At 34.8% G+C, this 72,089-nt stretch overlaps 1 protein-coding gene and 2 long non-coding RNA genes across 5 annotated transcripts; 2 read left to right on the top strand and 1 right to left on the bottom strand.

Moving 5' to 3' along the window:
- Window positions 1-29,005: 29,005 nt before the first annotated feature.
- LOC120091519 (histone deacetylase HDT1) lies at window positions 29,006-33,282 on the bottom strand. Its single transcript, XM_039049597.1, has 10 exons — window positions 33,045-33,282; window positions 32,221-32,291; window positions 31,931-32,142; window positions 31,485-31,498; window positions 31,340-31,384; window positions 31,082-31,257; window positions 30,167-30,292; window positions 29,917-30,007; window positions 29,546-29,684; window positions 29,006-29,458 (listed from the first exon to the last, which is right to left on the bottom strand). Exons 1-10 carry the CDS (start codon window positions 33,055-33,057, stop codon window positions 29,395-29,397), a joined length of 951 nt encoding a protein of 316 aa, XP_038905525.1. The 5' UTR covers window positions 33,058-33,282; the 3' UTR covers window positions 29,006-29,394.
- A 6,993-nt stretch (window positions 33,283-40,275) lies between these two features.
- On the top strand, window positions 40,276-42,102 carry LOC120091616. 3 transcript variants are annotated; one of them, XR_005485756.1, is made up of 2 exons: window positions 40,276-40,416; window positions 41,752-42,102. It is a non-coding gene; the product is annotated as an uncharacterized LOC120091616 (long non-coding RNA). The 3 variants fall into 3 exon arrangements; XR_005485755.1 differs by having other exon boundaries at window positions 41,668-42,102; XR_005485754.1 differs by having other exon boundaries at window positions 41,623-42,102.
- A 16,317-nt stretch (window positions 42,103-58,419) lies between these two features.
- Window positions 58,420-59,594, top strand: LOC120090243. The gene is made up of 3 exons (XR_005485471.1): window positions 58,420-58,484; window positions 59,074-59,123; window positions 59,462-59,594. It is a non-coding gene; the product is annotated as an uncharacterized LOC120090243 (long non-coding RNA).
- Window positions 59,595-72,089: the final 12,495 nt, after the last annotated feature.

The following is a 72,089-nucleotide window of genomic DNA, read 5'->3' as shown; positions in this document are numbered from 1 at the left end:
TCTTTTTCTTGTTTAATTGAATAATCATACTCGGTTTCTTTTAATTCAAATGAGGTGTTCATTATGAAAAATGGCGTAATTATTTGTTTAGCTAAACTAGAAGACAACTTATATGTGTTAAGACCAACTGATCAAAAGCACTTTTAAATCATGAGATGTTTAAAACTGCTAATACTCAAACTAAAAGGCGAAAAATTTCTCCAAGTAACAATGATACATACCTTTGGCATGTGAGATTAGGCCACATAAATCTCGATAAGATCGGGAGATTGGTAAGGAATGGACTTTTAAGTAAGTTAGAAGATGATTCATTACCTCCATGCGAATCTGTCTCGAAGGAAAAATGATTAAAAGACCTTTTAGTAGAAAAGGTTATAGAGCTAAAGAGCCCTTAGAACTTATATATTTGGATCTTTATGGTCCGTTGAATGTAAAGGCTAGAGAAGGGTACGAATACTTCATCTCTCTTGTAGATGTTTATTCGATGTATGGTTACTTATACCTAATAGAATATAAGTCTAAAGCTTTTATAAAGTTCAAAGAGTATAAGTTGAAAACCTATTAAGTAAAATAATTTAAACACTTTGATCTGATCAGGATGGAGAGTACATGGATTTAGAATTCCAAGACTATTTGATAAAATATGGAATTCAATCCCAACTCTCAGCATCTGGTATACCTCAGTAGAACGATGTATCAGAAAGTAGAAATAGAACCTTATTAGATATTGTTCGTTCTATGATGAGTTATACTCAATTTCCTAACTCATATTGCGGGTATACAGTAGAGACTGCAGTTCACATCTTGAACAATGTTCCTTCGAAGAGTGTTTCTGAAACACCTTTCGAGTTATGGAGAGGATGTAAACCGAGTTTACATTACTTCAGAATCTGGGGTTGACCTACACATGTGTTAGTGACAACTTCTAAGAAGTTGAAACCTCGTTCAAGATTGTGCTAATTTGTTGGTTACCCTAAGGAGATGAGAGGTGGTCTATTCTATTACCCTCAAGAAAATAAAGTGTTTGTATCGATAAACACTAGACTTTTAGAGGAAGGCCACATGAGAGATCATAAACCACGTAGCAAAGTATATTAAGTGAAGCTATTGAAGAATCAACAAAGGTTGTTGATGAAGTTGGTCCTTTATAAGAGTTAATGAAGAAGCCAACACTTTAGGTCAGTCTCATCCTTCTCAATTGTTAAAAGTGACTTGACGCGGTAGGAGGATTGTAATACAACCTGATTGTTTCTTGGGTTTAACTGAAACTCAGGTTGTCATACCAAGTGATGGTGTTGAGGATGCATTGTTCTGTAACAGACGATGAATGACGTAGATAAGGACCAATGGGTCAAAGTCATGGACCTTAAAATGGAATCTATTTACTTCAATTCAGTATGGGAGCTTGTACATATACCTGAAAGGGTCAAACCTATAGGATATAAGTGGATCTACAAAAGAAAGAGAGATGTAGCTGGAAAGTTACAGACCTTCAAAGCTCGACTTGTAGTAAATGGTTATACCTAAAGGGAAGGGGTTGACTGTGAGGAAACTTTTTCCCCTATTGCTATGCTTAAATCTATAAGAATTCTCTTGTCCATAACCACATATTATGACTATGAGATATGACAAATGGATGTCAAGACTGCTTTTCTGAATGGTAATCTTGAGGAGAATACCTTTATGTCTCAGCCCGAAGAGTTCATAGCCTAAGGTCAGGAGCAAAAGGTTTGCAAGATGAATCAATCCATTTATGGGTTGAAACAAGTATCCAGATCTTAGAACATTAGATTTCATACAGTGATCAAATTTTTTGGTTTTGATCAAAACGTTGATTAACCTTGTATCTATAAGAAAATCATCAACGATAAAGTAGCTTTTCTAATATTTTATGTAGACGATATCCTACTCATTGGAAATGATGTACGATACCTTACTAACATTAAGGAACAGTGTCCTAAGACATGAGACGTATTCCCTATGAATCAGTTGTGGACAGCTTAATGTATATTATGCTCTGCACTAGGCCAGACATTTGTTATGTAGTGGGAATTGTCAATTGGTACTAGTCAAATCTAGGGTTAGACCATTGGACATCGGTTAAGAACATCCTCAAATATCTTAGGAGAACGAGGGACTATAAGCTGGTGTATGAAGCTAAGGATTTGATCCTTACAGAATACACAGACTCTGATTCCCAAACTGACAAGGATTCTAGGAAATCCATGTCACATCAGTTTTTACCCTGAATGGTGAGCTATAGTAGCATTAACAAAGGATGTATTGCAGATTACACTGTGGAAGCTGAGTATGTAGCTGCTTGTGAAGTAGAAAAGGAAGCATTTTGGCTAAAGAAGTTCCTAAGTGATTTGGAAGTGGTTCCAAACATGGACTTGCCCATCAAATTATATTGTGACAACAGTGGGGCAGTAGCCATTGTTAATCTATTTATGAAGACTCTCTCTCAGCTAAAGTGTTTGAAGGTCATCTAGGGAGTCTAGGTTTACGAGACTTGTACATTGTATAATTTAGGGCAATGGTAAATGTGTAATAGGTATTTGGATGCCCTAGTTTATTGTATTTAGCATTATCCCACCTTTTGGATTGCATACAACCCACTGACTAGAGTTTTAGTTCAAGTGGGAGCTTGTTGGGTTTTATTCCCTAAAACTCGTGATAGTAAACGTTATTAATTGACCGTCATCAATAAAGAGTTATAGATGTTAAATCAATAAATTTTATTGTTTGTATTATTGTCTATTTTGTCTTAATAACCTTAAATCCAATAAACTAATATCCAAGGCTATCTTATGAGTCTTGAACTGTATGTGGAGATATACAAGAATCAATGTTCAAGATACAACCTAAAGGGTCTATAGTATAGGGATAAGGTTGGGTATCTTATCTTGGTAACATTATGGATACGATCAACTTTGTATTTGATACAAACTTAATGATCCACTGTGTTTGTATAAGTGACACGTGAATGGGGGTATCTTATGCAATAATTTTGCATAAGACTGGATCGCGAAATAGTAACCATTAGATGTATCACCATTGACTAGTTAGGTTCCTATTTGTCTTAATTCTAAGTATATTATGAACTCCTGTTCACGAAGGATTATCCTTTTATTTGCATGGGTGAGGGTGGCCAGATTGTCGACCCAATATGCCTACCATTTTGGGGACAAGACCGAGTGGGGAGCTGAAAACAAAATAATACAAGATGGAATTCACTCATTCTCGCCTTAAGGGTAAGTAGATGAGTGTTCCCTTAAGTGGTGTCTCCGGGACTTGAACAAAGGGTCCTACCGTCTCATTGGCCTAAGAGAGATTTCTGTTTATTGGTTGGATTATAAATAGGTTGTTCATTAGAGAAGCACTGGTACTTAAAGAGTCAAAGGTAACCCAAGGGTAAAACGGTAATTTGACCAAGTTGGATTTACAAACACTCGTGAAGGACTAACTTACTGTATTGATCTATATCCGTGGACACAGAAATATATCTATAGTGAGAAGATTGCAGCTATGGATCTTTAGTGGAGTGTATCCACAGTTAATGAATATTGATTCATTTGATAATAAATTTAGCCAATTAATCTCATATCGTTGAAACTTCTGAAATACAGGTCCAACAAGTCTCCTTGTTAGCTCACTAAAAGATACTTAAGATGAATGATTTAAATTGTTCAAATTAATTAGAAGAAACTATATATTAATGTGATTAATATATAATTAATTATGGATATAATCTATAATTAAATTGGAAAGTAATATTTGAATAAGATTCAATAAATTAATTCCAAGTGAATTAGATTCACCAAGAATTAATTAATAGAGAAGTTTTGCACATATACATGGGATGTATATGATAATTAAATATATACATTAATTTGGGTTTAATATATAAATAGTTATTTAATTATTGTGCAAATTAAAATTAAATAAGTATTATTTAATTGGACTAATTAATTAAATAAATTATAGAAAGGAAAAAATATTAGGAAAGGGGTTGGTCCTTCTCTATATAAAGACCTCCTTATGGCCCTTTGGAAAGACATTGAAACACACATTCTCATACAGTTTTATTGCAGAGAAACTTTGACAATATACAACACCCTAGTATTATTGTGCATAATTTTCTCTGATTCTCTCTACTCTCCAAAACCCTATTCTCCTCTCCCTCTCCCAATAGTTGGATACCACTTATCCTCTATTGGAATCCTAAGAGAATAACGAAGTTACTCTCGTGGTAATATTCGAGATCGTTTGAGGAGTTGTTTGTGATCAAGACCGAAGGCGAAATGCGCATGAAAACATCTTAGCTGTTGTTTTGACCTACTTTCTTTGTAATATTTATTTATTTTATTTATTAAATTAATATAATAATTATATTAATTTAATCAATTATTTTTGCATTAAGGTGCCAAAATCGATCCAATTTTTGCTGATTAATTCAATTATGCATTGGATGGATGTTTTAAATTATTTTTTGAATTCATATTACATATTGTATGTCATAGATTCAAAAATAACCACCTTCGCATAAACATGTACATGGATCATAATTAAATATAAAGAGTTATATTTTATAGATGCATGATTGAATTAGCATGCTCATGCATCATAATATAATTGTTATGTTAGTGATGTATGATTAATCTAAGCATTTCCATGCATCATATGATATATTAAAAAAATTTTAATAAATAGTGGAATGATGTATGTGAATGCTTGAAGGTTTATAAATTTAATAATTCATTAATTTATACAAAGTTATAGTATTAATGAAATAGATTAAAATCTATCATCTTAGATTGCATGCAAATATAGGTCCAAATTATTTTAAATGGTTTAAAATTGATGTATGTTATTTCTAATGGGATTAGGAATATGTTAATCTTTTTTCAATTTGTTTTAATAGGATAAATAATTGTTCATAAGGGATCTTTGTCTAAGGAATGTTCTGTCTGGAAGGGGGTATTTAAGCTGACAGAAATAGAACATCTCCACCTGGAAACTAACCTAGAAGGTGAATTGGGCAAATATTTTATCAACATGCAATAAATGATTTATTTTATTAAAAGAGTTTAATAAATGAAATCAAGTATTGTTAAACTATTCAATATAAATGTTATATTGAGCAAATGTAAAGGATTTAGATAAATTCATTAGCCGGATTTTAACTAAGTATAATAAAATCTTAATAAAATATTAGAATACTTTAGTGGGAGGAAGTTGGTATATATGATATATCAAATTACAACTCTCACATCCCAAAGAGTTCACACCATGAGATTCATGCTCACTTTCTTGTTACCCTGGGCGCAGCCTCCCTTTAGAAAGTGTTTGCATGTCAATAACAATGTGAATCGGAAAAATGTTCGTAGTAAGTGGGAGAGGGACGCGTGTCAACGTATCCTACGAGGTCCTCCATTAGGTTGCATCGTGAGATTCCTATGGTCTGCCTGCGTGACATCCTGGAGCGGCCATCCCTTGGGAGGGCCTCATCATAGAGGTCAGAATAACACAAACTCCAACAATGGATAGGGTTTCTTAGGTTAATCTCCAAAAAAATTTTAAACATTTTCCTTTTCAAACCAATTTAATTTATTTTAAAATCATTTTAATTTTCTAACAAAATAAAATTGAATTTAAAAGAAATTTGATTTAGAATTCGAAATTTTCAAATTCAAATTTATTTTAAATAATTAATTAAACAAATTGAATTAATTTAATATCAAATATTAAATTAATAAAGTACCTAATCCAAACATGAATCCCTATTTATGTAATTAATAGTCAAATACATTTATTACATATTTAATCTTTTATTTAGAATCAATTTAATCCTATTAAACTGATTAAAAGATTAAACTAAGATTTATAATCTCATTAGAAATGTGATTTTAAGTCTATCTCAATCATATTTTAAAACATTTTTTTTAAAAAAATGATTATAACTTAAGGTTTGCATGCAATTCTTTATTTTTTATTTTAATTCTAATTTCATTTAATTATAACGATTATAAATAAATTAAACAATTAAAACATTTATTGCATGCTTGACATACTTTAGTTAATCATAACATTTATAAATTAATCTAAGGTAGTGTCATGCTTCATGCAACCTCAATTCATTACTAATAGATATATATAACAATTTTATAATAAGGTAATGAATTATACTATAGCATACATCCATACAATCATTCAACTATATATTATAACAATTATAATATAAATGATGCATGGATATGCTATAAATGCATGCATACATATACTATAACATTTATACTATATGATGATGAGCATGCTATGTAATTTAATTCATGTATATACATATATTATAACACTTATAATATAAAATGATGCATGATATGCTATAAATGATAACCTATGGTGAAATTTTTAAATCTATATTGTTGGGTTATATGTCCTAAAACTCGCAATTTCAAATGTTAAATAGATTCTATTATCAATGAAGATGTTATTGACGTTTATTCAATAAAATTGTTATTGAATATGTGAATTTCACTTGAAAAGTCTAAATCCAATAAACTAAAGATCAATGGCTATTATATAAATATATGAACTTTATGTGGAGACATAAGAGTGGATCAAGTTCAGCAAATAGCCAAAATGGTCTATAGTATACGAATAAGGCTGGATATCTTATTCTGGTAACATTATCGGATTCAACCCACTCTATAGTTGTTACAATTTGTTGTAAAGTGCTACAAATAAAGTGATCATGATTTTTCCATGTATTGACATGAGGAGTGGGGGCGTCCTATGCAATGAGTTTGCATAAGATCGAACTAAGAATTAAGTCACTCTTACTTTATAACGTTGTTTATTGTTTAAGACTGACTATTTCAAAGTGATGACCTAGGTAACTTGACCTTAATCTTGAGCTAACTATGAACTCCTGTTTTATTCGGGATTACCTTTAGATTTTCATGGGTGAGGATTGGCTCAACATCGCCGGCTCAATAAACCTTCGATTCCAGAGGTAAGACCAAGTAGATAGTTAGGGACACAGGGTGCAAGACAGAATTCACTCCTACCCGCTTTTAATGATAGTAGAGAGGTTGTTCCCTCAGGTGCTGATTCCGGGTCTTGAACTAGGGACCCCACCCTCTCATTGGTCCGAAAGGGACTCGGTTTAGTGATTGGATCACAAACCAATTATTTATTACAGGATCAGTGGGACTTAAGGAGAAAGATGTAATCTCGAGGGTAAAACAGCTTTTAACCCAGCCATTATTATGAACAACCTGTGAAGGGTTAACTTACTTATTATGGTTATACCAAATGGACACATAATATATCTACAATGAGAGGAGTGCAACTATAGGCTATAGTGGACAGTCCTGTTAGTTAACGAATATTGATTACCTAGGTTAAAGAGTTTGACCAGTTAGTCTCGGATTGTTGGAGCCCATGATCTGTAGGTTCATCAGGTCTCCTTGCTAGCTCAATACGGACAAAATTGAAGAACTAGGTGAAGTAAGAATTTGAAATGTTCAAATTCGGGCTTAAGAAAAAATTGTATTCTATATGAGATATAATTTACAATTAAATAATTGATTTATTAGTTAATTATTTTTTAGAGTGTTTTTTAACATTAGCATGAAAGTGCTTTTTTTTAAACTTGATTAATATAATTAATCAAAGCTAGATATCAAAGACAATTTAATATGTGATATTAAATTTGTTTATTTTATTTAATTTGAAATTGTTTGAATTAAATAATTTCTAAAATTTGAAAATTGTAATAAAAAATTAGTTAGTGGAAAAATTCAATTGTTGGATTTTCTCACTAACTAAGTGGACTTTAAAGTGGCACTTCCAAGACTTGATACCTAAAGTTTACATGCTAGTGGAGTTTGAGGTGGAAAACATGCAAGATAGGATTTTGCATGTATTTTTTCTATAAATAGTTTGGTTTTTTAATATTGTAAAATCTAATGCTTCTTTGACCTTTGACCTAAACTTTTCCGCCAAAATCTCTTTACTCTCCTTTTATTAAAGTGATTTTTCCTTTTCTTCACTAACAAAACGGTGTCATAATCGTGTTCTTCAACCGAAAAATAGCAAGGATTGGTCGTTGGTGGTATCGATCGAGCTTGGGAGAGGAAGATTACGGTAGATTCTATAGAGGTTGTAATTTATAATCCTTATGTATGCTTATTCTTGTTTTTATGTTATTAGAACGTTATTGATCCTTGCTACCGTGCATGTGTTCTTTATATTGCAACATATATGACATACAATATGACATATAAATTAATAAAACATACATCATATGTATATTTAAAACTAAAAATTGATAGATCGGGATAGGATAGTAATAAAACAATAAAATGGCTAACTATTACATTATAAAAGTCATTGGGTTCGATACAAGTGAATCGGGCCTTGAACCGTTCGAACCAAACTATGAATCGGTCCAACTGTCAACTGAACTGCCCCAGAACCGCTCGAACCGGACGAACCATGAGCAAATAGGAGAAATTTTTCTGTATCGCAAGACGTTGTGCTTAGCGTCTCGATGCTACAGAGAAATTTCTCCGTTCACTACTCGGAGCGTCACAACATTAGGGCACAACGTCGCGATGTTACGATGCAGTCTACTACTGCACAACATCGATCTTCTTCGATCTAACGTTCAAAACCAGTCCTGAATCACTAGAAAACCTCCGAAAACATCACAAACAACTCGATATACAATCAATACAGACTCTATAGCCATAAAATGCCCTAAAACATGGGCCCTTAGAACTAAAATTTAAAGATTAAAGCTATAAATGTATGCCCTATCTCGAAAACATCCATCCACCAAAAAATCACATTCAATAATAGTTATTCATCACATGAATTCTAAACATAATGCAGTGAAATAAAAAACACCTACCGTCACTGTAAAAATTAATTCAAAAAAAATGGAATTTGGGATCTAAACCTAGCTTTGATATCAATTGAAGGATCCTTGAAGGGAAACCTTGAGCAGAAGTGGGATCGTCCTAAATCCCATTTTTACATAGAACTAAATTTTACAAAAAAAAAAAAATACAGTTTATGCATTTACAAAATTATAGCTTGCTCATTAACAAAAAATTTAGGGTTTCAGAATACCCTTACCTTTGAAGACTGATCTTCGATTGAAAACCCTCAAACTAGAATTATGCACTACCACGAAGGAGTCCTTGGTATTCTTAAGCTGAGAACCCAGAAGGTGTGTGTTGGGAATGTCCTAGAATTCGCAGTTCTTGTTAAACATTCTATTTATCAATAATAATAAATTGTTGATTTTGCATTATATTATGGAAATCCAATAAACATATCCCTGGCTATAGTCTGAATACTGTAACTTTATGTAGTGACATAAACAGGATCAAGTTAACAGTATATAGACTAAATGGTATAATAAGTATAGGGATGAAATTAGGTATCTCATCCTAGTAACACTATTGGATGCGGCTCATTCTGTAGTTGTTATAAAGAGTTGTAAAGTGCTACAAACGATGTGATCTATAGATCGTTCATGTTTAAGACATGTGAGTGGGGGCATCCGATGCAATGAGTTTGCATATAGACTAGACCATGAAAATGGTCAATTTTCTTTATAACGATTGTTTATTAAAATTGATTATTTCATTTATTAAGTAACCTAGGTTAACTGGATCTTAATCCTGAGCTAGCTATGAACTCCTGTTTGTTCGGGATTGTCCTTTGATTTGCAAACGATGAGAGTAGTCCAACAACATTGCTCAATAAGCCTCCCATTTTGAGGATAAAGTCGGATGAATAGCTGGGGACATAGCCCTGCAATATGAAATTCACTCCTACTCGATTTAGGGTTAGCATATAAGTTGTTCTTTTAAGTACTGATTCCAGGTCTTAAATAATCGGGGCCTCGCCTTCTCATGATAGAGAAAAAATTTGATTCATAGGTGTTATGAATCAAAATTGTTCTTTAGAGGGTCAGTAGGAACTTAAGGAACAAGATGTATTCATAGGGGTAAAATGGTTATCTTGACCCAACTGTGATTACGAACAACCTATGAAGGATCGACTTACTGATTATGATTATATAAAATGGACATAATATATCTACAGTGAATGGAGTTCATATATGGACTATAGTGAAGTGACCCATTAGTTAATGAATGGAGGTTAAATCAGTCTAATGAGTTTAGCCGATTAATCTCGGATTGTTGGAGCCCATGATCTGTAGGTCTGCGAGGTCCCCCTACTAGCTCGTAAATGGATAAGCTTTAGAGTAGCTTGATAAGTTAATTTGAAACGTTCAAATTAAAATTAAACGGAAGAAGAGAATATATATTTAAATATGATTTAAATATATGAAGATGAATTTGTGTAAAAACTAATTTAATATTTGATATTAAATTAATTAGAATTATTTAAATAATTATATATTAATTTTATTAGAAAATTAATACTATTTTCAGTTTTAAAATCAAAATTGAATTTTACAATCTTATTTGATTTTTAGAAAATTGAAAAAATAACAAAACATGCACAAATGGAAAAATGAGTTTTTCCATTACCCATATTCTACATGCTCACACAAACACCATTACCTTCCTCTTCATTTACTCCAACCATGAGCTGCAACTCATGCAGTATTCTTCTTTGCATGTTCACTACAATAAATAAAGAATATTGGAGTAAATTTGAGGCATGCATTTAACAGAAATTTTAGAGAAAATTTCGTGTTGAAGAAAAGGTTCTTCAAACAAGTGGTGCAATGAGCTTCTCTCTGGTTTTCTATTGCTTCAAATTATTCTTGAGTCCCACAACTCTTTCTAAAGCTCCAAGAGGATAGTGGGGAAGATCTTGAGGTGGTTCACGGTGCTTTTTGGTGAAGACAACTGTTGTTGATCGAGATCTTCAAGAGTTCTACAAAGGTATGACTACAAACCCTCTTTTATTAGATGAGCATGCTTTAGTTTCTGTCAAAATTAGTGAATTTGAATGCTTATTGATTCTTGTTGCTTCTACTGCATGTTGATACACTTTTACAGTGTGGGCTCTGTGATTTTGGTGAGGGAATGGAGGTGATTGAGAGGAAGGAAGGAATGAGAGCAATTAAAATTTTTCTTTTTCTCTGAGAAGTCACAGAACAGTTCTGTGCTCTATCAAGATGATAAAGATGAAGAATATCAACATTTACCAACCACCCACATTATACGTAGGTGGAGAGAAAAGTGGGGAAGGAAGTTAATTCACTCCCATTAATTCAAATTAATAAATAAAAAATAATTTAAATTAATATAAAATAATTATATATATAATAATTAATTTATTATATATATATATAATTATATGTTATTGTTGGGGTTGATGCCCTAAATCTCGTAGGGTTCTATAGTTTGTAAACTTTGTATGAACAAACTCTTATGTGATTAATAATATATGATATTTTATTCACTTTGTCTATAAAACGTGTGATATTTTAGTTGCTTTAACCATAAACCAATAAACTAACATCCAAGATTATCATTGTAACTTAAACATGTATGTGGAGACATACAGGTAGATCATGTTTAAGTGATAACCTAAATGGTCTGTAGTAGATTGATAAGGTTGGGTACCTTATCCTGGTGATACTACGAGTATGGCCCACTTTGTAGGTGTTACAATTGTTGTAAAGTGCTACAAATGATCTGATCCTGATCATTCATGTATTAGACATGTGAGCGTGGATATTCTATACAAAGGAGTTTATATAAGACGAACCACAAAATGTTTAGTCTCATTATATAACGTCGTTCATAATAGAGACTTACATCTCACCAGAATGACCATAGGTAACATGACTTGAATCCTGAGTGAGTTTTGAACTCCTGCCTATGAGGGCGGTCCTTTGATTTGTATGGGTGAAAGTGGTCAAATCGCCGACTCAACAATCCTATCATTTTAGAGATTCATCTGATTGGGGAGTTGGGAACACAGTTACACAAGACGGAATTCACTCCTTCCCCGATGTAGGGGTAAGTAGATAAATTTCTCCCTTAAAGGCTGATTTCGGATCTTGAACAATGTGGTGCCACACCCTCTCCTGGCCCGAGAGGGGTTTAGTCATAGTAGGTTTATGATCTATTGTTCATTAGAGGGATCAGTGGTACTTAAGGAGTTAGATGTAACTATAGAAGCAAAATGGTAATTTGGCCCATATGTACTTATGAGCAATTTGTGAAGGGTTATCATACTGTTGATTGGTTATATCCAATAGATACAGAAATATATTTGTAGTGCGAAAAGTGCAGCTGTCGATCTTTAGTGGAGTGCTCGACAGTTAACGGATGGTGGATAATGTCATTAAAGAGTTTAATTAATTATTCATGTACCGTTAAAGCTTCAAGCTACAGGTCCATAAGGTCCCCTTGGTAGCTCAAAAGGATTTAGTTGAGAATCAGTTTTTAGGTTAATTTTGATTGTTCAAATTAATAAGAGAGATTTAATTATATATGATATAATTAAATTGTTTCAATTATATATGATATAATTGTCATAATGTATTTGATACATTATAGTTTAATAGGAGGAAATAAATATGTGAATGAGATTCAAACATATTTTCTATGAATGTGATTCGTGATTGTTAAATTTAATATAAATATGATTTATATTAAATGCCATAAAATAGAGGGAAAAAACTATAGTTTATATTGTATGTGATACAATATTAAAACTATAGGTTATATGTTATATTTGATATAACATATAATTTAATATAAATGTAATATGATAAGTTAGTTATCATATTTATTTATATTTTTTATTATTATTTGCATAATAACTTCTCTCTTTTCTCTCCAACTACCTTAATGGGTGGTTATTGATTTTGTGGCAAGAGGAATAAAAGAAAAGTGGTTTTCTTTTTCCTCCTCGACGATTGATGATTTGTTAAATGATTGAGAGTTTTTTTTTAAAAAAAAAATGTGTTTTCTTGAGAGCATCCTCAATCTCCTTCCTCCACCCAAACTATCCCTCCTAACCAAAATAGTCAGAGCCCACCAGTCCTGGGTTCTCACCTCGAGAATACCAAAGGCTCTTTGTGGTAGTGTCCCTGTTACTATTCGAGATATCTTGAAGAAGGTCTTCAAGAGTTATTGTTTTTTTTCGAGACTCATGACTATTCGAGAGAGTTTTACGTGAAGAAAGGTTCTTCAAGAGTAATGTATCTTGAACCCTTTATTTCTTATGAAAGCATATTGTAGTTTAACTTTAAATACATATCTATTGTATGTTTATTGTAATTTGTGTTTTCAATAATTAATGGAATTTGGGCAATCTGCTTCCGCTCAAGGATCTCTTTCAATATGAGATTCTTCGATTGGTATCAGAGCTAGGTTGTTGGTTTCTGAGTCCAAATTCCATTTTTGTATTGAACTCATTTACAGTACTGGTGGGTTTTACAATATGCATTGCATTTATATGATAAATGTTTGTGGATGTGTTGTTGATGGATGTTTATGGGATAGGAATCTCAGTTTTATGGTTTTCTGTTTAATTTACAAAGTTGGTTTGTAAGGGCCCTGCATTTTTAGGCAATAAATTGTAATCGAGTTTGTATTTGTTTAGTTTTGAGTCACTCGTGAGGCTTCAAGAGAAGGGTTGCAATGTGTTTCGATGGAGAAGATGAAACGGAGGATGTCACATCATGTAGCTAGAGCTAAACGATCGTTTAGATTTTGTTGTGCGTTCGTGTAGAGTTTGCTGAACGATCGTATAACTAATGCTACGCGATCGTGTAGAGTTTTCTACACGATCTTGTCGCATCGGCTGCATGATCCCATAGGCGCTCGATGGGTAGACGATCGCGTGATATATGATACTCGACGTAAGCTTATGTGCTAAACGATCACGTAGACTATCATGCTCATCGCATTGTCATTAGCTACACGATCGCATAGTATGCAATACTCGACGCATGCATGCTAACTACACGATCGCGTAGACTTTCATGCTCATCGCATAGTCATAAGCCACGCGATCGCATATAAACAATCATTTACACTCGACATCTCGCTGCTCGACGATCAGGCATTTACTACACCATTAATTGCAAGGGTTCTTTGTGGAGTGGTTCGAGGCGAGTGGTTCAAGACCCGATTTTCTTTTTCCGAACCAGTGGACTCAATTTTGTAATAGATTAGCCTTTTAATTTCCATTTTAGAGATGTTCTATCCCTGTCCATCAAATTTAGTTTAAATATACATGTGATGTATGTTTATTTTATATGTCATAATGTATGTCATATAGTTTTTAAACCCACCATAGGTTATGCATTTATTTTCATGCATCATTTTATATTATAAGTGTTATAATATATTAATATGCATGATTTAAATTACATAAAGCATGCTCATGCATCATATAATATAAGAGTTATAGTATATGTATCCATGCATTATAGCATATCCATGCATATCTCACGGTATGAACATACAGGGAGAAACGTGAGTGAAATCATAAACATATCTGATACGCCTCCTCCCTTCACTGAGTATTTTATAACCTAGGGTTTAGCTTACTTAGAAAAAAACACGGCTAAGGATTTTAACTAAGTGACTTTTAGGTTTTCCCAAGGGTAACTTTTATCTTGGATAGTTGAACAATTTTTTATCATCATCCATTAAATTCTTTAACAGAGTCTTTGACCAAAACGCCGCATACTTGTTGAAAATCTATCTAATTCACCTTTTCAGATAGGTCCCCAGGTAGGGTTGTTACGTTTCCATCAACTTAAGAACCCCAGCCTAGCTAGAACCCACCTTAGACAAAAGGTCCCTTATAGATAGGTTTACAACAAATTTAATCTTTTATATTCCAACCAATTTAATCCTATTAAACCGATTTTAAAAGATTAATCTAGGTTACTAAACTCTTTAGAACCATTTGAACTTAGGTCTATCTCAATCCAACTTTAAAACCCTTTTAAAAAACTTGAGTTCACCCTAAGTCCGTATGCAACTCTGATTTATTGATTTTAGGTCTAATGTCCTTTATAACACTTATAAACCGAAACAACCACAATCCGAAGCTAACACATGCAAGACATTCATAACAATTATAAACAGCCTAAGTGTCATGCTCAATGCGTTATCCATTCATTGCTACTTCTTTTATATAACACTTATACGAAATAGAAATTGAAACAAGCAAAACATGCTTCCATTTACCCTTAGACTACAACATTTATAATAAAAGAATGATGCATGATAATGGTCCATGCATGCAAAATATAACTCTTATATTTCATGATGCATGTGCATGCTTTCAAGTAATTTCTTCATGCAATATTATAACAATTATAATACATCATGCATGAGTGATAGCACAACCTATGGTGGGTTTATAACTATATGACAAACACTTTGACATATAAGCACCATACATCACATGTATAAGCTATAAGAGTTGATGAACGGGTAAAATTGCCTTAAAATACAAAAAGGAAAGCTAACTATTACAAAAACAAGGAGTCTTTGGTTCAAACAGGAGAACCGAGTCTTGAACCGCTCGGCAAAGCATCGGTTCTCCAACCATCCATCGTGTATTAAGCTCCCCGCGATCGTCTAGACGATAAAACAAACTCTTTGCTCTATCGCTTACGAGCGCTCCCAGAGTTAAAACGATCGTTTAACATTCACTATACGATCGTCTAGAAAAATCCAAACGATCGTTTAGTTATTACTACACGATCGTGTACCTTTACTAAGAGATTAAGCTTGAAGTACATGATCTCTTAGTGTGCTCCATACAGCGCTTGCCTTCCGTGATCGTCTAAGTGACTACGATGCCGCGAAGAACCATTGCCTAAGCGATCGCTTAGCAAGCGTCTCCGTATAGGTAGTAACTAAGCGATGAAGCTTGCTAACTACACGATCGTCTAGCGCGCGCCTTCTACTAAATGATGAGCATTGCATGCTTCCACTACGATCGCCTATCTCTAGTGCTTATGCTATCGGGCAACCAACGCCATGCGATATGGTAAACGATTTACCCCATCGCTTTGCATTAGCTAAACGATCGATTAGAAAATATTATACGATCGTCTAGAACAAAAAATCCAAACCATCACTTAGTAAAATCCCTACGATCGTTTACCTGAGGCTACACGATCCGACCAACGCTTGATCTTCTTCGTTGAGAACTGCATCACCATGTGCTGAAGCTTCATCATGAACAACTCGACAGACTCGAACATTTCGAATTACAGACTCGATTGCAAATTTAATTTTGTCCAAAAACGCAAGGGCCCTTACAATTAACACTTTGTAATACCGAAAGCTTTAACAAAAAGGCAATTTAAACCCGAAACATTCATCAAATTCATCCATAAATGTAGAAAACGATTAACCACAAATGCAGAAACCCACCGTGACTGTAAAACATCGTTCAATTTAGATCTGTAATTTGGAATATTAGAGAACCTAGCTCTGATACCAATTGAAGGAAATCAGAATCGAGATTTCCATGTGCAGCAGAACAAGACTATTCCAAATTACAATCATGAATGAACATATATTTACAGTTGTCTTCCAAACAAATGGTTATACAATTATACAAAGAAATTACAACATGAATAAACTTAAATGCATAGAAAGACAAACTCTACGCACATCGGCAGAAACGTCTCCACGCTTCATTGCGCGACCGCTTGAACAATCAGCAATCACGAATGCTCGATCTACAGACTACAATACCGCAACAAACACAGCACGAACACTTCACACCTTCTCTCAATGATCTCCTTAGTCACGAACAACTTCGCAACACGAACGGCCTCCACAGCACCACGAACGGCCTCCAGAAAACCTCGATGGTGTCGAGTTGAGTCTGACACACTAACAAGGCGACCTTGGTATTCTCGATGTGAGAATCCAGAGGGTGGGCTCTGTTCGGACTTAGTGTGAGGCAGACGAATGGAGAAAACAACAATCGCATACACGACTGGGCAAGTGGGAGAAGGCTGAGACCTATCACATAGATCGATGCCCAGTCGTTTAGATAAAGCTATGCGATCGTTTAGCTCTATCATTTAGCTCGGTCTGTCGCGTACAGACTCTCCACAATCGTTTACCTTGGGCCAGCGTCATCTAGCAAAGCTATGCGATCGTTTAATAAACACTGCATGATCATTTAGCTCGCACTTGCACGATCATTTAGCTCGCCCAGCTGTCGTTTAGTAAATCTGTTTTTATTTACGACTTCGTGAGTTTCTTTTTACCGAGAGAAAACTCAAAACATTTTCAAATGTTTGTAAAACTTCTTTTCAAAATAGGAAACCACTTTCCTTTTAAACTCACGGTTACCATGATCCAATAACCACCCACTACTTTGGTTATTTAAAAAAAAGAATTAATTATCTAATAATTAATATTATTATAAATATAAATGATAACCAACTTATCATACTATATTTATAACCTATAGTTTTAATATTACATCTCATAAAAAAACATATAAATCATAGTTCTTTTTCTATTCCATGGTACTTAATGTAAATCTCATTTACATCAATCCTCCACTAGATGTATCTCATACATCATACCGATTATATCATATATAATCAAAATACCTCTTGTCAATTTGAACATTTTAAATCAACACCAAGAGCTGATCCTCAACAGAATCCAAGCTACCAAAAGGACCTCATAGACCTGTAGATCCGAAGCTCCAACGGTACGTGAATAACTGAGTAAACTCTTTAGTCACGGGATCCACTATTCGTTAACTGCCAGGCACTCCACTAAAGACCGACAGCTAAACTCTCCTCAGTACAGATATATTATGTGTCCATCTTAACCAATCAGCAGTTCAAAAACCCTTCACAGATCGCTCGTAAGTACAGCTGGGCCAATAACTGTTATGCCCCTATAGTTACATCTGTCTCCTTAAGTACCACTGATCTCTCTGATGAATATAAGTCATAGTCTCACTATGACTGAGTCTTCTCTTCCAAAGAGAAGTTGTGGCCACTATGTTCAAGCCTTGGAATCAACTCTTAAGAGAGTAATCTCTCTACTTATCCCTGCTTCGGGAAAGGAGTGAACTCCATATTGTGGATTGAGTTCCTAACTCCCAAATCAGATAAGTCCCCAAAAAGGTAGGCATGTTGAGTTGGCAATCTGGCCACTCTCACCCATAGTAATCAAAGGACCGTCTTAAAGGCAGGAGTTCACAAAACACTCAAGATTGAGGTCGTGTTATCTATGGTCGTTTAGGTGAGATGCAAGTTTCAAGTATCAATGGCGTTATATACAGAGTCTAGTCATCTCGTGGTCCAAGTCTTATAAAAACTCTTTGTATAGGACACCCCCGCTCCATGTCTCCACATGAATGGTCAGGATCAACCATCTGTAGTAGTTTACAACACTTGCAAACCTCTACAAAGCGGGCTGTATTTGTAGTGTCACCAGGATCAGGTATCCCACCTTAATCTTTATACTACAGACCGATTTAGGTTATCACTTAAGGCATGATCCACTTGTATATCACATATACATGCTTAAATTCATATAAGATAACCAAGGAGCTTTGTTTATTAGATATGAATAAATGCCATAATTAAATAACACTTATTTTATTCATTGAACAATGTGTATCTTTACAAAACAACGAGATTTCGGAAGAATTAGGACACCAATCCCAACTACATGATTATCCACTTCAATGTGGTCGAAATGAATGGATCAAGCATCAATGAGGCTAGCCAAGTTAGCATCATACTGAAATCTTTACCAGAAAGTTCCCTTCACTTCCGTAGTAATGTTGTTCTGAACAGGATTGACTACAACTTCACTACCCTGCTCAATGTGCTACAGACTTTCCAATCCTTGTTGAAAAGCAAAGAGAAGAAGGGTGAAGCAAATGTTGTTTCATCTTCTAAAAAGTTCCACAAAGTTTCAACCTCTAGAACTAAGTTTGTACCTTCTTCCTCTGGCATCAACAAATGGAAGAAGAAGAAGGGTGGAAAGGGGAAGGTTATTGCTAACCCAAGAGTTGTTGCTCCAAGGGGTAGACAATCGGTGAGGGTTGACAATGGAAAGTGTTTCCATTGCAACCAAGATGAACACTGGAAGAGGAACTGTCCCAAGTATTTGGTAGAAAAGAGGAAGGTCAAACAAAGTAATGTTATTTGCTTGTTTTGGAAACTTGTTTAGTGGAGAATGATGATTCTGCCTGGATTATTGACTTAAGGCCACTAACCATGTTTGTTCTTCATTTCAGGAACTTAGTTCCTTGCGACAACTGATGCTGGTGAGATGACGATACGAGTTAGAACCAAGCACGTTGTCTCAGCTGTGGCAGTGGGAGATCTCCGGTTATCTTTACATAACAAAATTCTCATTTTAAATGAAGTATTTGTTGTTCCTGATTTAAAAAGGAACTTAGTTTTTGTAAAGTGTATTTGGAACATAATTATCAGTTAAGATTTTCTTATAGTAAACTGTTTATTACTAAGAATGGTGTTGATATATGTTCTGCTAAACTGGAAAACAATTTGTGTGTGTTAAGGCCATTAGTAACAAATGCCCTTCATAACGTAGAGATGTTTAAAACTGTTGTAACTCAAAATAAACGACTTAGAATTTCTCCTAAGAAAAATGCCCATCTTTGGCACCTAAGACTAGGACACATCAATCTCAATAGGATTGAGAGGTTGGTGAAGAACTCACTTCTAAGTGAGTTAGAAGAAAATTCTTTACCTGTGTGTGAGTCATGCCTTGAAACAAAATGACTAAAAGGCCTGGAAAATGTCATAGGGCCAAAGAACCTCTAGAGCTAATGCATTCAAACCTTTGTGATCCGATGAATGTAAGAGCTAGGGGAGGTTATGAATATTTCATCACTTTTACTGATGATTATTCAAAATATGAGTACGTTTATTTAATGTAACATAAGTCTGAATCTTTTGAAAAGTTTAAAGAATTCAAGGCTAAAGTTGAAAATGCATTAAATAGAACGATTAAAACATTTTGATTTGATCGAGGTAGAGAGTTTATGGATTTGACATTCCAGAACTATTTAATAGAACATGGAATTGTATCCCAATTCTCAGCACCTGGTACACCTCAGCAAAATGGTGTATCAGGGAGAAGAAATTGAATCCTGTTGGATATGGTTCGGTTTATAATGAGTTACGCTTCCTTTCCTGACTCATTTTGGGGTTATACAATGGAGATTGTAGCTTATATCTTGAACTGTGTTCCCTCCAAGAGTGTTTCCATAACACCTTTAGAGTTATGGAATGGTCGTAAAGCTAGTTTACGTCATTTCAGAATCTAGGGTTACCCAGCACATGTGCTTGAGGCTAATCCTAAGAAATTGGAATCACATTCGAGGTTATGCCTATTGGTAGACTACCCCAAGGGAATGAGAGGTGGTTATTTCTATGATCCTAAAGACAACAAAGTATTTGTATCGACAAATACTACTTTTCTTGAGGATGACCATATAAGAGAGCACGGATCCAGAAGTAAAATCGTGTTAAATGAGATTTCTAAAGAAACTACTGAATCTTCAACAAGAGTTGTTGAAGAGCCTGGTACCTTAACAAGAGTTGTTGAAGAAAGTTCATCTAGTTCAAATCCACCTCAAATGTTGAGGGAACCTCGATGTAGTGGGAGGGTTGCGAACCCACCTATTCGCTATATGGGTTTAACTGAAATCCTAGCTGTGGTAGCTGATGGTGAGGTTGAGGATCCATTGTCTTACAAGAAGGCAGTGGAAGATGTTGATAGAGATGAATGGATCAAAGCTATAAATCTCAAAATGGAGTCTATGTACTTCAATTCAGTACGGGATCTTGTAGACCAACCTGATGGGGTTAAACCTATAGGTTGTAAATGGATCTACAAAAGGAAACGGGGTGTTGATGGGAAGGTATAAATCTTCAAGGCTAGACTGGTGGCAAAGGGTTATATCCAGGTAGAGGGAGTCGACTATGAGGAGACTTTCTCGCTTGTTGCCATGCTGAAGTCTATCTAGATCCTCCTAACCATAGCCTCATATTATGACTATAAGATATGGCAAATGGATGTCAAAACTGCTTTTCTAAATGGCAATCTTGAGGAGACCATATATATGGTGCAACCTGAGGGATTCGTAATCCAAGGTCAAGAGCAAAAAGTTTGCAAGCTTAATCGGTCCATTTATGGACTGAAACAGGCATCTCGATCTTGGAACATAAGGTTTGATACTGCAATCAACTCTATTGGCTTAAATCAAAATGTTGATGAGCCTTGTGTTTATAAGAAGATCATCAACAGTCTAGTAGTTTTTCTATTATTGTACGTAGATGATATCCTACTCATTGGAAATGATGTAGGTTTGCTGACTATAGTTAAGAACTGGCTAATGACCCAATTCCAAATGAAAGATTTGGGAGAGGCTCAATTTGTTATGGGTATTCAGATCTTTCGAGATCGAAATAACAAAATGGTAGCACTGTCTCGGGCGTCATATATTGACAAGATGCTTGTCAATATTCGATACAGAACTTCAAGAGGGGTCCATTGCCTTTTAGGCACAGAGTTACATTGTTTAAGAAACAGTATCCTAACACATCTCAAGAGGTTGAGAATATGAAACGGATCCCCTATGCATCTGCCATGGATAATTTGATGTATGTGTTGTTATGTACTAGACCTAACATCTGTTGTTCAGTGAGGATAGTTAGTAGATATCAGCCTAATCCAGGATTAGATCACTAGACAGCTGTTAAGAACATCCTCAAGTATATACGGAGAATGAAGGACTACATGCTTGTGTATGGTTCTAAAGATTTGATCCTTACATGATACACAAACTCTGATTTTCAGACTGATAGGGATTCTAGGAAATCCACATCAGGATCAGTGTTCACTCTTAACAGAGGGGCAATAGTATCGCGAAACACCAAACAGGGGTGCATCGCGGACTCCACCATGGAGGTTGAGTATGTAACGACTTGTAAAGCTCCTAAAGAAGCCATTTGGCTCAGGAAATTTCTAACTGATCTGGAAGTTGTTCTAGATATGTCAAAGTCCATCACACTTTATTGTGATAATAGTGGTGTTGTGGCTAATTCCCGAGACGCTAGGAGTCATAAGCACGGCAAGCACATAGAGCGAAAGTATCATCTCATCTGAGAGATTGTGCATCGAGAAGACGTGATTTTCACTAAGATAGCTTTAGAGCACAACGTTGCTTATTCGTTTACGAAGGCTCTCACGGCTATAGTGTTTGAGGGTCACCTACAGAGTATGGGTTTATGGGACAGACCACGGCTGAACTAGGGCAAGTGAGAGATATTGTATTGGGCGTGTTATGTCATAATTTATTGTTTTGTATACTTTGTATTTTATTATATTGTACACCCCACTAGCTTTAGGACAAGTGGGAGATTGTTGGGGTTGATGCCCTAAATCTCGTATGGTTCTATAGCTTGTAAATTTTGTATGAACAAAATCTTATGTAATTAATAATATATGATATTTTATTCACTTTGTCTATAAAATATGTGATATTTTAGTTGCATTAACTAGAAAACAATAAACTGACATCCAAGATTAACATTGTAACTTAAACATGTATGTGGAAACATACAGGTGGATTATGTTCAAGTGATAACCTAAATGGTCTGTAGTAAATGGATAAGGTTGGGTACCTTATCCTGGTGACACTACGAGTATGGCCCACTTTGTAAGCGTTACAATTGTTGTAAAGTGCTACAAATGATCTAATCATGATCATTCATGTATTAGACATGCGAGCGGGGATACTCTATACAAAGGAGTTTGTATAAGATCGGACCACAAAATGTTTAGTCTCATTATATAACACAGTTTATAATAGAGATTTACATTTCACCAGGATGACCATAGGTAACATGACGTGAATCCTGAGTGAATCGTGAACTCCTGCCTATGAGGGCAGTCCTTTGATTTGTATGGGTGAGAGTGGCCAGATTGTCGATTCAACAAGCATACCATTTTGGGGATTCGTCTGATTGGGGAGCTGGGAACACAGCTACACAAGATGGAATTCACTCCTTCCCCAATGTAAGAGTAAGTAGATAAATTTCTCCCTTAAAGGCTGATTCTGAGTCTTGAACAATGTGACGCCACACCCTCTCCTGGCCCGAGAGGGATTTAGTCATGTGCAACATGTTGCTCGAGTTTTGAAAGCAATCAACCATTCTACAATCATTCTCCCCCTTTGGCTATTTTTTAAGGCAAAACAAACCAATCATCAAGGCACGATAGCGAGAGAAAACCAACCAAACTAGAGCAACGCACACATAACCACAAACTACCAAAAACTATCAGACAGACCAAATCAACAATCACAACCACAAACCATTGAGTAAAGAAATCAAACCCAAATGACCATACCCCTTTTGTTGAGCTTACAAAAATAGTCAAAGCCAACCCCAAATATCATATTACACGTGCCCAGAGCCTTCAACATCTGACCTTGACATAGAGGACACATTTACACAAATTTTTGGGTTATATGTCCTAAAATTCGCAGTTTGTAAACTTTAAACATATTTTATCCGCAATAAAGTTATTATTAAAGTTTATTCAATAAAATTGTTATTGAATATGTAAATTGCAATTTTAGATTTCTAAATTTAATAGACTAACGATCTCATGATTATAAACACAAATACTTAAACTTTATATAAAAACGTAAATGAGGATCAAGTTTGAGTATATAGCCAAAATGGTTTATAAGTATATGGATAGGGTTGGGTACCTTATCTTGGGGACACTATGGATGCGGTCCACTTTGTATATTAATACAAACGATGTAATCTCAAAATCATTCATGTAGAGACATGCGAGTAGGGGCATCCTATGCAAAAGATGTTTGCATAAGATCGGACCACGAAATAGTCACTTTTCTTTATAATGTCTGTTTACTGTTCAAACTGACTATTTCAATTCGACCTAAGGTAACTCGATCTCAATCCTGAGTTAACTATGAACTCCTGTTTATTCAGGATTATCCTTTAATCTGCATGGGTGAGGATGGCTCAACAAAGTCGCTCAATAAGCCTCTCATATTAGGGGTAAAACCGCATAGATAGTTGGGGACATAGTTCTGCAAGATGGAATTCACTCTTATCCGTTTCAGGGTTAGTAGATAGGTTGTTCCCTTAAGTACTGACTCTTAGTCTTGAACAAAGAGGCTCCATTCTCTCAATGACTGAGAGAGACTCAGCTTATTGGTAGGACTATAAACCAATTGTTTATTAGTGGATCAGTGGAAACTTAAGGAGCAAGATATATTATAGGGGTAAAACAGTAATTTTGACCAATCTGTAGATATGAACGACCTGTGAAGGATCGATTTCTTGATTATGGTTAAATCAAGTGGACAGAAATATATCTACAGTGAGAAAAGTACAACTACTGAGCTATAGTGGAGTGTCTCAGTAGTTAACCGAATATTGATTAATTCAATTAAAGAAGTTTAGCTAGTTAATCTCATATTATTGGAGCTCATGATCTGTAGGTCTATTAGGTCCCTCTACTAGCTCGTAAAAGGATTAAACCTTTGAATAACATGTTGAGATAATTTGAAATGTTCAAATTCGATTTGGGGTTTGAATCATTATATTTGATAGAATTAGATGTTTTGGAGAGTTGAAAATATTTGAATGTGATTTAAATATCAATTACATGAACAGGGATCATGTTCGGATTAGGTGTTTTATTAATTTAATATTTGATATTAAATTAATTAAATAAATTTGTTTAATTAATTATTTAAAACAAATTATTTGAAATTTATTTGAATTTGAAAATTCCAAATTTAGATTTATTATATTTCTTTTAAATATAATTTGATTTTATAAATAAATTAAATTAATTTAAAAGAAAATTTATGGTAAGTAGGATTTTCCCACTTTTTCCATTAGTGTTACACCTAATCCACTAAAATAGCAGGATCTTGAGTGTTAATCTCCCATCTCAACTATTTTGCATGTTAAATTTACATAAATACAAGCTTAATGTCAGAGAATTAAGACATGCAAATTCAATTTTGAAGAGAAAAATCTTTTTGTTAAATTTTTCTCTCTAACTCTCCAACTTCACCTTAAAACTCTCCCAATTTGGATCCCACAATCCAATCTAAGGCTTGAGAATAGTATAAAAGACTCTTGTTATTGTCTACAACATGTTGTGAGGTGAAATGAGTTGAAGATTGGAGCAATTTGAGGATTCATCAAAGGTATTCTTTTGAAACCCTACAAATCTGGAAAAATCATGAACATGCATGCTAATCCACTAAAATTGATATAGCTAGAGTGCTTAGAATCCTAATAGCTTCCATTGGTTGATTTTCAACTTCATTAATTGATATCAGAGCATGATTTAAGCACTCAATTCACGTTAATTTTAGCATGGTGGGTGTTTTTCATGAATTGTATGAAAGTGAGCATTGGTATGGATCATTTCAGTTTTAACATTACATTTCTCTTCAATTATGATGTAGTTATTATGATTGACTCTTTGTTTATGGGTCTTAATGTGTGATTAAGAATCTGTAAATTTGTTAGAGTCAATAGAGTTGTAATTAGGTTGTAATTGAAGAAAGAATGATGCAAGCTCAACAGCAAAAAATCGTTTCTGAAGCTACTACCTCGCAGCGTTGCAACGCTACCCTTGGAGCGTTGCAATGCCGCCCTTGGAGTGTTGCAACACCGTTCTTCAGCCAGCCCAGAAAAGAAGAAAAATCTCCATGGCATTGTAATGCTAGGGTTGAAGCTTTGCAACGTTGTTCATCAGCAAGCCCAGTACAGGACAACACGAGTTGGCCGATTTGAGGGTGAACCGATTGGGCCAGTTCGGGTCAAGAAGGTCTGGTTCAGCCCTGTTTTGACCAGTTCTGCTCATTTTGGAGCCTTAGAGGTCTTGTTATGGTGGATCGGGTCCGATTCGGGTCAGTTTGTGCGATCCAAAGGTATTTAAAGTAGTTTTTCAATTATTTTTGTAATAATTAGATTGTTTACTTGCTTAGAATGTCAAAACTGGTCCATAATAGTGTGTGTTTAGTTGTGTATGCATTTTGATGTATATTATAATTAAATTAAATTTTGTATGTGCATAATGTATGTCATGTAAATTTAAAATCTCACCATAGAAAACATGTATCATGCATTGAAAGTATGTTATAATTTATTATAATATATAATATGGATGATTTAGGGTTTCGTGTATTTAATATAATTGTTATGTTAAATTGTGGAATGTTTGATGTATGTTATGGATTTATAACGTGTCTATAGTTTTATAAAGTATTATAAAATGAGTTAGACATTTAAAATATATAACAAAGATAAGATGCATGCTCACTTATGGTTTACAAATAACAACTTGCTTTAATAGTTAAAATATATCGTTATCTTGTAAAACTATGATTACATACTCACCCGGACTACAATCCTGTCTAATGCTGGAAGTACTAAAGTTGACGGTTTATGGAACACCTACTACCTTGGGATTATAGTGGATTTTTTTAGCATTGTTAACCTGGTTTTATGAGCATGCGTGAGCGATGTGAGATAATAAAATGGTTTATCATTCAGACATCGTAGGTTACACCCCAAATATAAACGTTATACTTGGATAATCGCCTAGACTTAGGTTATTTTTTAGCCAGATTATACCTAAGTAAAGAATATACCCAAACAATTAGAACACTTCAGTGGGAGATTAATAATCTTGTGATATATTGTTTTTAGCTCTCACGTCCCTAAAAGTTCACACCATGAGATCCATGTTCGGCTTCATGTTGTTTTTACTGCGACTACTCTATTCGAAAAGTGTTTACACAGGTCAATAACAAGGTGAATAGGGGAAGTTGTTCATAGTAAGTGAGTGAAGGAAATGTGTCAACAATCTTGTGGTCTCTTCTATTAGTTTGAACCGTGACATTTTTATGTTGCGTCTGTTGTCGTTTTTAGGTGGCGTTAGCTAGCCGTTTCTTAGTGGCTAACCCCTCAGAAGGTTGTAACGTAGGATTCGTGTTGGATGCCTTAAATCTCGTAAGGTCCTATAGTTTGTAAATATTATTGAACAAACTCATTGTGTATTTAATAAAATATATAATATTTTATTCATTGTCTATAAAATATATGATATTTTAGTTGCATTAACCACAAACCAACAAATAACTTAAACATGTATGTAGAGACATATGGATGAACCATGTTTAAGTGATAACCTAAATGGTCTATAGTAGATAGATAAGGTTGATACCTTATCCTAATGACAGAGTATGACCCGCTTTGTAGGTGTTACAATTTTTGTAAAGTGCTACAAATGATCTGATCCTGATCATTCATATATAGATATGTGAGCGGGAATATTTTATGAAAATGAGTTTATATAAGATCAAACCACGAAATGTCTAATCTCATTATATATCACCGTTTATAATGGAGATTTACATTTCACCAGGATGACCATAGGTAACATAATGTGAATCCTGAGTGAGTTGTGAACTCCTGCCTATGAAGGCAGTCCTTTGATTGACGGTCCTTTGATTTGTATGGGTGAGAGTGGCCAGATCACCGACTCAACAAACCTATCCGAAGGAGGGGTAAGTAGATAAATTTCTCCCTTAAGGGCTGATTTCGGTTCTTAAACAATGTGACGCCACACCCTCCCCTCGTCCGAGAGGGATTTAGTCATAGAAACTCGAGCAACATGTTGCACATGTCAACGACATTGTTATTAACATTGTTACATATCTGGCAGCAGATTCGACAGAATAATTTTTCCATATCTATCCGTGATTAGCAGATTTCCACATCTGTCTTCCTTATTTTTGTGTAAAGAATATTTATTCACTCAAAAAATATATCCCCATAGCTAACCTTATTTATATTGTACTCTTATTCATTTTTAAGGTTAGTCACCTAATTAGAAAAATGTATATCAAGAGTTTTGAGCTTAGAATTTGTGTAAGTCTTAACCTCCATGTATTGTATTTTAATAGTTCAATTTGATGTTGTATTTAAGGAGAGCCTATGAAGATGATGAGAACTCATATTTAGGGGAGTTAAAATATGAATTGGAGGGGACCTCACTTTTAGAGAAAGCCTAAGTGTGTTGTATCTCATACAAAACTTGAAGAAGCATTATTTGGAAGTGATGGAAACTCAAACTTAGGGGGAACCTAAGCTGAAATTGGAGAGGAAGTTATACCTGAGTCATCGAAGAGAGTCTATCAAGTAAATACTTTCACTGTAATTGCTAAACTCTTTATAGTGAAACTTCGTTCTACCGGACACATTGTCCCTAGGTGTAAGTGTTTTTGCTCCAAACTAGTTGACCAATCTCTCATTTTTCTGTTTACTTTCATGTTGCCCACTTGTCATACATATTGTTTGTGACATCGTGCTTGACATTTTATTATATGTTAGATCCACCTAATTTTTCAATAACAACAATAAATCTTAAAATTTGGGTAGTGCATGGAGAAAGAACCAACACGAAGAAGAATTTAAGGAATGAATATTACATAAAAGCAAAGTTGAACCTACTACTCAAAGATAAAACTTGAGAATTCAAGGATACGGTTGTACAAACTACAATCTATAGAACAAGTACAACCGTATAGAACAGATCTTATTCAAGTAAGATCGTTACTCATAAAGATAAAACTTATATGTGATCATTTGTAAATGCACTTTCTCTACATTCTTCAAATTTTGAAAACAAAATATAATTTAACCACATCTAAAAAATGCTAGCCAAAATTGAACATGGCTTGGCTTGGTCTTGAGCAAGACTAACCTTTCTGGTGACGTTTCTAATGTCTTCATCAAAAGCCTCCTATCAAACAAAGCCTAAGAAAATTGATCGTCCAAATAGAACTCTCCAACTTTCTATCACTATCACCAACTACTAAGATCAAGAGCTAATCCAGACGAGCAAAAATAAGCTTAACTCGACAATAATTGACATAAACTTGCATCGTAGAGATCGAAGGTTCAATCCCCCTCATCCCACTATTGTATTAGAAAAAAGGACAGGAGAGAAGGCAATAATAAAGAGAACTCCAGCTAAGTAACATTAAACAATATTCTACTGGATCTAAAAAAATTCTACAGCACACGCAATGTCGGAAAGGAACCTTCACAAGGAACTAAAGCTTATGATAATAATAACATTTGAAATCACACCAGAATATTTAGAGAATGAACTTCAAGAGGGTGGGGGGTAGAAAATTCACAACCATCCAGTATCGTAATTCTGATCTAATATACTGGCCAGGTTGAGCTGGATCCATGCTGTGTTAATCCCACAGTAATGAAACCAGCATATTCCACCTAAAATATTGATCCGGTCACTTCTCGGCTGTGTGCTTAGCTTTTGTGTGGGAATGTAACGCAGTTTCTGAGCCAAATGTCCTTCAATGAAGTTTATTGCCGCGATTAAATTGAAGTTTAGCAATTTTAATTCCCCATGCAGTTAGAAAAACAGGCAGCAAGAGTTACCTGTTGCAAGTTTTGCAAGGGAATGCGCCACCAGCTGATTTGGGAGTTTGCTGTTTATTTTTGTCATTAGCAGCGGGCATTTTCCCGGCCTTCTTTGAAGGATGAGGAGTAGCTACATGAGCAACGCCTTTCTTGCCATCTGTCGCAAAAATATATAATATAAAATGAAAAAGTAAATTCAAATTTTAAAATAGAATTCCCATTCCTAGCAATTTGTTTAAGAGTTCAAGAATTTGAACCCCTCCAAAAGTATGCTTATGGATAACAAGAATGAAACAACATGAATTCCAAGCAAGAAAAACTAATATGATAAGAATCACAGGTCGACTTCACATATATAGCAATATAAAGGCAATACAAAAGAAACAAACCAGTCTTCTGAGGAGTGACGAGTTTTGCCTTCTTATCAGGAGCAGCCGTTTTATTAGCAGAATCTAAAGGTCTCTTCTTGCTTGCTTCAGCCTTCAAGGGTTCCAACAATTATTTGTTTAAGAAATAGCAATTAAGGGAAAAGTACATCTAGCTTAACGCAATCAAGATTCACTTCATTTCTCACCATTAAAATTTGGTTCCTTACCCAAAAATAATAACAACAATGAGAGAAAGATTGCAGCCTTGTACCTTTTTTGGCGTCTGCTCGTCCTCTTCCAAACTGTCGTCCGATTCCTCATCAGAGTCTTCACTATCAACTCCAGAAAACTCATTTTCATCATCATCAGTATCATCTTCTTCACCTTCATTTGCATTCTAAGGAAACCAACGCAGATGATAAAGAAAGTTGAAGTTCGATGGCCATGTTGGTAGAGTAGATCCTATGATACTAATTTCCTTATATGCCTTAGATCATTGTGAATATCAAGTAGCTCAGAACGAACAATCCTCCAGTGGTTATGACCATTGTACAGGACAAAGATAGCAGATGTCAAACTACCGCACTTGACATAACGTGAAAAGTTACAAGTCACTAAGAGAAGGTTTAAACTGATTCACTTATGAAAGTAAATTGATAATATTATTACTTGGGGGTTTTAATTGATGCAACCCCAAAATTTAGAAGTATAAAATTGATTTTGTTTTCCTACATCTTTTTAAGAGAAATAAAAATAATAAATTTGTTTAAGAATAGCCATTCTTCTAATCAAGATTAAAAAAACTTCTTGTCATGGAAAGCATGGAGCTCTAGTGCTCTGATGTGCATAGTGCCTTATGAAGAACCTGTGAACTGTCTAGGAGGTATGATGTTTGTCTCCACGTAAGGGAATATCCAAGTTGTGGAAAAAGAGCACTCGGATGGCAGGTCTTTTTTAATAGGCTAGCTATGCTATTATTATGATGCCCCTTTGGATGTGAAGGAATTATTGAGATGTAAAAGTAATATGCCTAATAAGCCAAAATGCTATTGATTTCAAGTTGTTATATTGCTTCGAACAATGAAAATGAGAAAAGCTAAATTAATTAGTTTTGCTCCCTTCCTTGTCTCATGTATTCTCAAAAATAATTTTTCACACTTAGAAGTAAAACAACATCTACAAGTACCTCATCATCCGTGCTCTCTTCATCCTCGTCATCATCTTCATCAGAACTGTCTTTATTCTTCTTACTGTCAATAATTGAATTAGAGCCACCTTTGTTTGGTTCTACAATCTGCACTTTTTTCTTGGTTCCAGAAGTATCAGGCTTTGCATCTTTCTTAGTCTCTAGCTCTTGCTTTCCTGCACCAAAGTATAATAGCCTATGTCACAAAGTTTATTTAAATGACAAATGCAGATGGCAATACTCGAGAGTAAACATCACCATTGTCAATGGCAGCTAGAGGAAAACCCTCTTCCGAATCAGTATCTGAAATTGAAAAATAGCATCAATCGAGAACACTTATTAATTAGTTCAAAAATAAAATAAAAAGGAAGTACCAGTGACAACACATTGAGAAACAACTTACAAGAAGATTCCTCCGTGGCAATGAAAAAAACTCAAACTAGTCAAGAAAACAACACAGAAAATGCAAATCAAGCAATTAAACTAAATAGTATGAAAATTAAGTTTAAAAATAAAACTAAAATTATTTAGGCCCGTTCGATACAATTTCGTCTTTAGTTTTCTGTTTCTTAAATTTATTTTTGCTTCCTCCTAATTTTTCAATTATGATTTTCACCCTTCTTAAAGAAAAACTTGCATTCCTAGTCAAATTCTAAAAACAAAAAACAAATTTTTTAAAAATTGTCTTTTAGTTTACAAAACTTAACTTGGTATTTGAAAACTCTAGTTGAAAGGGATAATAATACATAGAAACTTAGGGATAGAAGTAGTGTTTATGAACTTAATTTTTAAAAACTAAAAACCAATAACCAAATCAACATGGGCCTTAAGAATTTAGAGAAAGGATATTCTTCTGGAAGGAAACTCGTATATCCTGTAAAGTGCACGCTTCCATTTTTCCAATTATGAGATAGCTCAAATTCTTTGTCAAACACCAGATCAAACGACACTTGTGGGAATTTCTCTGAGGATAGTATCCCCAGAACAAGCTTCTGATTGCCGACCTTGACATATAGGAAAACCTGTTCACTTCCTTTGTTCTTGGACTCTCCAAGACAGGCCTGTGGAGAATATATAACTCAATGACTGCCCTACAGATTTCTTACGAACAGATCAACAAACTAGCTCACATATGATACCTGCGATAGATGCAATAACTTCTCCTCTCCGGGACTCACCAAGAGAGGTTCTCCAGCTTTAACCTCAGCACCTGCATGACATAACAATAACACTAGTTCGTGGGAAAACGTAGAATCACCACATAATTGAACATGCATATACTAATGTGCTTCAACTAGGTTAATCGACATGTAAGAGAACTGAGCACATGACTCCAACATATCCACTAGGAAATACCGAGCACATGGCATACAAACCACTCTTGATTCCAGCAGAAACTATTTTGTTGATCTCTCATCTCCAGCAAGATAGTTATAAGCAACAAACAATTACGAAGTCTGAAATCATCAGGCGGCAATAGCAGCTCAAATTAATCCTATATACAGAACCCATGTAAATTAACCGTGCACATCAAATTTCAAACAACCCACGTCCAACATCACTATTTGTAAAGAGAAGCGAATCTACAATCGTTTCAAGTATCTTCTCCATTCAGTATCGTAACATTCAAATTCGCACCACATAAAAAACTTCAAGTGGGACGAAGTTAATACAACACAATATCAGTTAAAATCGAATATACTCCCATGTTTTACTTTGCAACGACATGAAAAGACAGCATTAACAATTAAATGATAGCAAGAACCCAGTGCATGAACAGGTAGCCTAAACTAAACCCAGAAGAAGGGGGGAAATGACCGCTCATTCCTTAAGCTAATGTACTGTTCTACTGTTATCTACCGTATGAATACCTAAACAGGACCCAATGAAGAAGAAGAGCAGAGGAAACAAAAAAAATATATATCGAAGAAAGCAGATGAGTAAAGGGAATTGAGGAAGTTACCCCAAAACTCCATTGGTGAAGAGCAGAGATCAGTGGGAAATCGCAGGTCGGAGGTAGGGTTTTTGCTTCTTTTGTTATCTCAACGAAGACGAAGGATCGAATTGGCGAATGAAAGAATTGTTTCTGATTGAGGAAATTATGAATTTATGAGATGGAATGGGAGAGAGGGAGCCTTGTAGACTGAAGTTCTGTGGAACTTGCGATCAAGTGTTGCGCGTAACAGCGCAATTTCTCCACATCCTATAAATAAATTGGAGCTTTTTTTTTCCTTTTTGGTATGATGACCCCCTCTCATATCTTTGATTAGCTACTCCTTATAAATATATGAAATATAACCTTCTCATTACGTCATAGAATATCGTTTTTAATATATTGTATTGGAAATGACATGTGTATTATAACTCCAATGCCGTAAACATCTTTATGGCATAACCATCGCGATAAGATTACGATACACATCATCAATCATAAACACCCTTTGATCATAGGTACAAAAAAAGTCTCTCAAAATAAGATTTTATTAGAAATTAAGGACAATTGCAAATATAGACATTAGACCCAAAATATTAACAGATATAACATAATGTAAAAAAAACTACAAATATAACCAAATATAAACAATCTATCAGTAATAGACCATATTATTGGTAGGAATCTAGACTATATCACTGGTAAAAGTCTATCAACGATAGCTATATTTGCAATTTTTTAAATAATGTTATACATTTTGTTATTATTCCTAAAAATGTTACCAATTACAATTATCCTATAAAATTTTGAGTTTGTATTTGGTTATAAATTAAAATGTGAAACGAATTATCTGTTTAAATGAAAAAAATAGAAAAATTTATGTTTGTGTTGATTTTTATGAAATTAATTTGGATAACTCGTATGACATTAATGGAATAGTTAATGAAATGGTGAAAAGATTAAAACAAAATCAATCAGGTACTCAAATAAATTAATTAGTAAATAGTAAAATAATTATTTCAAAATTAGATACTTGATTGTAAGTACGCTTAAAAGAATAATACTTCTTTCTACTAAGTTAATTTGAATGGTACTGACTCTAGTGAATACACGTTCTTAAGTACATTAATTTAATATATTTTTATCAATAAAAATGAATTAAATAAGTTTATGATTATTTACTTAATATAATAGATATTTTAATTTTTAATTTATTGCAGTCGATTATTTAATATTTGTTAAAGTCGATTATTTAATTTTAGTTTATTAGAGTTCGATATTAAACAAGAATCAACTAGTTTCAATTAAATAATATAAAGAAATATATTTGAAAAAGTAAATATAAGAAAAATAAAATAAAATATGATATGTGGATGATGAAAGAGAACTGTTAGGGAAATGTATTGAAATTATATATGCTAATAATTAATTATTTAATTAAAACTGATATTTAAAAAATTATTAAAAAAAAAAAAAAAAAGGACAACGAAGAGTTCATTATAATTATTGAAACTGAATTTTTTACTTTCTCTTTGAGAAAAAATTGTACTGATGTAATTAAACTAATCTTAATTAACCAATTAGATATATGTAAGATATTGTCAGCTAATTAATTAATAGTGAATGTAAATAAGTAATTACATTTATTTAACAATTTTGTTGTTTGTTACAAAATAATTAAGTAAATTTTTAATAAATTAATATTATTTTATTAAAATAAATAAATGGTTATATTGATTTTGTTACATTGATATTGGTCCACTAATTGATTAATTTATTGACTACACTCAAAATTAAAAAAAATAAAAAAATAAAAAAAGAATGAGAATAATAGTCATTTGGTTTAAGATTTCAAAGGTACTTGTAAATAAAATATGCTTGAGAATAGGATATATGGGAATAAAAAATAACTGTATTTAGTTATGCATAGAAAATGTTGTGACGCCCCAAAGTTATAAATAAATAAATAAATAAAATAAATAAATGGTTAATTTGGGAAAAGGAAGATGGAGGTAGGGTTATAAAAATTAGGGGTCCTTAGGATGCGTGCAAAAAGAAAAAATGAAATTCTTAAAACCTTTAGGGAAATATATATATATACATGAAATCCTACTTGTGTTCTGTCGTCAACCAGCAGGTATGTTGTTTTAAAACCTTTAGGGAAATATATATATACATGAAATCCTACTTGTGTGCTGTCGTTTGATGGTTTACCCTACTCGTGTGTATTAAAGTGCTACGTGTGGTCACCAGGTATGACACCACGACCTAGAAGAAGGGGCAGTCGAGGCAGGAAGGTAGTTGGAGAGCAGGACCTCGACCTGTAAGAACCCGAGGTGCAGAGCCAAGAGGTGCGTGACCCACCACTTCATGATCCCTCTAGGTCAACCTGGCAGAGGGTCAGACCAAGAAGCGGCCTCGAGCTTCGACTGTGCCCCCACCAAGACCGTCGTCCTTAGAAATTCCAGTAGAATATACGGCTATGGCTACAACTATTGGGAACGTCATCACACAAGTCGTGGTGGGACAGCTAAGGGGCATGGTGGCCGAGCAGATCGCCCAACACGTACAGTCACAGCAGGCGCCATCCTCATCAATCCTGTTACCACCAATTCAGAATCAGGATAGGGCCACGAGTCGGATCGTGGCAGGTCCTTCGTTGGAAGCTGGATACCTGCGAGATTTCAAGAAGTATGATCCCCTGACGTTTAATGGATCCCTGAAAGACCCCACAAATGTAGAACTGTGATTGTCCACTGTTGAGGGGATCTTCCAATACATGAGGTGTCTAGAGGAGCAAAAGCTGCAGTATGCCGCTTTCGTTCTCATCGACAATGCCAAGCGCTGGTGGCACTCGGCTGAGAAAATGATAGAAGCCGGTGGAGGGCAAGCCACATGGGATCAGTTCAAGGAGTGGTTTTATGAGAAGTACTTCTCTGCTCATGTGAGGTACAACAAGTAGGTTGAGTTCATGAACTTGAAGCAAGGAACCATGACAGTAGAAGAGTATAAAGAGGAGTTTGACAAATTGTCTTGTTTTGCACCTAGCCTAGTGTCTACCGAAGCAAATAGGGTTGAAAGGTTTGTACAAGGACTCTGAGACAGGGTGCGAGGCATTATGCAAGCCTTGGAGCCTCCCACCTACACCGCAGCCTTCCAAGCGACAGCACGGGTTGTCCTTCAGGGATAGAGTTCCTGAAGTCCTTAACAGAGGAACCGGGCCCCGACCAGAAGAGGAAGGTTAAGTAGAAGGCTCCGGGACCCCCGCAGAAGGTCTAGAGTACAAACAGGTCAGTAAGGCATGCCAAACGATAGGCTACGACTTCAGGAGGAGTTTGGAGGGAAAGGTCGGTATGCAAGTCATGTAGGAAGCGTCATTGAGGATGTTGTCTGATTGACACAAGAACATGCTTCAGATGTAAGCAAATAGGGCATATGGCATACCAATGCCCCAGTAGTAGTTCTGGAAGTGTGGGGGTCAGCCCCCAAGTTCGTTTTAGGGTAGTTCAAATCGATAGCAGCAGCAGGGTCGGGTCTATGTCACCAGTCGCCGGGAAGTTGAGCACTCGGGAATAGTGGTGACAGGTACGCTCTCAATCTTGGGACACTATGTCTTGACGTTGTTTGACTCTGACTCATCGCACTCTTTCATTTATTCGTTATTCGTAAAGCGTGCCATGTTAGTTTTGGAACCTTTGGGCCATGTTTTGTCAGTGTCTACACCGTCAAGAGAAATTATGATAGCAAGTGAAAAGATAAAAGCATGTCAGTTAGAAATAGTAAACCGCACCTTTGATGTGACTCTGATAGTATTAGACATACGTGATTTCGATGTAATTCTGGGCATGGATTGGTTGGATACCAACCATGCTAGGATAGACTGTTCTCGTAAGAAGGTGAATTTTAACCCCCTATATAAGCCAGCTTTAAGTTCAAAGAGGTCAGGACAGTAGTTTTCCCCAAGGTGATTTAAGCGGTTAAGGCCAAGAGATTGATTAACCAAGGTGTTTGGAGTATCTTGGTTAGTGTAGTTGACACAAGGGAAACCAAGGTTGCACTAACCTCTGAACTAGTTGTGAGGGATTATCTCGATGTGTTTCTGGAAGAACTTCCGGGATTTCCTCCACCAAGGGAGATTGATTTTACTATTGAACACTATTCCTATATCCAAAGCTCCGTACATAATGGCTCTGGCAGAATTGAAAGAATTGAAGGTTCAATTGCAGGAACTTCTTGATAAAGGGTTCATTCGACCCAATGTTTTCTTCGTGGGGTGCACCGGTGTTGTTTGTGAAGAAAAAGGATGGGTCATTACGTTTATGCATACACTACAGGGAGTTGAATAAGGTGACCATTAAGAATAAATACCCACTTCCTATAATCGATGACCTGTTTGACCAGCTATAGGGTGCTACCGTATTTTCCAAGATTGACCTACGATCAGGTTACCATCAGTTGAGGATCAGGGACAGTGATATTCCGAAGACTACATTCTGATCTAGATACGGGCATTACGAGTTCATTATAATGTCTTTTGGTCTGACCAATGCTCTGGCGGTATTCATGGATTTGATGAACTGGGTGTTCAAGGACTTCCTAGACGCCTTTGTAATCGTTTTTATTGATGACATTTTAGTATACTCCAAGATAGAGGGGGAACATGAGGAACATTTTAGGAAGGTCCTAGGAACACTGAGGGAAAACAAACTATACACAAAGTTTTATAAGTGCAAGTTTTGGCTATGGAAGGTGTCTTTCCTTGAGCACGTGGTGTCAAAGGACGGGGTTTCAGTGGATCCAGCTAAGATTGAGGCTGTTACCAATTGGCCCCGTCCTACAACGGTCAGTGAGGTGTGTAGTTTTCTGGGATTGGCTGGATACTATCGTAGGTCTGTAGAGAATTTTTCCAACATGGCCACGACGTTGACCCAGCTAACCAAGAAGGGAGCTTTGTTTGTTTGGAGCAAAGCTTGTTAGGACAGTTTTCAGGACCTCAAGCAGAGGTTGGTTTTAGCCACGGTTTTCACTGTACCAGACGGCTCCAAGAACTTCGTGATCTACAGTAATGCTTCTAAGAAGGGTTTGGGTTGTGTGCTTATGCAACATGGTAGGGTGGTCGCCTATGCCTCCCGTCAGTTGAAGAACCACAAGCGCAACTATCCTACCTACGACTTGGAATTAGCAGTGGTAGTGTTTGCCCTGAAGATCTGAAGACACTACTTGTATGGGGAAAAGATCTAAGTGTTCACCGACCACAAGAGTCTGCAATACTTCTTCACCCAGAAAGAGTTAAACACGAGGCAGCACAGGTGGCTCGAGTTAGTAAAGGATTATGATTGCGAGATCCTCTACCATCCAAGTAAGGCGAATGTGGTAGCCGATACCCTCGGTCGAAAGGTAGCTCATTCGGCCGCCTTGACCACTAAGCAGGTTCAGTTATGTAAAGATCTGGAATAAGCAGAGATTGCGGTGGCAGTGAGGGAAGTCACTTCGCAGCTAGCCCAGTCGACAGTGCAACCAACCTTGAGGCAGCGAATTATTGATGCATAGCAGGGTGATCCCAACCTGGTTCAGAAGTGTAGTCAGGTAGGGTCGGGTCAGGCAAGTGAATTTTCTGTGTTAGTGGACAAGGGTCTTTTATATCAGGGACGGTTGTGCGTCCCAACAGATGATGGCTTGAAAGGGGAACTGTTGGTAGAAGCTCATAACTCTCCATTCTCGATGTACCCAGGTAGTATCAAAATATACCAAGATGTGAAGCGGTATTACTGGTGGCCCAATATAAAAAGGGAGATAGCTGAATATGTCAGTAGATGTTTAGTCTGTCAGCAGATGAAAGTTCCGAGGCAGAAGATAGCAGGCTTGCTACAACCATTGGATGTGCCATAATGGAAATGGGATAGCGTGGCTATGGATTTTATTACAGGGTTGCCCAGGACAGTGAAAGGTTTCTTAGTGATTTGGGTTGTGATAGACAGACTCACCAAGGTGGCACATTTTATTCCAGTAAAGCCCACGTATGCGGTAAGTAAATGGGCTCAGTTATACATGAAGGAGATAGTAAGGTTGCATGGTATGCCAGTGTCAATTGTATCCGATAGGGACCCTTGTTTTACCTCCAGTTTTTGGAAGAACCTCCAGACAGCTTTAGGGTCGCAGTTGAACTTCAGTACAGCGTTTCACCCACAAACTGATGGGTAAACAAAACGTTTAAATCAGACATTGGAGGACATGTTGCACGCTTGTGCGTTGAAATTCTCAGGGGGTTGGGACTCCCACTTATATTTGGCAGAGTTGCTTATAATAATAGTTATCAGACTACCATTAGCACCGCCGTTTGAGGCTCTTTATGGCAGAGGTCGTAGGTCTCCTGTTTACTGGGGTGAGATTGAGGAGAGGAAACTGGTGGGGACTGAATTAGCGGAGTTGACGAATGAAGCCATGCAGAAGATCAGGGCTAGAATGCTAGCGGCATAGAGTAGAAAGAAAAGTTATGCGGATGTTAGGCGTAAAGATCTGGAGTTCAAAGCAGGTGACAAGGTGTTCTTGAAAGTGGCGCCGATGAAGGGTGTCTTGAGAATGGGAAGAAGGGTAAGCTAAGTCCGCGTTTTGTAGGGGCATTCAAGATCTTGGAGCAGGTCAACGATGTGGCTTACCGGTTGGCCTTGCCACTGTCTCTCTCCGTGGTCCATAATGTATTTCATGTCTCCATGCTGAGGAAGTATTTAACGGACCCGTCTCACGTGGTGGAATTTGAGCCCTTTGCAACTGAATGAAAACTTGAGTTACGAGGAGAAGCCCGCGTAATTGTGGCTAGGGAGGTGAAAGTTTTGTGCACCTAGGAGGTGCCACTGGTGAAGGTTTTGTGGCAGAATCATTAGTTTGAGGAAGCAACTTGGGAGCGAGAGGACGAGATGAGGGCACTGCATTCAAAGCTCTTCCACGATTAGAACTTTCAAGGACGAAAGTTTATTAAAGGGGGGAAGAGTATGACGCCCCAAAGTTCAAAAAAAAGAAAAAAGAAAAAAGAAAAAAGAAAAAAGAAAAAGAAAAAGAAAGAAAATAAAGAAATAAATGGTTAATTTGGGAAAAGGAAGATGGAGGTAGGTTATAAAAATTGAGGGTACTTGGGATGCGTGCAAAAAGAAAACCCTCTTTCACTTCCAGTCGCTGCCGCTCGCCGTCAACCAAGCCTCTTCGCCGATCGTCGTTTCCGCGTCGACCGCGCCGTCGAGCTCAGATCCGTTGTCAGCCGCGCGAGTTCGCCGTCGACCCGACGCAGACGAAGCCACCAAACATTGAAGTCGCGAGCCGCGTTGTTTCCAGCCACGCCATCTGTCTGCCTGTCACTGGTTTGGATTGCCGTGGATCGCGGTGGTTCCAACCGTTTTGTCTGTTCGGGGTAAGTGTCGGTTCCCTTTTGGCAACCCACTGTCTTAAGGTCTCGTTTTAGGACAGTTTAAGGTAAGTGGTTTACTGCTGGTTGCCCTAAGATTTTGATAATTCACCTGGCCATTCTACTTCCGCATATAGTATCATGTTTTGAAATCTGGTTTAGGAGTTATGAGTCTTACACTTTTATACAAAATATATCAATTTTATTATTTGACTATTTAATTTCCTTCATTTGTTTTTAGTAGAGTTTAGGGGTACCCCGAATAGTAAATTATTTTATTTTAGGTTGCCTTAGTTTATTTATTATTATTTAATTATGTTTTCATATCTTTGCTCGTTTGAGCATTAGTAAATAAAAGTTTGGCTCTTGTATTTGATGGTTTAAAAGAAATTGTACGATTAAGCCTATGCATGAAGTAGTATCCTAGAATGTAGTAGGAAACTAGGGTCGTTACAAATGCTATTAGAATTTTATGAACAAAAATTATGTTCGTATTTAATTTATGAAATTAAGCATGAAAATCTTATGTAATTGTAAATTAAACAATAAATATCTTTCAATGTATTGATAAAAACTAATCTATTAAGAATTAATAATAACTTTAATTATAAATATTTTAAAATTGAGTCGTTTATAATTAAAATTAATCCATTGATATATTTAATGAACGTCATATTAATTATAGTATAATACTTAAGGATTTGTATATCGAATAAAGTTCAACATTAGTAATTTTAATTTTAATTAAATAATATGAAAAAATATATTTTAATAAACAATATGTTATATAAAAAGTAAAAATATGATATAAAAATATGATGTATTAATAAAGAATACCAAAAAAAATATGATTTATTAATAATTAATTAATTAATTAAATTTAATCAACAACAAATAATTAATTGATTCTAAATAATCAATAATGATTTTATGTTCATAATGAAGAATCAAATTATAATAAATTAATCAATTATTATTATTAAGAAGTCAATTTTGGTACTAATTAAATTTAACTAATCATAGTTTACTATTTAGATATATTTAAGATATTATTGGCTAATTAATTAATGATTTACGATGGAAAAATGATTGCATTTATTTATCATATTTTTATTGTAAAAATAAATTAAGTAAATATTTTAATTGATTATTATTGATTTATAAAAATAAATATTTATATTAACTATATTACTGTTCGCACGAGGTTTACAGATAAACTTGTCTCGTGGAGTTGAATTTGAGTTTGTGTTGGTGTAGATGTTGATTTGATGCGTTGTGGTTCAATCTCTTTCGATCTCTAATACTTGATTTTTTGATTCACACTTGATCCCTGATTCAAAGACTTATGTCCCCAAGAAAGTGTGCAGCTTCAGAATTGTAGAGTCTTCTGAGTGATTCAAAGACTTATGTCTCCAAGAAAGTGTGTCCAAGAAAGTGTGCAGCTTCAGAATTGTAGAGTCTTGTTGGTGAATTATCTCTAGGCTTTTTGGAATGTAAAATTCCTCTATTTTATTTATAGGGTTATCTGGTGGGTCTTGTAGGCTTAGACTTGGTTCATGAATCTTGCGCCCAATTAGTTGGATTTGGATTTGGTTGGTCCATGGGTTGGTCCATGGGTTTGGCCTTTGGGCCAAGTTTATTGGTTTGGGACTTTATTTAACGTTTGGGTCAAATTCAACTTTTTTTTCCCCCTTTTTTTTGTTTGTCTTAGTTGGACTTTAACCCAAATAATATCAAATTGGGTCAAACTAATCTTATCTTATTCAAGATCATGATGAAACCACGTGGCGTCATTGAAATTTGTCTACAACTTCAATTTGTGACACATGTCAACTCGTCCCAAATTTGATGTTGGAACTTCTTCATCCGGACGTGATAATCTGTGATTAGTCCAAAATTTATCATTAAACAAATGCCCCTTTTCGAGATTGATGTACATAGGGTGGATGAATCTTGAAAAAAATATAAAGTTGGAATCAAAATTCGAATATATATATTATTGAATTTGATCTTAATTGTCAGTCAAACTATGAATTTAGTACATAAGTTTAACTCACATTTGGGATAAAATTTAGAATATAGTATAATTTTAATTTGAGATTTTATCCACAATTTGATTTGAAAATAAGGATAGGAACCTAAATTTGGGTGAATTTAATATAAAACTTGGAAGATGTACGAATTTGAATTTTACATCAATTTGATATTTTATCTTCGATTTAAATTTGATTTTGAAAAATATTTGAAATATAGCCAAATTTCGTGAAATTTTTACCTTCCAATTTGACTTGGATTAAGGATAATAGCTAAACTTATTTGAACTATAGATAAAATTTAGAATATGATCAAATTTCAATTTCAAATAAAATTGAAACCAAGATACAAGTAACTTATTCTTGATTTTGGCTTTATTTGATATATCAAATTTAGAGATGAAATTTGAATTTCACTCTGTTTTACCTTAAAATAAAATCTAGACTATGCCCTCAATCTAAATTTAAGATAAATTGTAGGTCATATCTGCAACTTAATTTGACTTGGAGATAAAATCTGTATTTGGGATAAAATTGGGAATATCATCAAATTTTAGTTCTCCAAATCCAATTTGAGTCCAAATCAAAGCCAAATAGAAATTTGAATGTCCAATAGGGTGTTCATGAGTTGGGTTGGGTTGAAAGACTTTAGACCCAACCCAATTGTTCGGGTTGTAAATTTCTTCAACCCAAATAACCTTTATTAAAAAATAAACCCATCCCAACTCAACCATGGAATATTTGGGTTGGGTTCGGTTGGTTCGGGTTAATCGGGTCATTTATATAAAATTTTGTTCTAAAAAGAAACAAAACATAAATATGCAAAAATCTAGTTTAATTATTTTCATATATTGAATTAAGATTAACCACTCAATTTCAATTTTTGTAGTGGAAATTTTATTTCTAAAGTGCAAAGAAACTACTTTTAAGAATTGTTAAATAATAAATTATTCAAAAAATGTTAGAATTAAATAAAATTAAAATCAATATATGTATAAATAATTGTGTTATAAGTAATATATATACTTAAATTAATAATAAATTTGGATTGATTCGAGTTGGTTTGGGTTATATTAGGTAAACTCATGAACCAACCCAACCCATAAAAATTTCATTTATTTGAACCAAACCCAACTCAAATGAGTTGATACAAATCAAACCACACGAGTTGGATTGGATTGCTCGATTTTTTCGGGTCATCGGGTTTTTTTAACACCCCTATCCAAAATCAACTAAAAATCAGAATTTGGAGTTGACAAACATTAAGGAAATCAAATTAGGTTGAGATTTGTACCAAAAGATATTTCCTTGGTAATCTTCTACATATACTCTATCCTTCTTCCAACGCCATCATCCGATAGGTTTCATTGGCAAAGGACTTCTTTTCATGTGGTGTTTTTCTTATTATTTGTATCTATTTATTTTGCTTCTGCTATTCTTCTTCCACCTTTTTTTCTGTTTGGCTTCTTCTGCTCTCTTTTCCTCACCTCATCTTTTTCCTTCTCTCTCTTATATATATATATATATATATCACGAGAGGTGGGACACCATTATACAAGAGTTGGGCGTTCGTTGACAGTATCGACTTCTTCCGCCGCCATAAGCATCGCCATTGTAAAAAAACTCAATTGCTCGACTTTGCTTTTGTTTTTTCTCGTTTGCTTATGGATAGGTGGGGCACCATTATATCGGAGTTGGGCGATGACAGTATCGACTTCTTCCGCCGTCGTAAGTATCGCCATTGTCGAAAACTCAATTGCTTGACTTTGCTTTCGTATTTTGTCGTTTTCTTTCCTTAAATTTATTTATTTTTTACAATCTTCATCTTTAAACATCACGGTGACAGTGGGCAGCGATGTCTGCCGCAGATGATGGTGGATGTTGGCTCGTAGCCGGAGTTAGAAAGTATGAGTGATAGAGGAGTGAACCGCCGGTTAGAGAGAGAAAGATAGGGTGGCGGCGGTACGGAGGAAAGGAAAAAAATGGGCATTTTGGTTCCCTTTTCTTTGTCTTATCTTTTTTTTCTTAACTTCTCTTTTCTGAATTTTTTTCTTCTCTCTCTCTTCCCCCCCCCCCACTTTTTCTTCTTGCTTCACGGGTTTTTGTACATATATATATATATATTTTTTTTATTTTCTTCCACTTCTTTTTCCCTATTTGTTTTTCTTTTTCTTCTTTTTTTTCACGATTTTTTCTTTCTTTTTCTTTTATCTTCTTTTTCTTTTTTTCTCTTCTTTGCTTTTTTGTTTTGTCTTTAATATGAGAATTCAATTTTACCAACTACTACCGGGAGTGGCTTGACTTTGTAGTCAGACCAAATGAGTGGTTCCTTTATAATGTCAGTCTATTTGGCGCAGTGATGGCTTCTCTGTACACAAAGATTGTAATAGGGACGTAGTTTAAGTCCTTTGTGAAGCTTGATGTCCCTCAACTAACACTTATCATACCATGGCAAGCGAATTATCGATTTCTTTATGGGACCTATGGTCATTTCGGGGTCTTCCCATCAGGGGAAGCTTCTATGAGGAGGTGATTCCTTCTCTTAAAGAATTAACTAACTATCATGACAAAGAGATGTATCTGTCTAAAACCTGTGAACACTTTTTTCAGGCATATTATTCAATAGTGTGTTTGCAGAGAGAAAATCGCACGACACATTCTAAGAACAATTCCTTAGTGTCCATTAGCTTATGGATTTCTTTTGTGTTTCTAGGGGCTTGAAGATATGATAAGCCTATTACACGGAAGCAAAATAAAGCCTCTCACTCCCGGTCTACACAAAATCCTGGTGGTACAAAGATCACGTTTCAAGATTGGTCGAGCAGGGAAAATATGCTATTTGCGGAGCTAGAGATAGGAGACGGCTTGAAGGATAAAACATATTTGGCCGCCTTTCTATCTTGTTGGTTATGTCTTTCTGTGTTCCCACAACAGGGAGGTTACCTTCACCCTGGAGTTTTTAGAATTCCTAGCTTGATGGCTAAGAGACTGTCTATATTCTTGTTGTTCCAGTCTTGGCCAATATATACCACGGCCTAGGGTGATAACGGAGGCTTCTAACCCAATTGGACACATGGACTTTCACTTCCCTATGCTCTATGTCCACGGTTGGCTAGCCCACTATTTTAATAGACATTACCCCACTCCTTGTAGCCATTCGGGGTCTAAAAATGACCAACTTTTCTAACGAAGGTGGCTCGATCTACTTTGACGAGTACGAAGCACAGGAACTGATCCATAGCGGCGCCAACATTCAATGGCACGTGAATATTGAAAATAGAAGTAGGCACGAGCGCATGACTGATGGCAGAGATCTATCTTTCTTAAAGTCCAGTTATTTCTCTAGCATGCGATCAGGTTACCTATCTTCCCAATGTGGGAATGCTCGGACTATAGAATTAAGGGTGTTTATGGGTTGGGTTGGGTTGAAAGACTTTTAGAACTAACCCAATTGTTTGGGTTGTATATTTCTTCAACCCAAATAACCCTTATTAAAAAATGAACCCAACCCAACCCAACCAAGAAACACAAAAATTACTTTGAAGATAACACCGACACCATTTAGTGACCAGTGCCATTCCTCCTTCAACACCACCCAAACTACCCAAAGTTAAAGTGGCCATCCAAGGAGACAAACAAATTTGTTTGATTGAAGAGACAACGATGATCTTGTAGAAAGATGCTTCAAACCCAATCAAAGAGGATAATCATAGTAGCACTAGTGATCATCACTGGAAAAGACCCTTCAAGAAACACAAGGCGTTGGATAATGACTTTTTTTAGAGGGATCAGAACGATCAAATGGTCCTAAAGTCCTCAACCTATTGGTATAATTGCCCATTCCTTTCCCCCCCCCCCCTAAAATCTCTCATCTCATTTCTTTGACTATATGGTTTACACTTTTTTTTTCCTTTCTTTTTTGTAGTCACCCCTAAACAACTCTCTTCAAAGAATCGTGTAGCCATAAAGCAAAGAATCTTTAATGGGGCCTTTTGCTGTTGACTAAACCGCTGAGAGAATTGATACTTCTGAAGTGTTGCCAGTGAACCCTGTGCAATAACCTTATCAAGTTCATGTTATCTCTGATGACATCCCTCATGCCAAAGAGACAGTATATGTTGGAAATGTCGAGGCTTCAAATCCCATAATCAAGGAAACTGGTTGCTCCAATGTGCCTTTAGTAGAGAAAGTCTTACAACCTGGAGAAGCTTCAAAAGCCCTGGTAAGTTCAGGTGGCCGTGAACCTGCATTTGTCCGTACTAGTAGCTCTGAGCCCCCTATTGGCACAATTTCACCTCTGGCTTGTCCTCTTACGACCAAGGAGCTCCCAAGACATGTGAATAAAATGGCACACCTGGTTGTTTCTGAAGTATCCAAGTTTTGTGCTACCGACGTAGTTTCTGATGTTCGATATCACACGATCTTAGCCATTTGAGAGACTGCACATAAGAAAAGCATGTGTACCCTTCTCGATGAGGTCCTTTGTCTAGAGAAATAAACTCATGAGATAATCGAAGCCATTTTCGACATTTGTGGTGCCAACCTCTCCCCTCGTATATAAATATTTTCGAATCGTAGAGAAGTATAATTAGTTTCAGTCATCATTTTCCTTTCACTCGACTCAAACAAGTAAAAACCAACGTCTAGAGGAGGCCAAGTTTAATCTAAAGAAGATACTGTATGATGAGAGTAGTGCCCTTGTTAAGAGAAAAAGCACTACTAGAGCACGATTCTCGAGCCTTGCAAGAAGAGAAAGAGTTGTTAGTGAAACTGGAATGTTGGGAATGTCCTAAAAACTCACAATTCATAATCATGGAAATATATTCTATTGATCAATGAAAGTATTATTGAAGTTTTTATTTAATAAAAGTGTTATTGAAATTGCATTAAGTAATAAAAATCAAAATAAATGAATCCATGACTATTGCATGAATATTGTAACTCTATGTAGAAACATAAAAGAGGATCAAGTTATAGTATATAGCTAATAAGATTTATAAGTATACGGATGAGATTGGGTACTTCATATTGTAACTCTATGTAGAAACATAAAAGAGGATCAAGTTATAGTATATAGCCAATAAGATCTATAAGTATACGGATGAGATTGGGTACTTCATCCTATGGACAATATGGATGTGGCCTTCTTTGTGTAATGATACAAATGACGTGATCCTAAAATCATTCATGTAGAGACATACAAGTAGAAGCATCCTATGCAAAAGAGTTTTGCATAAAACCATACCACAAAATAGTCACTTTTCTTTATAACGACTGTTCACTATTAAAACTGACTATTTCAATTCGATGACCTAAGGTAACTCAATCTTAATTGAACTCATGTTTATTCAAGATTATCCTTTGATCTGCATAGGTGAGAGTAGTTCAATAGCACCGCTCGACAAGTCTCCCATTTTTAGATAAGACCAGATAGATAGCTAGGGATATAGTCCTACAAGATGAAATTCACTCCTACTTGTCTTAGGGTTAATAGACAGGTTGTTCTCTTAAGTACTGATTCCTAGTCTTAAACAAAGGGACCCCGCCCTCTCATGGCCGAGAGGGACATGGTTTATTAGTTGGACTATAAATCGTTGTTTAATAGAGGATCAGTGAGAGTTTAAGGAGCAAGATGTATTTACAGAGGTAAAACGGTAATCTTTGACTCGGTTGTAAATGCGAATGACCTGTGAAGGATAGACTTACTGATTATGGTTAAATCAAGTGGACAGAAAATATATCTACAGTGAGGAGAGTGCAACCATCGAGCTATAGTGGAATGTCTTGGTGGTTAACGAATCTTGATTGACTCGGCTTAAAGAGTTTAACCGGTTAATCTCAAATCGTTGGATCTCATGATCTGTAGGTCCATAATGTCCCTTTACTAGCTCGTAAAATATTGACACATTGGATTAGAATAATTAAGCAAATTTTGAAGTGTTCAAAATTAGACATTAGGGTTTTTTTTAAAAAAAAAAAATTTAAAATGTTCAAATTCAATTTTTAGGATTTGGATAATTATATTCGATACAATTAAAAGTTTTAATTTGTTGAAATTAAACGTAAAGTGGAGAGTTTAAAATATTTAAATTTTGATTACATAAATAAGATTCATGTTTAAATTAGGTGTTTTTATTAATCTAATATTTGATATTAAATTATTATTAATTAATTAATTAATATTTTTCTCAAATTTAATTCAATTTTAGAAATTGAGTTTATTATTTAAATTAATTTTGATTAATTTGAATTTTAAATTAGATAGTGGAAAAGTCCCACATTTGAGTTTTAGTGGGATTTTCCATTTCTTGACAACTAGGTCATTCACTTAGTGCATTTTGAGGTGTCACTTTGCTGAATGAGTGTAGTGCTTGCACGATTAAGCTTAATAAAAGCTTGATTATCTGATTTTTTCAGTTCACACAACAGAATTTTAGTGGAATTTTCTGAGATTTCTTTTCACTCTCAACTCTCCATCAAACCCTTTTAATCTCAACTTAATTCAGAGTTTCCACAACTTAATCCAAGGCCGGTAATAGTAGAGAAGACTCTTTTGATAGTCTACTACTGATTCGAACATCAAATTTGTGGGATTCAATAAGGATTTGAAGAGTTTCAACAAAGGTAAACTTCTTGTGAAACCTTCCTTTTGAAAATATGTCTTTGCATGCTTTTAAACTCAAACTAAATGTAATTAAAGTGCTTATTGATTCTATCAGTTTCCGTATTTTATATATTTATTCTATCAATTAGTATCAGAGCATGATTTAAGCACTCAATTAACATTAATTTGAGTTTGGTGGGTGAATTTCTAGCATTGCATGTGTTGGTGACTAATATGGTTTTTCAATCAACTTTGGCATTAGATTTCTATTTTTTTCAAGTATTAAAATTGTAATTGGTTCTTGGTTGATGAGTCTTAATGTTTGATGAAGGGTCTGGTTTTTTATAAGAGTCAATAGAGTTGAAACTAGGTTGTATTTGAAGATTGAATCAAGCAAGCTCAGCTGAAAGAACTGGAGAAGATACTTTTGCTAGGCAGCATCGCGATGTTGCCCAGATAGCGTTACAACGTTGTTCTTCATGGAACCTGTGGCGTTGCTATGCTAGGATGGAGCATTGCGACGCTACTCATCCTAGCCCAAAACACGCACGTCCGTGAAATGGTTCGCGATAGCAGTCTAGTTCGACCGATTCAGTGGCCTGGGGGTCCGGTTCAACCTTCTTTGGACCAGTTCAACCTCTTTTGGAGCTTTGGACAGGCAGTTTGGGTGGTTCGGGTCCAATTCGAGATGGTTGAGCAGTCCAGAGGCTTTTTAAAATTTTTTTAATTTATTAATATAATAATTTAGTTATTGCTTGCTTAGGATGCCAAAGTCGAACCATATCAAGTGCTGTTTAAATATCTTATACGTGTGTTGTATGTTATATTTAAATTAAACATGTATGTGCATATTGTATGCCATGTAGATTTAAAATCCCACCATAGGAAAGCATGGTTCATGCATTGATATATGTTATAAATTAGTTATAATGTATATAATATGCATGATCAGGATTTTTGAAGTTTAATATAAGTGTTATATTAAAGCTTGAATACCTTTGATGAATGTTATGGATGGAAGCATGTCTATTGTTTTATAAGTTGTTATAAAAAATTATGTTAGACATTAAAATCCATAACAAAAACAAGTTGCATGCTCACTTAGATTAACAACTTGTTTTAGTAGTTAAAATAGGTCACTATCTTATAAAATACAGTTACAAACTCAACTAGTATATAATCTTGTATAAGGCTGGAGTATTTAAGTTGACGGTCTGCAAAACACCTCCTACCTGTGGATTATGGCCGAATAATTGAGTGTTGTTAACCGGTTTTATGAGCTTGTGTGAGCGATATGAGGTAATAAAATGCTTTTATCACCTAGACATCGTAGGTTAAATCTAAATATAAGAGTTATATTTGGAAAATCACATAGACTTAGGATGTTTCTTAGCCGAAATATACCTAAGTACAAAAGATACTCAATATGTTATAACACTTCACTGGGAGATTAATAATATATACGATATATTATTCTTAGCTCTTGCGTCCCTAAGAGTTCACATTGTGAGATCCATGCTCGGTTTCGTGTCAATTTTACCTCGACTACTCCATTCAGAAAGTGTTTGGGGGTCAATAACAAAATGAATAGGGGAAGTAGTTCATAGTAAGTGGGTGCAAGAAATGTGTCAACATATCCTACTGTCTCTTCCATTAGTTTAAACCGTAAGATTTCTATGTTGCGTCTGTTGTTGTTTTTAGGCGGCATTAGCTAGTTGTTGTTGTGGCGATCCCCTTGGAGGGTTGTAACATAGGATTCGGAGTAACCCAAACTTCAGAAATGAATAAGGTTTCTTAGTTTCGATGTGAACATTGTCTTCCTATTTGGGGGCATATTCATACTGTTCTATGAAATATGAAAATGGAGGGTCACACTTACAAGAATTACTAAGTGTTAGTAAGTTCTTGGCTGAAAACAGTAACTAAATGACTATAGGAATAAGAGTTATTCTGAATATAGTATTTAGTCAAGAATGTCTTGCTTTAGTGAAGGAGTATTTGACTGTCCCCCAGTAGCATCTATTCTAACTCACTGAATTATCATTACAAATAAATAAAAAAATACGGGTAGTTTATTACTTTTGTTAAAATTGTATTTAGATGCAATTTACTTATAGAATTTGTTTATGTTTCAGCATGTCAAACTCGTTATACAAATCTTAATTTCCGACAAATTCAATGGAGTGGGTTATTCGAATTGGAAGTCGAACATAAACACAATACTATTAGTTGATGATTTGAGATTTATTTTAGCAGAGGAACGTCCTTCTCTTCCCAATCCTAACGCAGCCCAAAACGTTGGGGATGGCTATGATAGATGGGTTCAGAAAAATGAAAAAGCCTGAGCTTATATTTTGGCAAGCATATCTGATGTGCTTACTAAAAAAGTATGAAACCATGATCATTGTAAGAGAGATCATGGAGTCATTGCAAAGGATGTTTGGACAACCGTCCTCATCAGCACACATGATGCTATCAAATACATTTATAATTCGGGTATGAGGGAAGTGACCTCTGTTGGAGAACATGTTCTAGACATGATGGTTTACTTCAATATTGCAGAGGCAAACGAGACTATCATAGATGAGAAGAGCCAAGTGAGTATGATAATGGAATCTCTTCTGAAGAGTTTTCTAACTTTTTGTATGAATGCTGTAATGAATAAGATTGATTACAACTTAACGACTCTTCTCAATGAACTCCAGACTTTTCAATCTTTAATGAAAAATAAGGAATGGGAAACGAATGTTGTTTCCTAAAAGAAATTTCATAAGGGTGCTTCACTTAGTTAAAGATCCTCTGAAAAAAAGTCTGGATCTTCGAAGGATAAAAGTATCCAGATGAAGAAAAAGGGAAAAGGGAAGAAACAATCTCCTGCTAATAAAAGCAAGAAGAAAGCTGCAAAAGGAAAATGTTAACATTACAACGTTGACGGGCATTAGAAACGTAATTGCCCTGAGTATCTTGCAGAAAAGAAAGTTAAAAAGGCAAAACAAGGTAAATTCGATTTACTTGTAATAGAAACATGTTTAGTGGAAAGTTCTCACTTAACCTGGGTACTAGATTCAAGCGTCGCTAATCATATTTGCACTTACTTACAGGAAACTGGTTCCTGAAAGTAGCTATCAGAAAATGAAATGACTTTCAAGGTGGGAACAAGTGAGTTATTTCAGCAGGAGCAGTGGGAGATATCAAGTTATTTTTTGGAGATTCTACCTTTTACTTGAAAATGTATATTATGTACCTAAAATGAAAAGGAACCTAATCTCTGTTTCTTGTTTGCTGGAACATGTGTATAAAATCACTTTTGATATAAATGAAGTGTTCATTAGTTCAAAAGGTGTTCAAATGTGTACAACTAAATTTGAAAATAACTTGTATGTGTTAAAACTAACTGAGGCAAAGGCCATTTTAAATATGGTCACATAAGAAAAGGGATGTTTAAAATGACAAAAACTCAAAATAATAAAAGAATGATTTCTTCTAACGCCTATCTTTGGCATTTAAGATTTGGTCACATAAATCTCAATAGGATTGAGAGATTGGTAAAGAATGGTTATCTAAATCAGTTAGAAGATAGATCTTTACTCCCTTGTGAATCATTTCTTAAGGGAAAAATGACCAAAATATCTTTTTCAGTAAAAGGTCTTAGAGCGAAAGAATCTTTAGAACTTATACATTCAGACGTTTGTTGTAAGCCCTCTCTTCTTCTACTTTTTCTTGGGATATTAGGAAGCACGTAGTTGAGATTGAACTCGGGGACTTGAGATAAAGTTTGATGTGGATCTCTTGTTAAGATTAATAATTAAAAATAAAAATATTTAGATTGACATTTGTTTCATTAAGGAAGAGGAAGTAAGAACTCGGGGAATAATTTGAGGGTAATGAACTAGTTGAGCATGTAAAGACATTCAAGAGTGAATTTGGCATGCTTGGGACAGGTCAAAGTCAATTGTAAAAGTCAACGGTCAAATGGTCAAACTCAAGTAAAAAAATGGGTCAACAATTTGAAAAGTGGTGAAATTTTTATAATTTTTGAGTTTTAGAGGTAAATTTGGCTTGTTTAAGACTTATTGGGCAAAACTAGCTGAAAATTAAAGGAATTTAAATGAAAAGTCGAATTAAGACTGAATTTCGGACAGTCTGAGCAGGCTTGAGTGTTTTGAAGTTTTCGAGCAGTAGAAATCGAATTTGAAGCTGAAATTTTGAGGTTAGTTTTCTTAGAGGACGTTACAGCTAATTTTGACTGAAAATTGGTGAATTAATAGGAAAATCGAGAGGAAGAGGAAAAAAGAGAATTTGAGATATTTTGGAAAAATTAAGGTGCTTCCTATTGAAATTTCTCATTGGATGGCTTTGAGGTTAAGGATTAATCATCTGGGCACGTGTTAAACTGGAAATTGAAGCTGGAAAACGAAGAGAAAAAGGGAATTTCAAATTGTTTTGAGTTTGGCCGACCGAAGAAGAGGAAAAAGTTGTTTCTGAATTAGGGTCGTTCTTGTGAAGAAAAATTGGGCAAAATGAAGGAAAATTAAAAAGGAAGTAAATCAGAAGCTCGTAGGAGGCTTGATTTGGAGAAATTTGGCCGACGAAGTAAGGAAAACGAAGAAAAATAGTGGCGCTAGATTTATCGCGAAAACAGGGGATGCTCGGGTTTTTAGCAAATTCGTGGAGTTAGAGACTAACCTGAAGCTCCAAATTTAAAGGTAAGTTACTTATAAGGTCCTTCTATAGTTATATGGTAATTTATTGGATCGTTATTGGCTGGAATTTCTGATTTTAAGCTCTAAAATTTCTGCAACTTCTCGCCGGAAAAACAGGGGTACCATGGAGAGTTTGGTCGATTCCAGGAGTTCTAGGGCAATTCGGACGTCCAAACTTTGAGGTAAGTTAATTAAGAGGATGGGTAAAAGGTTTGTATATGCTGATTAAGCTTTAAATGTCCGGAAAATAATGAATTTAAGTCTGAAACGCTCACCGGAAAAATAGAGGCCAAATTTGGAAATTTCTGGGCTAGAGGTTGAAGAAAGAGTTGACTTTCCTGGTTTGACTCCTGTCTGTCATCTATTGTCCGTCATTAAAAGTTGGAAAATCAATTAAGGTGTTCTCAAGCATAATTAGGGATCCAATTGGTATTATTATGATACCTTAAACCTGAAATTAGAAGAAATTGGGATCTTAAGTCAAATATGAAGTTAATTAAGGGGTTAATTTGAAGTAAACCCTAATTAGGATTAATGAGAAAAATTATGGAAAATTGGAATAGAATTAGTTTTTATTGAAGATTAATTTTAAGGTCTTGAGTTAATTTTAGAGCAATTGAAGGACCAAATTACAAATCAAACTTTACCTTGAATCAAATTAAGGATTTGGAAAAAAGTTTAGTGAAATTGGTTATACTTGAAGATTAATTTTCAAATAATTGGATTATGGTCATGTAGAGGATAACTAGAGGATTATCAATATAATTCCAGGATGAACGGGAGATGGAGAAACCCTATGAGCAGGAGCCGATTAACAGTGAGTGGTTTACTTTCGAATGTTTTGATATAGAAACTAATTATATATTAAGTATGTTTATATTTATGAAATGTGATGGCATGATCTATTTTACTTTAATTGATATTTAAAAAATGTTTAGATCGTGATTTCTAAACTCCCCGAGAGTTTTATGCGATCTTGATTTATCAGAATGTAGTTTGGAACCAGAGTTTACACAATGTGACTTGTATTGTTTATATGAAAACCTCTTGATGTTGATTTTAAAAATGTTGAATGTTTGTGAAAGTGGTTTCAAACTACTAACTCTTGTACCCGAGAGATGGTTATTTTTCCCGTGCTACTTGAATGTGTTTCAGTAGTAGCATCGCTCAGGCGATCAGGGGGCTACATGGTCAGATGAGGCCAGAGTATACCGGGAGGTGACATGAGCGAACTTGCGCCTGTAACGCCATCCAGGCTATCAGGGGGCTACCACCGGGGTCAGATGTGGCCAGAGTATACTGGGGAGTCCAGAGTAACTTAGGCCTGTGGTGTGTATTTATGCTTAGCCTTGAGGCAGCTCTGCGTGCACATATGACTTTGTGATTTGGTTTACACCGCGGGGGGCATTCTTTGTCCAGAGTAAACCGCTATTGTAAACGAGTATTTGGGTACAGAGTTAGTGTGGTTTTCTGATAACGACTGAATGCTTTATAATGTGCTTATGAGAGTTGATCATGCCACATTTTTCATCAGCACGTGTTTGAGATGCTGTTGAATCTTTTATACTTTGTTCAATGGTTTACTGAATGATTTGATAAACTTTATTGATGATTTAGAAAGTGATAACTTACGTTTATATTAAACTACCACTCACTGGGCATTAGCTCATGCTTTCCATGTTTTTATGTTTTTCCCCACCCCTAGGTAGCGACAAACTTGATAGTGAGTGGTTTATTTTCGAATGTTTTGATATATAAAGTAATTATATATGATAGTATGCTATGATTTATGAAATGTGATGGCATGATCTGTTTTGCTTGACTTATATTTTAAAAATGTTTAAATCTTGATTTCTAAACTCTCGATGGTTTTATACAATCTTGATGAATCAAAATGTAGTTTGAAATAAGAGTTTACATACTTGGATTTGTATGGTTTTTATGAAAACTTCTTGATGGTGGAATCAAGGTTGTTGAATGGTTGTAGAAATGGTTTCAAACTACTGATTCTTATACCCGAGAGATGGTTATTTTCCCGTGCTACTTGAATGTGTTTCAATAGCATCGCTCAGACGATCAGGGGGCTACCGGGGTCAGATGTGGCCAGAGTATATCGAGAAATCTAGAGGAACCTGTACCTATAACGCCACTAAGGCTATCAGAGGGCTACCACCAAGGTCAGATGTGGCCAAAGTATACCAAGGAGTCCAGAGTAACCTGGGCCTGTGGTGTGTATTTATTCTTAGCCTTGAGGCAGCTCTGCGTGCACGTATGACCTTGTGATTTGGTTTACATGGTGGGGGGCATTCTTTGTCCAGAGTAACTCGCCGTTGTAAACGAGTATTTGGGTACAGAGTTGGTGTAGTTTTCTGATAACGACTGAATGTTTTATAATGTGCTTATGAGAGTTGATCATGCCACTTTTTTTACCAGCACGTGTTTGAGATGTTGTTGAATCTTTTATACTTTGTTCGATGGTTTACTGAATGATTTGATAAACTTTATTGATGATTTAGAAAGTGATAGCTTATGTTATATTAAACTACCATTCACTGGGCTTTAGCTCATTCTTTCCATGTTTTATGTTTTTCCCCACCCCTAGGTAGCGACAAGTTCCTGGTGCTTGCTGAGCCGTCAAACGCCACTAGTGTTGTTAAACATCTGTTGTATTGTTTGTGCATGTATTTGAGAGTATTCCAGATCAGCTAGAACTTGTAAGTTACATGTCACGGGAGGTTTTGTTCAAAATAATCCTTACTGTTGGTCTGTAAATCTCTTTAAACAATATTGTGATTTAAACCGAATTAAATTCCTAAACTCTGTCAACGAACATAGATTATTTTTGGAAATGGGTTTTGGAAGTTTTGGTTTGATCTTGATTACAGGATATGTTAAGAGTTGGGACGTTAGATGTCATAGAGAGAAGTGATGTTTAACATCTTCACGCTTTGTTCTAGATTAAAAGGAAAATCTGGAACGGGGTGTGACAGCTTGGTATCAGAGCTCAAAATCTCTCCTGGACTACACCTTATTCGGATTCAAATCGGAACTCGATGTACCTCCATGCTTGGATTTTAAAATGGAAGAAAATTGGACAGGAGGAATAGTATATAGTGGTAATGGATTTAAATTCTCCAAGTCCACATGTTGAATGAACAAGAAGTGAAGAGAATAAAAGATTTGCACTTGGAATACCTAATAAAAGAACTTTAAAATCCAAGCATGGAGGTACATCGGGTTTCGATTTGAATTAAAGTAAAGAAAATCGGGGAACAGAGGGAACTGTTTCTAGTGAGCAACTTAAAGAATCCGCTGCTAGTATTAGAAGGAGACCTTTATATTTTTTATGAACCAGGTATCATTAGGAACCGTGTTAGAATGAAACTCATACTTGTTATAAATGTGGACAACTTGGTCACCTTAAAAGAGAATGTCCACAGTTGATGGAAGTTTGTTACCTACAATTATTCATCTGACGACCTTACTTGAATTTCGAGGACGAAATTCTTAAAAAGAGGTAGTAACTTGTAAGCCCTCTCTTCTTCTACTTTTTTTTGGGATATTAGGAAGCACATAGTTGGGACTGAACTCGGGGACTTGAGATAAAGTTTGATGTGGATCTCTTGTTAAGATTAATAATTAAAAATAAAAATATTTGGATTGACGTTTGTTTCATTCAGGAAGAGGAAGTAAGAACTCGGGGAATAATTTGAGGGTAACGAACTAGTTGAGCATGTAAAGGACATTCAAGGGTGAATTTGGCATGCTTAGGACAGGTCAAAGTCAATTGTAAAAGTCAACGATCAAATGGTCAAACTCAAAGTAAAAAAAATGGGTCAACAATTTGAAAAGTGGTGAAATTTTTATAATTTTTGAGTTTTAGAGGAAAATTTGGCTTGTTTAAGACTTATTGGGTAAAACTAGCTGAAAATTAAAGAAATTTGAATGAAAAGTCGAATTAAGACTGAATTTCGGACAGTCTGAGCAGGCTTGAGTGTCTTGAAGTTTTCAAGCAATAAAAATCGAATTTGAAGCTGAAATTTTGAGTTTAGTAAGTTAAGAGGATTATTAACATTTTTCTTAGAGGAGGTTACAGCTAATTTTGACTATAAATTGATGAATTAATAGGAAAACCGAGAGGAAGAGGAAAAAAGAGAATTTGAGATATTTTGGAAAAATTAAGGTGCTTCCTATTGAAATTTCTCATTAGATGGCTTTGAGGTTAAGGATCATTTGGGCACGTGTTAAACTAAAAATTGAAGCTGGAAAATGAAGAGAAAAAGGGAATTTCGAATTTTTTTGAGTTTAGCCGACCAGGAAAAAGTTATTTTCGAATTAGGGTTGTTCTTGCGAAGGAAAATTGGGCAAAATAAAAGAAAATTAAAGAGGAAGTAAAGAAGAAGCTCGTGGGAGGCTTGATTTGAAGAAATTTGGCCGACGAAGTAAGGAAAACGAAGAAAAACAGTCGCGCTAGAGTTATCGCGAAAACAGGGGATGCTCGGGTTTTTAGCAAATTCGTGGAGTTAGAGACTAATCTAAAGCTCCAAATTTAAAGGTAAATTACTTATAAGGTCCTTCTATAGTTATATGGTATTTTATTGGATCGTTATTGGCTAGAATTTCTGATTTTACGCTCTAAAATTTCTGCAACTTCTCGCTGGAAAAACAGGGGTACCATGGAGAGTTTTGTTGATTCCAGGAGTTCTAGGGCAATTCGGACGTCCAAACTTTGAGGTAAGTTAATTAAGAGAATGGGTAAAAGGTTTGTATATGCTGATTAAGCTTTAAATGTCCGAAAAATAATGAATTTAAGTCTGAAACGCTCACCGAAAAAACAGAGGCCAAATCTGGAAATTTCTGGGCTGGAGGTTGAAGAAAGAGTTGACTTTCCTGGTTTGACTCCTGTCTGTCATCTATTGTCCGTCATTAAAAGCTGGAAAATCAATTAAGGTGTTCTCAAGCATAATTAGGGATCCAATTGGTATTGTTATGATACCTTAAACCTGAAATTAGAAGAAATTGGGATCTTAAGTCAACTATGAAGTTGATTAAGGGGTTAATTTGAAGTAAACCCTAATTAGGATTAATGAGAAAAAATAAGGAAAATTGGAATAGAATTAGTTTTTATTGAAGATTAATTTTAAGGTCTTGAGTTAATTCTAGAGCAATTGAAGGACCAAATTACAAATCAAACTTTACCTTGAATCAAATTAAGGATTTGGAAAAAGTTTAAGTGAAATTGGTTATACTTGAAGATTAATTTTCAAATAATTGGATTATGGTCATGTGGATGATAACTAGAGGGTTATCAATATAATTCCAGGATGAACGGGAGATGGAGAAACCGAAATTATGAGGAGGAGCCGATTAACAGTGAGTGGTTTACTTTCGAATGTTTTGATATAGAAACTAATTATATATTATAGTATGTTATGATTTATGAAATGTGATGGCATGATCTATTTTACTTGATTGATATTTCAAAAATGCTTAGATCATAATTTCTAAACTCCCGATAGTATTATACGATATTGATTTATCAGAATGTAGTTTGGAACCAGAGTTTATACAATTGTGACTTGTATTGTTTTATATGAAAACCTCTTGTTGTTGAATTTAAAAATGCTGAATGTTTGTGAAAGTGGTTTCAAACTACTAATTATTGTACCCGAGAGATGGTTATTTTCCCGTGCTACTTGAATGTGTTTCAGTAGTAGCATCACTCAGGCGATCAGGGGGCTACCGGGGTCAGATGAGGCCAGAGTATACCGGGAAGTCCAGAGGAACCTACGCTTGTAGCGTCACCCAGGCTATCAGGGGGTTACCACCGGGGTCAGATGTGGTCAGAGTATACCGGGGAATCCAGAGTAACCTGAGCCTGTGGTGTGTATTTATGCTTAGCCTTGAGGCATCTCTGCGTGAACGTATGACCTTGTGATTTGGTTTACCCCGCGGGGGGCATTCTTTGTCCAGAGTAACCCGCCGTTGTAAACGAGTATTTAGGTACAGAGTTGGTGCGGTTTTCTGATAACGACTGAATGCTTTATAATGTGCTTATGAGAGTTGATCATGCCACCTTTTTTTACCAGCACGTGTTTGAGATGCTATTGAATCTTTTATACTTTGTTCAATGGTTTACTGAATGATTTGATAAACTTTATTGATGATTTAGAAAGTGATAGCTTATGTTTATATTAAACTACCACTCACTAGGCTTTAGCTCGTGCTTTCCATGTTTTATGTTTTTCCCCACCCCCAGGTAGCGACAAGTTCCTGGTGCTTGCTGAGTTGTCAAACGCTACTAGTGTTGTTAAACATCTGTTGTATTGTTTGTGCATGTATTTGAGAGTATTCCAGAATGGCTAGAACTTGTGAGTTACATGTCATGGGAGGTTTTGTTCAAAATAATCCTTACTGTTGGTCTATAAATCTATTTAAACAGTATTTTGATTTAAACTGAATCAAATTCCTAAACTCTGTCAACGAACATAGATTATTTTTTTAAAATGGGTTTGGAAATCTGGGTTTGATCAAGTACAGGATATGTTAAGAGTTGGGACGTTAGATGCCATAGAGAGAAGTGATATTTAACGTCTTCTCGCTTCGCTCTAGGTTAGAAGGGAAATCTGGAATGAGGTGTGACATTTATGGTCCGATGAATGTCAAAGCTCGAGGAGGGTCTGAATATTATGTCGGTTTTATTAATGATTATTCCAGATATAGCTATGTTTATCTAATGCATCAAAAGTCTGAAAACTCTTGAAAAGTTCAAATAATATAAGACTGAGGTTGAGAACCTATTAGGTAAAAGGATAAAAACACTTTAATCAGATCGAGGTGATGAGTATATGAATTTACAATTCCAGAACTATTTAGTAGAACATGGAATTCAGTCTCAATTCACAGCACCTAATACACCACAACAGAATGGTGTAGCAGAAAGGAGAAATCAAACCCTGTTAGACATGGTTTGTTTAATGATGAGTTACGCCCAATTACCTCAATCCTTTTGGGGCTATGCAATACAAGCTGGTGTACATATACTGACCGTAGTTCCGTCAAAAAGTGTTTCAGAAACACTGTATGAGTTATGAAGAGGACGTAAAAACAGTTTACGTCACTTTAGAATTTGGGGAAGTCTGACACACGTGTTGGTGCAAAACCCTAAAAAATTGGAACGACGTTAAAAAAATATGTCTATTTGTAGGATACCTTAAAGAAACAAAAGGTGGGTTATTTTATGACCCTCAAGAAGATAAGGTATTTATATCGACAAATGCTACATTCTTAGAAGATGATCATGTAAGAAATCATCAAAATCAAAGTAAACTATTATTGGATGAGATAACCAAAGAAACTACAGATAAACCAACAAAAGTTGTTGAACCAGCTGGTCATTCAAGAAGAGTTGTTGCTCCATCACATCCTTCTCATGAGATGAGAATGCCTCGACGTTGTAGGAGGGTTGTTCAACAACCTGATCGCTATATAAGTTTAGCAGAAACTCATGTCATCATACCCGATGACTGCTTAGAAGATCCATTAAACTTTAAATAGGCAATGGAAGATGTAGATAGAGATCGATGGACTGAAACCATGGACCTAGAAATGGAGTTAATGTACTTCAATTCTGTATGAGAACTTGTAGATCAATTAGATGGGGTCAAACCTATTTATATCAAAAGTGAAATAGAAACCTAACTAGTCAACGGTGTTACATCTAGTGGGTACTATTTCGCGGTCCGGTCTTATGCAAACTCATTGCATAGGATACCCCACTAGCATGTCACCTACACGAACGTGTTGGATCATTACATTTGTATCAAATACAAAGTAGATCGTATCCATAGTGTCACAGGATAAGGTACTCAACCTTATCCGTATACTATAAACTTTTTAGGTTGCATCTTGATTCCTATATATCTCCACATACAGTTCAAGACTCATAAGACAACCTAGGATGTTAGTTTATTGGATTTAGGGTTATTAAGACAAGATAGAATACAACACAATCAATGACATTTATTGAAATAATATCAATAACTCTTTGTTGATGACGATCAATTAATTATATTTACTATCTACGGGTTTTAAGATATAAAACCCAACAAAAATATATGTAACATTAGTTATTATTATTATAATTATTATGAAAGAAGATAACATACCATACATTAATACAGACAAAAATCCAAATGTACAATCTAATGAATTTAAACTTTTTTAAAGCTTATCCTATAAATTCGTGTGTGTGTTTCATATCTCCAATTTCTTCCATATTAGGTAATAGATGGTTATAAATGTGGACTCTTTTTTATCAATGAGCCCGGAGGAATTGAAAAAATCTTTTTGTATCGACCATTTTCAACCATAATAGGTAAATATGGTTGAAAATATTTGAAACATAATTTGTATTTTACAAATATTAACAATCTATATAGTTAGCTTTAAACAACCATATATAATTTCAGACACTATTGTTTTAAATTGCTTCATTACACGTCAAACAATTACCAATTATACTTGATAAATATTCCATCAAAATTAAAAATTTATTATAAAAATTTTATAGCCACGTACGTGTTTTTCGTCTAGCTTTCTAAACTACGGAAAATGGTCCCTCTAGAATCAAGGGTATCACTATCAACTCACCGCGTGCATTTTGCATAATAAATTGCCCAACAGCAACGTTCGCTTCAACGGATATGGGTTTCATAATAAATCACGGCTGAATATTATTTCTTGATTTGATTTTTCATATGATTTTTTTTATTAGATTTATGAGGGAGGAAATTTCTAATTCCTTTTATGATCTTTTTATTTATTATTATTATTATTTTAATGTTGAAATGGTTTAATGGGTGTTATGGAATTTTTTTACTTTGATTTTTTTTTCTCTTAGCATTAGACCTATTTAATCAGACTACTAAGGTAGAAAACCCTTAAAGAAACAAGATGAGCATTAAAATAGTTAAAATGGGCCTAACTTCACTCTGACGAAGTTTAGAGATAGTAAAGTTGTTTTCAAGTAGTGTTACTTATAACGAACTAATTTGTAGCATAAATAGTGAATCCAAGTATAAATAAGAGATAACAACACACAAGACCTTAATAAATATCTTATATTTCACTTTTGTTAAACTTTTCTATTATTTTAAAAAATGTTCAATTGGTTCTTAAATACACGGTTGAATTACCTTTTTATCCTTAACCTATAATTAATTACACATGTTTCAGAAAAATGGAACTCAAAAGTTTCTTTGATTCACGAGAATTTCTTATTCTAACCATTTTCTTTTTTCAAAACCCACATTCTCTCTCTATCTCTCGTTCTCTCTATCCTAAGGTCGGCTTAAACTATAGGCGAGTGAGGTGATCGCCCAAGGCCCCCATTCTAGAAATGCCTCATATTTTGCATAGGACTAGTTGCTAAATAGAATTCAAGCCCAAAACAATAGTATATATAGTATAAGGATAAAATAATTGCATATATAGATCAAAAAATGGTAAAAGACTAAAAAAACCCATGCTTAGCCACTATTTTGTTCGATTCTTCTTGGTTTTCTCAAATTAAAAGCTATCACTGATAACAGCTATCAGTGATAACCACTAATAGCTGCTATCAACTACTATCGCTGATAACTTCTATCAATTGCTATCGATAATAGTTGCTATCAGCGATAGCTTTCAATTTGAAAAAAATTAATACAATCTTGAAATATTAGCTTTTAATTTACTATCAATTATTAGTAGCTATCATTGATTCATTTTTATTAATTGGAATCAACATTGAAATATTACTACTTAAGGCTATCAATGGCTATCAATGATAGATTTATAAATAGTGATCAACTTTGAAAGAAGACCAACAACTTTGATTACCATAGTAGTTATCACCAATAATCTTTTATCATGTCTATTACTGATAGCAGCTATCGGTCGTTATCACTGATAGACTTTCATTAATTAGAATCAACCTTAAAATATTAACATTTAAGGCTATCAATGATAGACTTCTATAACTGGTTATCACTTTTGAAAAAAAACTCGATATATAGATATCACCTAAGTTTTATCATCGATATCACTAACATCACTCGTATTGTGGTTATCAGTGATAGTTTCTTTCACTGATAACATCACTAATAAGATGCTATCAATGATCTCACTGATATTATGCTATCAATGATAGTTTTCTATCATCGATAACGTGCTATCAGTGGTAGCTTCTATCATCGATAACGTGCTATCAGGTAGCTTCTATCATCGATAACATGTTATTAATATTAGCTTCTATCACCGGTAACATGTTATTAGTAGTAGTCTCTATCAATCATAGTCATTGAACACCTTTTTGCCCCTTGTCATTTTCAAACATTTATAAGTCCCTTTTCTTTTTGATGATAGCTTCTATCACTGATAGACATGCTATTAGTGATAACTTCTAGGCATTCCACTTACATTTTAATTCGAGATTCAACTTTACTAATTAAATTGATTAAGTTGGCTATCAATGATAGATTTCTAAAAGTGACTATTAACTATGAAAATATAATCAAAGATTAAGCTATCAATGATAGAAAATATTAGTGGCTATCACTGATAGATTTTCATTTATTATTTATATTTATTATTGGTTATAATAATTAAACTCGATGATTGACTTGTTGGTATTAAGTCACTTATGAATTGAGTACTTTCAAGTCCTACGTACGGAACTTAGCTTCATAATTATTGTGAGAAAAAAGGAGAAGAAGAAAAAATTCAAATAAAGGAAAGAAAAATTTTAAAAATAAGAGAAAGAGGAAGCAAAAATTGAAAGAATGAAAGAAAATTAAATAGAACAAAAGGAAGCAAAAACCGGACAAATGAGAGAAAAACTAAAAAATGAAAAAGAAAGAGAATAAGCAAAAAATCGGAGAAAGAGAAGAAAATAAAATAATAAAAAAAGATAAGGGAAGAAACAAAAATCCTAGAAAGAGAAGAAAATAAAAATAAAAAAAGAATAAACAAGAACCGAAGAAAGAAAAAAAAAGAATAAGAAAAAACTGAAGAAAGAACAAATTAAAAAAAAAAAGAAAGGAAAAAAAGGAAATGAAAGAAAATTAAAAAAATAAAGAAAGGAAAAAAGAAGGAAATGACAGAAAATAAAAAATAAAGGAAAGAAGCAAAATTCGGATAAAGGAAAGAATAAAAAAAATGGAAGAAGCAAAAATCGAAGAAGAGAAATAAAATAAAAAGATTAAAAAAAAGTGTACAATAAGATAAGACAAAAGATAGTAAAATTAGAAATTAAAAAAAAAAAAAAAAAAAAAAAGATTGACTAGTCAACACATCTATATTTGCAAATATTTTAAATATGTAATATATTTTTAGATTTTTTCTCTTATTCTACTACGTATTGCAAATATCTTTTTGCATATATAATATAATGTTGGTATATATTTAATTTAATTTTTAGTGGAACTAAATTTAATATATAAAATAATATACTTATTTATTTTCATAAAAAATTTCTTACAATATTGAAAATACAAACCATTAGAAAAATCCATAATGAATGAATTCATAAACTCTCTCAATTTTGATTGGTTGATATTTCAAATTTACTAACCTTTTATCTTTAATTCCTTTCAATCTTTCTTAAAAATCTCAACCATTAATATAACTCTTTATTTAGTTATTATTTTTAAAACTAAAATCCTTCTAGTTTCCCGCATAAATATATTCTGTGTGGTCTTATGAGTCCAAGTTTGATTATCAATTGCCAGAGCAAAAATCATTTCTTTAACTCAATCTAGTTGCTTCAAAGTTCCAGGTTCTTTTCGTTCAAATTCCTTTACCTTTTTTAAAAGAATTATTTCATATTATTGATTGTTCAATACCTTTAACATCTAAGAATTGTTTATATTTGCATACTGAGAACATTAATATGTCTACTAGAAAATATGAATCTGGATATGAAAAACTCAAGAAGAAAAGAATAGTAGAAAAATTGATTGAATATAAAAAAGGTGCTCTCGATAAATTTTCTATTGGAAGTAAAAGTAATAAAATTGATGAAATAATAGAATAAATGATAGGTATAAATGAAATAGAAGATGAAACAAAAATACTAGATAATTATATGGTTGAAAATGAAGCATGTAATCAAATAAACTTGAATGAAAAAAAAAAAAACTAAAGAGCGAGGAAAATGATAAAAAATAGAAAACAATGATGATACTAGTGACAATAATAAGACATGTGTGGTGCATTCTGAAGATAACATATATGATCCAGGAAGATTGAAAACTATTGAGTCTAAATTAATTGATTTATTAGTTAAAAAAAAGTCACATTAGAGAATATCATTTAATTTTTCCAAAAGATGAAAATTCTATATATTTTTCTAATATGCATTATACTCATAAATTATCTAAAGGCGAAAAACATGATAGAATTTGGCTAGTTTACTCAAAGGATTTCAATAAAATTTATTGTTTTTGTTGTAAGTTATTTGGTACTAAAATTGAAGGACTATGAGATCCGATGCGGAAGTGGAGATCGTGTCTCAATTTTAATTTTCACAGTGAAATAGAATTAAAAAAAACCTAGTTTATGCATTCTAAAGAAAAAAAACAAATAATTTTGCAGCATGTTTTAAAACAATAAAGAAGATGAATTAGGTTTGGATTTCACTAACTCTTGAAGTCTAGAGATCTTCACGAAATTCCTCTTCGATTCGATCACGAATCCTCCAATTTGAAACACATATAAAACCTAAACCCAACGTGGACACCACCACAAAATGAGTTTTTTGTATTATCCTTAGGGGTTGAGAATTAATAGGAGTTGTGAGCTTTGATAATTTTTTGGAGAGAGATAAAGAAGTTTGAGAGGAGAATTTTTTGTGGGAGAATCAAGTTTTTAAAGAATCTCACACGCAAACACACTCTGTAATCTTCTGTGAATAAGATGAAGAAAACATAAAAACCCAACTCCCCACTACCATGGTTTTTCTGAGAGTATTAAGGGGAATTGTAACTTCATCCCTTTGATTTAAAATTTAATTTAATAAATAAAATATATGTAATAACTAACTTGTTGTTATTATTTTATATAACTATATGTTATATCAAATATAACACATAACCTATAGTTTACATTGTATCAAATATAATATAATCTATAGTTCTAAAACTCTCTATAAATCAAATTTATATTAAATTTAATTATATGAATCTAATTCATATAATTAATATTTGAATTATATCCAAATATTTAATTCCTCTAAAAATAAACTTTATTTTATAATATATCAAATACATTATATCAACTATATCACATATAATTAATTCCCTCAATTAATTTGAACCATTCAAATTAATCCAAAATTAATTTTCAATAATCTCAGTTGAGCTAAGAGACGACTTTATGGACTTGTAGATTAAAGCTCCAATGGTACTTGAATAATTAATTAAATTACTTAACATTCATTAACTGTCAGTCACTCCACTAAAAACTGATAACTGCACTATTCGCACTACAGATATATTTCTATGTTCATTAAATATAACCAGTCAACAACGTGATGACCCTTCACAAATTGCTCGTAAGTATAGTTTGGTCAAAATTCTCGTTTTGTCCCTATAGTTACATCTAACTCCTTAAGTACCGTCAATTCCTCTAATGAACAATAATTCTTACCAGTTGAGATTTTTTTCACCCTAGACAGATTAGCCAAGCTATATGTAGACAAAATAGTGAGTCAGTTTGAGGCTCCAGTATCAATTGTGTCAGATTGAGATCCAAGGTTTACATCGAAGTTCTGGCCTAGTCTACAGAAAGCTATGGGCACTAAGTTTTTTTTTAGTAGCTTTTCATCTGCAGACAGATGGTCAGTCATATAGCATGATTCAGACGTTAAAAGACATGCTAAAAGCATGTGCATTACAGTTGAAAGACGGTTGGGATACGCATTTGTCATTGATTGAATTTGTGTATAATAACAGTTATCATTCGAGTATCGGTATGGCTCTATACGAGGCTTTGTATGGAAGACCGTGCAAGACTCCGGTATGTTGAAATGAAGTAGGAGAAAGGAAATTGTTAGGCCCAAAACTTGTTCAACAGACGTCTGACAATATTAAGCTTATTAGGGAAAATATTAAGGTAGCTCGAGACGGCAAAAGAGTTATGCGGATAAGAGGAGAAAAGAATTAGAGGAAGTTGGTGATCAGGTATTCCTTAAGTTATCTCAGTGGTAAGAAATACTTAGGTTTGGAAGAAAAGGGAAATTGAGCCCAAGGTATATTGGACCCTACGTGATAGTGGAACGAATCGGTCCAACGGTTTACAGGTTAGAGTTACCTCCAGAGCTATCTCGTATCCATGATGCCTTTCATGTGTCGATGTTGAGGAAGTGTGTACCAGATCCTACTCATGTATTGTATGAGCAACCAGTGCAGTTGAAGAAAAATTTGACTTACAAGGAAGAACCAGTGGAAATTCTTGATAGGAAAGAGCAAGTGCTGAGGAACAAGACGATACCCTTAGTAAAAATATTATATAGAAATCATAGTATTGAGGAAGCTACTTGGGAAGCTGAAGAGAAAATAATAAGTAAATATCCTCAGTGAAGCAAATTTCAAGGACGAAATTTCATAAGGATGAGGTAAATGTAAACCTCGAACCCTATTTTCCCTACTTAAGTATGTTTATTAATATGTTAAGTATGAATTAATATTATGATTGTAGGGAAGGGCATGAAGATATTAAAGAAGAAAGGAAAAGTCTTGAGTTTTGATAAATGAGATATTGGGTAGTAAGGTGTTTGGCTTTAGCTAGTAGAAATACGGCTAAGTGTAATAGCTAAGTGTAGCCTTGCGATGGAGCTTGTGAAGCATGGGCACATGAAACATGTGGTGTGTGGCAGCCAAGGTTGTGGAAATTGAGGGCAGGCCATAAGGCTAAGTATTGGCCAAGAGTTTGACATGTGCTGGCAAGGGGCATGTGTTGATCAAGGCCTTGGGAGGTTATTGTCGCATGCAGCAAAGCAAGTGTGTGTGGGCATTAGGCTATTGAGGCGTTGAGCGCACGACATGAGCAAGGCTGCCTAGGAGTTGAGGCTAGGCATGTGTGCTGACCAGTGTGCGAGCTTTGAGACTACACGTGGCCACGAGCCTATACAAGGAAAAGTGGAGATATGTCGAAACATGCATCGAGTAGTAGGAGGCGCGACATGAAGGCCTTATGCGTTGGAAGGTTGTGCGTGTGCTTGGGTATGCGTTGGTGTTGGTGGTATTGGCGTAAGGCACATGAAGCATGCGCTACTCGATGAGTATACGTTGAGGTTAGCTATCGCTCATGAGGTAGTGTGATGAGGTTGAACCACACATTGATTAAAGTTATGCGATGCTCAAGCATGGCCAAGACAAAGAAGGATTAAGCGTTGGACAAGAGAGCATGCGACCAAGAAGGGTTAGCATGCGATGATGAAGATAATAGGCCTTGCGTTGATTAGTGCCATTGACAAGAGCCTTGCGTTGGTGATTAAGGAAATACACTCAGTTAAATCACGAATTAATATAGTCAACTATCATGATCGAATGAGTTAATCCCACTTAAGGGGTGAGGTGGCAACTTAGAGTTTAAAGAAAGCAGGTAGTCTATGGTATAAAAGGGATGACCAACTTCAGAAGCTCGGTTTGAGCGATTCACTTGTGCTATTAGGGTGATTCTAAAGCCTTTTGAAAGCTTTATGAGTATAATTGATGATCTAGGACTGCCAAAAGGAATCTCCATAGGAATCGAGCTAAAATCTAAAGATTTTGCAAGTGAGTCGGGCTCTTGGGTGAATATGGGCCAAAGGTAAAGTTTGAAGAATTTAAGATAAACCACAAAGAATTCTAAGCTTAAACTTTAACGTAAGCTAGTTAATACAATTTCAAACAAGCTTGTAGATGAAACTTTTCCATGATAAGGTCTGGAAAATAAGTAATTCGAGCTCAAAGTTGAGTATGAAAACTATGAATAAGTAGGCAGTTGCTTGGGAGGAACGAGCAGTCAACTTAGGAGGTTGACGTGCGTGCAATGCTAGGTTGAGCACAGGCATGCATCGGGCTATGCAATTGGCTGTGTGGCGTGTGCTGAAGACGTGAGCATAAGGCTAAGCAAAGTATGCGTTGGTATGTTATTGTTTGGAGCGCCAAGGATATGTGTTAACGAACGGTGCATGCATTGGTGAAGCAAGTTGGCTGCATAGCTAAGATTTAAAGTCCAAAGAAATTTCTAAGTGTGGGATGCCTAAGGTATGCGTTGGGATGAAGGAATTCTATGTAAAGATTGATTGTAAGCATATGTATATAAGTTAATCTTACAATGAGATCTAAGCTAGTAGCTAAACATGATATTTATGTTCACAGGATTAACGCTAATAGGAGAAGCCTATCAACCTTAGGACGAACGCCAAGATAGTTAGTGACAACGAATTTTTTCTAAATGTTTAGTAAAATTTATGTTTTACTCAAAGTTTTACTCTTGATAGCTTATGTTAAAGTATCCCCCCCCCCCCCCCCCCCCCCCCCCCCCCCCCCCCCCCCCCCCCCCCCCCCCCCCCCCCCAAAAAAAAAAAAAAAAAAAAAAAAAACTAAGATTAGAATAAGTTGATTAACGCATGCTAGTTTAATGGAAGTTTCTAGAGCATGTTTTAAAGTAATAAGGTGCTTGTTACATAAAGTATGTGTTGGAAGCTTATGATTTCAATGCTAAAATCTTATGTTCATGATTAGTATGTTTTCAAACATACTTGTTTAGTAAACTAGTTTCTAACGGATGCCTAGCTAATGTTTTATAAGAACATGATTTCAGTATTTCAAGTCTTTATGTTCAAGTAGTATGTGTTAGTAGTTTAAAGCTATGTAGAGTTCTATGATGATTATTATTTCAACCCAATACCGAAGAACTTTGAGAAGATATCTGAGAATGTTTAGTAACGGATCGATACTGAAGGACTCTAAAAAGGTATCCGGGTCATAGTACCTAAGGTATGACGGTACTTAGTGATTACCACATGCACGTAGGTAGATTCAACGTTGGTTGTGTTGAGAACACTCCATACCAACGAAGGTTTAACATTGAGAGATTGAGCAATAGAGTTCTCTCTCAACATAATAATTATATAAAGTTTTGTTTAAAGGTATGCTGTAACGCAAGTTTTAAGTATGAGTTTGCTTGGCAATTATCAGTTTTACAACATGTTATTTATGTTTTATTATTCATTCACTAGGCTAGTAGCTCACCCCGTTCTTAAATGTTTCCCTTCCAGGTAGCGGTCAAATCCCCAAAATATAACTATATTGCTACTTTTCCACTAAAAGACTCTAATTTGGAAAAGACTAGGTAATTTTCTATAAAATATTTGTACACATGTTTTGTTCATACAAGGACTAGTTTAGCAAGTTGGGGTCCACGGGATCTATTATGTACATATGTCATGTATATATTGGTTGCCATGAAACCATGTTAATGTATGTTTGTTTGTATAATTCAGGGTTTATTAGACATGTTTATTAGGTTAGTCAGCAGTAAGTGCCAATAAGAAGTTTGGTAGCTGTTGTCTTCACGTCTCCTTTCAAATTAAGAAGGTAATATGGGAGGGGGTGTGACAGGGTGTGGCGCCACATTGTTCAAGCCCCGAAATCAACCATTAAGGGAGTAATTTATCTACTTACCTCGACATTAGGGAATGAGTGAATTCCATCTTCTGTAGTTGTGTTCCCAGCTCCCCAATCAGAGGAATCTCCAAAATGGTAGGCTTATTGAGTCGGCGATCTGGTCACTCTCACCCATACAAATCAAGTGACTGCTTTTATAGGAAAAAGTTCACAACTCACTAAGGATTCAAGTCACGTCACCTATGGTCATCCTGGTGAAATATAAGTCTCTATTATTAACAGCGTTATATAATGGGACTATTCATTTCGTGGTCCGGTCTTATACAAACACCTTTATATAGAATACCTCCTCTCACATGTCTCTACATGAATGATCAGGATCAGATCATTTGTAGCACTTTTGCAACAATTGCAACATCTACAAAGTAGGTCGTATTCGTAGTGTCCCCAGGATAAGGTACCCAACCTTATTCATCTACTATAGACCCTTCAGGTTATCACTTAAACACAATCCATTCGTATGTCTCTACATACATGTTTAAGTTAAAGAAGATAACCTTTGATGTTTGTTTATTGGTTCTGTGAGTTAATATTACTAAATGTCAAATAAAATATCTCAGATTTTATTAAATAAATGAATTGTTTGTACATTACAATTACAAACTATGAGACCTACGAGATT

This window comes from Benincasa hispida, chromosome 11 (genome assembly GCF_009727055.1).
Source record: "Benincasa hispida cultivar B227 chromosome 11, ASM972705v1, whole genome shotgun sequence".
NCBI lineage: Eukaryota > Viridiplantae > Streptophyta > Magnoliopsida > Cucurbitales > Cucurbitaceae > Benincasa > Benincasa hispida.
This window is presented reverse-complemented; position numbering and strand designations above follow the sequence as displayed.

Excerpts from the sequence above, each read along its gene's own strand:
- LOC120091519 (XM_039049597.1), bottom strand. Across the intron at positions 29,685-29,916 it reads CGTCACTCCTCAGAAGACTG|ATGGCAAGAAAGGCGTTGCT; the intron begins GTTTGTTTCTTT and ends TTTTTGCGACAG. Across the intron at positions 29,459-29,545 it reads CCTTGCAAAACTTGCAACAG|GACATTTGGCTCAGAAACTG; the intron begins GTAACTCTTGCT and ends ACTTCATTGAAG.